The following is a 59,705-nucleotide window of genomic DNA, read 5'->3' on the forward strand; positions in this document are numbered from 1 at the left end:
AGGTGGACAGTATCCAAGCAAAACAGAGAAGTCCTTGGAGGCAGTGTCATAAAGAGAGCCCACACTCCGGGGCCATGAGCGGGGTAGTGTTCCATTCCCCATGTGCCCGTATATCTCTTCTGGGCTCATTGTCACCATGACCTTGACCTGAGCCATTCATAGATGTCACATGAGTGTCTGTGCTGACATGAGCTCCCCAGCACAGCAGGAACCCATGTCCCCTGCAGCAGCTCTGGGTCTGGGGACCCATCCATGGTGAGGGCCCAGGGGTGTGCTGGGGAAAAGGAGACCCCATGGGGAGGCTTTGGGAGGGAAGGACCTGCCCTGGTCTCCTCACCTGGATGAGATATCATAGGAAGCCTTAGGAAGTCCACCAGACGCACCGTCATGGACACCAAAGCAGGGCTCAGGGGAGGGACTGACTGTTCCCCTTCCTGTGGGGCTGCTCACGTGACAACACCATGACAGGCAGAACTGGCCACCGCATGGCCACACCCTTTGTGTCTGTCTGTCCCGCGGTCACAGTCGACCCTCCATCTGCACAGCCGGAACCAAAGAGAGGAGACGCCATGACCCCCACCCTCACAGCTCTGCTCTGTCTCGGTGAGATCTGAGGAGGAGAGGGGACACTCTAGTCTGGGAGGGACCCACCCCACAGACAGGCCCTGGTCTGTCGGAGACCCTGGCTGAGGAGGCTCACAGGAGGAGAGGATCTTCTAGGATTTGGGGCAAACCTCTCACAGGGACACTCTTCCAGGGCTGAGTCTGGGCTCCAGGATCCAAGTCCAGACAGGTGAGTCTGATCCCAGGGGTCCCAGTCCCACCTCCTCACTGGAGACAGGGGCCACCCACCAGGCAGCAGGGAATGGAGAACAGATGTTCTGGGCTGACCGAGGGGGACGTCTAGGGGTTTGGGGCAGAGCTAGGACCTGGAGGTGTGAAAGGTCTGTGTCCCAGCCTCTGTTTCCTTCCAGGGACCCTCCCCAAACCCACTGTCTGGGCTGAGCCAGGCTCTGTGATGCCTTGGGGGACATCTGTGACCATCTGGTGTCAGGGGGGCCTGGAAGTCCAGGAGTACCGCCTACATAAAGAGGGAGAGTTAGAGACCTGGGACAGACAGAAGCCACTGGAATCCAAAGACAAGGTCAAATTCCCCATCACACACATGGCAGACATATATGCAGGAAGATACCGCTGTGACTATCTCAGTCCCACTGGCTGGTCAGAGCCCAGTGACCCCCTGGAGCTGGTGGTGGTGACAGGTGCGAGCCCACTCAGGGTCCCAGCCCCAGGCTCTGCCCTCAGGAAGGGGGGGTTCAGGGGTCTCCCTCTCACAGCCCAGCCTGGGGATAATGTGGGGAATCTGAGCCTCATTTCACACCACCCCCTCCTCCTCTCCTAGGATCCCAGAGCAAACCCAGCCTCTCAGCTCTGCCCAGCCCTGTCGTGACCTCAGGAGGGAATGTGACCCTCCAGTGTGCCTCACGGATGGGATTCCACAGGTTCATCCTGATGAAGGAAGGAGAGCGCCAGCCCTCCTGGACCCTGGGCTCCCAGCCAGCTCCCCATGGGGGGACCCAGGCCCTGTTCCCTGTGGGCCCCGTGACCCCCAGCCTCAGCTGGACGTTCCGATGCTACGGCTATTACAGCAACACCCCCCAGGTGTGGTCGGTCCCCAGTGACCCCCTGGAGCTGCTGGTCTCAGGTGAGAAAGTCTGACTGTTGCCCCATCTGTGTTTTGAGGCACCAGACAGGTTAACGCGGACTCTGCTCCCAGGGGAGCCCCAATGAGAGGGTGGGTGAGGGGACCACGGGGACTCGCAGGTCAGCGTCACTGACCGTGATGGACGGTGAGACCTGGGGATCAGGACGGGAGAAGGGAGGTTTGGGGAGAAGCAGCCCCTGCCATCCACGGCTGGTCTCTCCCAGGTGTGTCGGGGAAGCCCTCCCTCCTGACCCAGCAGGACACTGTCGTGACCTCTGGACAGAGGCTGACCTTCCAGTGTCACTCTGATGTCGGCTACGACAAATTCGCTCTGTCCAAGGAGGGGGCACCTGACCTTCCACGGCGGCTTAGCCGGCAGACCCAGCCTGGGCTCTCGGGGGCAACCTTCTACCTGGGCCGGGTGAGACCCTCCCATGGGGGCCGGTACAAGTGCTACGGTGGATACAACCTCTCCTCTGAATGGTCGGCCCCTAGTGACCCCCTGGACATCCTGTTGGCAGGTGAGGTCTCACAGCGTCTGTCAGGACTCCAGACTCTGCACAGGTCCTGCCAGGCGAGCCCCAGGTGGTGGTGGCCGGGACCAGGGGTGTGGGGTCACCAGGGAGGGAGGGAGACAGAGAGAGATAGGGGATAGGAAGGGACAGACTCGGAGGACACAGACAGACGCAGTTCAGATCAAGGGCTGGACAGTCCCTCACCTGCCCTTCCTCTCCCTAGGACAGCTCTCCTACACACCCTCCCTCTCAGTGCAGCCTGGACCCATGGTGGCCCCAGGAGAGAATGTGACCCTGCTGTGTCAATCACGGAGCTCTGTGCACACTTTCCTTCTGTCCAAGGAGGGGGCAGCCGATCCCCCGCTGCGTCTTAGATCACAGTACCGAGCTGGGCAGCACCAGGCTGAATTCCACATGAGTCCTGTGACCTCAGCCCATGGGGGGTCCTACAGGTGCTATGGCTCCACCAGCACCTCCCCCTACCTGTTGTCACAGCCCAGTGATCCTCTGGAGCTCCTGGTCTCAGGTGAGGGTCCCTGACCTTGTCCCCTCTGTGTCCCAACATTTTCTTCTGGGCCCTGGGACCAGGAGGGGTCTGGTCTAGGATGGAAGTGGGGGGTTCCAAGGGATTGTCAGCAGAGGGGTCTACCCTTCATGCATGGTGTAGGAGGGAAACAGGTCCTCCCACACTTGCCTGTCTGTCACCCCAGCCCCAGGATTCTCCTGGGAGAGGAGGAGCTTTGGGGGTCACAGGGCACTTGAGGAGGAAGAGTGAGAGCAGAGACAGGGTCTCAGGGGAAGCTCCAGCCCCTCCACACTCCTGTCTTTTCCCCAGGACCCTCTATAGACCCTGGCCCCCTGACCACGGCCCCCCCCCCCCGACCACAGGGCCAGGCTCAGTAGACTGTGAGTCACAAGGGCTGCTCTCCAGGGACTTTTCTTCTAGACTCTCAGAGATGCCAGGCAGACAATGGGGCTCCAGGAGCTCTGAGGCTGGTGAAGGGGGCTGGGGTGGTCATGGCAGAGGGAGGGGGAGGGGCCCACTGGGGGAGGTGCAGCCCGGTACCTCACCCTTACTGACCCCAGAGGCTCTGAGGGTGAGTGAGGGTCTCTGTCTGCCTTGGTGGGTGGGTCCATGGGGAGCGGGTTCTGAGCTGCCTCTCAGTTCAGAGTTCTCTGGTGGCACTGGCTGGCACATGCTACTCCCCCATGTGTTGTCACAGCCCAGTGATCCCCTGGAGTCCTGGTCTCAGGTGAGCGGCCCTGACCTTGTGCTCAGCTCAGGACACAAGTCTCTGGAAAGCCTGACGTAGTAACACATGTGGGGATTGCAGGGGCTCCACAGAGGAGGATCCTGCCCTTGAAAGGTTGGGAAGATCCACAGTGTGCACCCGGGGTCCCCCATCCTGCAGTCTCAGCAGAGTAAGGAGTAGGGGCTGCGTGGGCGGTGAGCGAGGACATTGGTGAGTGAACAGCGCCTCCCACTCACCTCCTGTCCCTCCATAGCAGAATCTGATGGTGTTGTCAGCCCCCCGGTACGCTCTCCTGGACAGAAGCCTCCCCACCTTCGGGCACCGCTCTGCTGCCCCCACCCCCGTGCTCACCTGGGGGCCTCCATGCCCCTCGGTGCACACCTGAGAGCCAGGAGGGTGGAGTCTGGCTCACGGGAGTCCCCAGGGAGGCTGCACCCCATGTCCATGTACATTGGTGTCCACTCTGTGTTGTGTGTGGTCGCTGGTCCAGTGTCCCTGTGTCTGCTTCTCATACCTTCTAGAGCAGCACCTGCAGATGATGGCAAAGGGAACTCAGGTGACAAGGACGCCAGACTCAGAAACCAGTCCTCTTTCTCCTGTATGCATTGGGGTTAGACTGGATTCACACAGTCCTTGTGGGAAACAAGCTCTGGAACTCCCAGGTCTTTTTATTATTATTATTTATTTTTTAATTTAAAAAATCTTTTAAATTTAAATTTAATTTTTTAATTTAATTTTTAAAGTTATATTTTATTTTTCCGTGTTCCAGAATTCATTGTTTATGCACCACACCCAGTGCTCCATGCAATCCGTGTCATCCTTAATACTCACCACCAGGCTCTCCCAACCCCCTGCCCCTCCGCTCTGAAACCCTCAGAGTCCACAGTCTCTCATGGTTCGTCTCCCCTCCGATTTCCCCCAACTCCCTTCTCCTCTCCAATTCCCAATGTCCTCCATGTTATTCCTTATGCTCCACAAATAAGTGAAACCATATGATAATTGACTTTTCTCTGCTTGACTTATTTCACTCAGCATAATCTCTTCCAGTCCCATCCATGTTGCTACAAAAGTTGGGTATTCATCCTTTCTGAGGGTGGCATAATACTCCATAGTGTTTAAGGACCACATCTTCCTTATCCATTCATCCATTGAAGGGCATCTTGGCTCTTTCCACAGTTTGACTATCATGGACATTGCTGCTATGAACATTGGGGTACAGATGGCCCTTCTTTTTACTACATCTGTACCTTTGGGGTCAATACCCAGTAGTGCAACTGCAGGGTCATAGGGTAGCCTTACTTTTAATTTCTTAAGGAATCTCCACACTGTTTTCCAGAATGGCTGCACCAGCTTGCATTCCCACCAACAGTGTAAGAGTGTCCCCCTTTCTCCACATCCTCTCCAACACTTGGTGTTTCCTGTCTTGTTAATTTTGGCCATTCTTACTGGTGTGAGGTGGTATCGCAATGTGGTTTTGATTTGAATTTCCCTGATGGCTAGTGATGATGAACATTTTTTCATTTGTCTGTTAGCCGTTTGTCTTATTTGGAGAAGTGTCCGTTCATGTCTTCTGCCCATTTTTTGACATGATTATCTGGTTTTTTTGGGTGTTGAGTTTGAGGAGTTCTTTACAGATCTTGGATATCAGTCCTTTGTTTGTAGTGTCATTTGCAAATATCTTCTCCCATTCCGTGGGTTGCCTCATTGTTTTGTTGACTGTTTCCTTTGCTGTGCAGAAACTTTACATCCTGATGAAGTCCCAAAAGTTCATTTTTGCTTTTGTTTCCCTTGCCTTTTTAGACATGTCTTGAAAGAAGTTGCTGTGGCCAGTGTCGGAGAGGTTACTGCCTATGTTCTCTTCTAGGATTTTGATAGATTGCTGCCTCACATTGAGGTCTTTTATCCATTTTGAGTTTATCTTTGTGTATGGTATCAGAGAATGGTCAAGTTTCATCCTTCTCTACACAGCTGTCCAGTTTTCCCAGCACCATTTATTGAAGAGACTGTCTTTTTTCCACTGGATATTTTCCCCTGCTTTGTCGAAGATAAGTTGGCCATAGAGTTGAGGGTCCATATCTGGGTTCTACTCTATTCCACTGGTCTGTGTGTCTGTTTTTGTGCCTGTACCATGCTGTCTTGGTAATCACAGCTTCATAATAAAGCTGGAAGTCAGGCAACATGATAACCCCAGCTTTGTTTTTCTTTTTCAACATTTCCTTAGCGATTTGGGGTCTTTTCTGCTTGATACAAATTTTAGGATTGTTTGTTCCAGCACTTTGAAAAATGCTGGTGGTATTTTGTTTGGGATGGCACTGAAAGTATAGATTGCTCTGGGCAGTAGAGATATTTTAACAATGTTTATTCTTCTGATCCATGAGCATGGAATAGTCTTCCATCTGTTTGTGTCTTCTTCAATTTCTTTCATGAGTGTTCTGTAGTCCCTTGAGTACAGATCCTTTACTAACTCTTCTATTGGTGCTACCGAGTCTTAGCACATTTTCGATGAGTCTCACTTTGTTATTTTTCCATGTATAACATTCAGTGATTTGTCACATTCATGAACTTCAAAGTCTTTGAACTTCATTCCTTTAAGTAGTGTCACTTCATAGTCTGTTATAGGAACATCTCACCCACTCTAACACCACGTACGTCAGCTGTCTGAGTAATTGCTGAGCAAGCCTAAGAGAAGTGTGAGTTTGGGTGTATTTTTATATCCTGTGAACTCACTGTGCTCTCTCCCTTTCAACCACTGTTCAATATGCTGCCGAAAATGATCATAACCACAAACACGTGGAAATTTCACTGTCTCATGTCTAAAATGCACAGCTATGTTTCTCGCTTCAAAGGACAGAGAAAATAGCCACAAGATTCACGTCACGGAAACAACTTGATTTATACCCAAAACTGACTTTAAAAGCAAGCTCATTAAAAATCTATTTTTGTATAAAAAATAAAAAATTATATTAAAAAATCTATTTTTATATCAAAAGCACTGTTGACCTATCTATTTCAACTCATTTTCCTGCTTCATTAGGATCTTATTAAAAATGCATTCTTGGGGGGCACCTGGGTGACTCAGTGGGTTAAGCCTCTGCCTTCGGCTCAGGTCATGATCTCAGGGTCCTGGATCGAGACCTGCATTGGGCTCTCTGCTCAGCAGGGAGACTGCTTCCCCCACTCTCTCTCTCTCTGCCTGCCTCCCTGCCTACTTATGATCTCTCTCTCTCTCTGTGTGTTAAGTAAATAAATAAAATCTTTAAAAGATTTTTTAATGCATTATTTTCCTGAAAGATGTCTGTCTGCTGAACAGCTATGCTTTTTCCTTGATTTTAACAATACAAGGCTCTTTAGAAAGGCTTCCTGGTTTCAGACATTTGGGGGTTAACCCAACCACATAACATTTACTGTTCACTGGTATTTTCTGAATTCAATAAGGTAATATTACTTAGACTATTTGGATGAATCTTTATAATAAGAATTGGTTCATATTTTGTTTTTCCTTTTTTTTTTTTTTTACTTTCTTGCTTTTCATATGAAAACTGGGTTAAGAGATGTCAATGATTTTGTATATGAAATCCACATGTATTCACTTCCTCAGGTCTGGTCTGTGATTTAGTGGGAACAGAGGTTGTCTTTTCAACAAACAAAATGATTATCTATCCCAACTTCAAATCTCACCAGATTTCTAGAGTTTGTCCCCAAATAGCGAGATGATGATGGAGACTCCTTCTTCTGGGCACATGTCCCTGACCTGCCTCTAGTTCCCCAAAGCCTGAGTCCAGACTCTCCTGTCCCCATCCTGTCTCCACATGCCACAGATCGACCACCCTCCTGTTGAGGAACAGACAGACCATACTGAGCAGAAAACATGCAAGGACATGATGATTTCTGTGCTGGGAGGCCATTTTTCTCTGCAACCCTGATCTGGTGGGGCACAACCAAATCTATCCCGAGTGACTCAGGAGCAAAGTCTGAAATTAAAGAGAACAAGGAGGCTTAAGGAATCCAGTGAGGAGAGCAGAGGAAAGCCCTGTAGTGCAGAGAAGGGCTAGTTCAGGAACTATCCATAGTGACAAGCTGAGGACAGGCTAGACGGGGGTCTCCAACTCCTTCCATCAGCTTCCATCTTACCTGCAGAAGCAGCTGGCACCATGAGCCCACCCCAAAACAAGTCAGACCCCAGCAGTGGAGACTAGGAGAAATTCTAAGTGATGGGACTGCTGTGGAGAGGGGTGTCCTGTCCAGGGGAGGCAGGTCCCCTGCGTGGACATGCAGGATATGGGGGATGTGGGTCTTCTCTGACCTCTGCAACCTCTCTGTCCTCATTCCTAGGCTTGGACCCCAGAGATTACACGGTGGAGAATCTGGCCTGCATGGGCGTGGCTGCCTTGATCCTGGTGGTCCTCGGGATTCTGCTGCTAGAGGCTCAGCACAGCAAGAGAAGGACACCAGACACAGCCAGGAGCTAAACATGAAGGGGAACAAAGCCACCATTCCATGTGGCAGAGCTGTGGGCATGCATCCCAGGTGCCCAGAGGGATCTGGAGGAAAGCCTGCAGTTCACCCTCGCTGATCTGTCTGCTGACAACATCGAGGGGGAGCCTGGTTCAGGTGCAGGACATGTCTGTGCTGCTTCTTGCCCAGGACTTGTCCCCCGTGACCTGTGGTGCTTTCCCTCCTGCATTGCTGGACATCCTTGACTGCCCCGTCTTTCCTCATCCCTGTGACTTGAGGGTTCATCCCACACAGCAGGGCTGGTTCATACCTTCTTACAGCGGCAGCTCTGGTCCACCTTCAGGGGATACATTTATCTTCACTTTCCATTTCCACCTTCCCTGATGTCCACTATTGTCCTCCATTCCTTCAGCCCAAAACACAGACTCTGTTTTCATAAGTAAATAAGTTAGTGAAAATCAGGCCTGCTTTGGAACAGATGACTCCAAAACCATTCCCTGAACCCTCTCTAGACTCACAGAGCTCTTCTGTCCTCGTGCGGTGACACCTGGTGGAATCTTCCAGAGACACCATCAGTTTGAGTGAGCTCAGGGATGTGTGAGGTGCAAGGAATAAATGTTTGTTTATTTTAAGTTGTGATTCATAACATTTGCCCATTTCTTTGGCATATACACACCCATCATGGGCAACATCAAGGAGCCATGTAATTGCACTGTGCACCCAGGTGGGAGTCATGGATACACCATCTTCACGAGTGAATGTGATCCTGCAGGGGACACACCTCACCGGAGACCCCAAAGTGCACACGTGTGTGTGTGTGTGTGTGTGTGTGTGTGTACGCACGCGCGTGCGTGCGCATGTGGGGATGCTTGTGTGTGCGGCTGTGTCTGTCTCCAATATTTTCCAGTGCTTATGTGTCTGCCATTTTTCCTTCATGCCGTACCTTCTCCATCCTGGCCTCCTGTTCACGCCTGGGCTCCTGTCCACATCTGGGTTCCTAATCTTAATTTTTTTAAAGATTTTATTTATTATTTAAATGAGAGAGAAAGTGAGGGCAGGCGCTGAGGGACAGGGACAAACATACTCTGGGCAGAAAACAGAGCTTGACCTCAGCCTGGACCCAGAGCTCAATCCAATGACCTTGAGATCATGACCTAAACCAAAATCAAGAGTCAGAGACTTGAAGGCACCGAGCAGCCCAGGCGCCCCCTGGATTCCTGTTCTAAGTGAAGTGAACTACAACACTTGGCAACCGTTCACAGGCTGAAAATAGTCCACTACCTAAAAACGTGAATTTCTGAAAATGCCTTCTCTCCCATTCTCTTTCTATAGTGGGATGCTGGGAAACATCCCCCACCCCCGGAGGGTATGATCACAGTCCTAGGGGCAGAGGCTCCCTCTGTGTGTTGAGGGATCCACCCCCAAAGCCCTTCCTGTCTCTCCTGAGGATGCAGCCTGACCTCCAGGATCCCCATGCCTTCCCCACTGAGAGGACCCTGGGGACCCCTCTGCATCCACACGGGTGCAAAAATCATCCCTTCCAGCCCTCCGCGGTCCCAGGCAGCAGCAGGGACTCAGCTTAGGTCTCTGCCTCTGCTGGGGTTCCAATTGCTTCTGGAGAAGTTCATTTCCCCTTTACCTGCATGTCTCTGTGTCTGCATAGTTCAGATGTGCTGTGGGCAGCAATCCGGTATTCAGAGCAGACAAGGTCTCCAGCGGGCACACGAACCAGCCACCTGGATGCAGAGTCTGGACCCGGGACCCCATCACCATGAGGGACCCCCAGCCCATGCTCGTCTTACCTGGTCTAGAAACTCACAGCTCCCCATCCCTCCCATGACCCCGACACCCAATCCCCACACTCACTCGGGGGGGTGCAGTTCAGGACGACATCAGCAGATGGGAACTGAGGAGCAGAGCAAGGACACGCCGCCCAAGGTCAGGCTGGCAGTGGACAGTCCAAGAATAGTTCGGTGAAGATCCGCTTTCCTGCAAAATCAGAGCTCTAGCCCAAATACACGTCCCCTGATGCTCACACACAGACCGCAGGGTGAGGAGGTCAGCTCAGCCCCAGGAACAAGGGGCACCAAGGAGCCAGGACGGATGGTCTGGGATGTTCCCAGCAAGGCCAGAGGTGGACAGTGTTCGAGCAAAACAGAGAAGTCCTTGGAGGCAGTGTCATAAAGAGAGCCCACACTCCGGGGCCATGAGCGGGGTAGTGTTCCATTCCCCATGTGCCCGTATCTCTCCTCTGGGCTCATTGTCACCATGACCTTGACCTGAGCCATTCAGAGATGTCACATGAGTGTCTGTGCTGACATGAGCTCCCCAGCACAGCAGAAACCCATGTCCCCTGCAGCAGCTCTGGGTCTGGGGACCCATCCATGGTGAGGACCCAGGGGTGTGCTGGGGATGAAGGAGACCCATGGAGGAGGCTCTGGGAGGGAAGGACCTGCCCTGGTCTCCTCACCCAGATGGGGCATCTCAGGAAGCCTCGAGGTCCACCCGCTGCACCATCATGGACACCAAAAACAGACTGGGCCTGAGGAGGGGCGTTCCTCTTCCTCTGGGACTGATGACGTGACAACCCTGTGACAAGCAAGACTGGCCTCCCCGTGGCCACACCCGGTGTGTCTGTCTGTCCTGCAGTCACAGTCAACCCTCCATCTGCACAGCCGGAACCAGAGAGAGGAGACGCCATGGCCCCCACCCTCACAACCCTGCTCTGTCTTGGTGAGATCTGAGGAGGAGAGGGGACACTCTAGTCTGGGAGGAACCCACCCCACACACAGGCCCTGGTCTGTCAGAGATCCCAGGCTCAGGAAGCTCACGGGAGGAGGGGATCTGCTAGGATTCGGGGCAAACCTCTCACAGGAACTCTCTTCCAGGGCTGAGTCTGGGCTCCAAGACCCAAGCCCAGACAGGTGAGGCTGATCCCAGGGATCCCAGTCCCATGTCCTCACTGGGGAGAGGGGTCACCCACCAGGCAGCAGGGGATGGAGAACAGATGTTCTGGGCTGACCGAGGGCAATGTTTGGGGGCTTGGGGCTGAGCTGGGATCTGGGGGTGGGGAAGGTCTGTGTCCCAGCCTCTGTTTCCTTCCAGGGACCCTCCCCAGACCCACTGTCTGGGCTGAGCCAGGCTCTGTGATGCCTTGGGGGACATCTGTGACCATCTGGTGTCAGGGGAGCTTGGAGGCCCAGGAGTACCGCCTGCATAAAGAGGGAGAGTTAGAGACCTGGGACAGACAGAAGCCACTGGAATCCAAAGACAAGGTCAAATTCCCCATCACACACATGGCAGACATATATGCAGGAAGATACCGCTGTGACTATCTCAGTCCCACTGGCTGGTCAGAGCCCAGTGACCCCCTGGAGCTGGTGGTGGTGACAGGTGCGAGCCCACTCAGGGTCCCAGCCCCAGGCTCTGCCCTCAGGAAGGGGGGGTTCAGGGGTCTCCCTCTCACAGCCCGGCCTGGGGATAATGTGGGGGGGTCTGAGTCTCATTTCACACCCCCACCTCCTCTCCTAGGATCCCAGGGCAAACCCAGCCTCTCAGCTCTGCCCAGCCCTGTCGTGACCCCAGGAGGGAATGTGACCCTCCAGTGTGCCTCACGGATGGGATTCCAGAGGTTCATCCTGATGAAGGAAGGAGAGCGCCAGCCCTCCTGGACCCTGGGCTCCCAGCCAGCCCCCCATGGGGGAACCCAGGCCCTGTTCCCTGTGGGCCCCGTGACCCCCAGCCTCAGCTGGACGTTCTAATGCTACGGCTATTACAGCAACACCCCCCAGGTGTGGTCGGTCCCCAGTGACCCCCTGGAGCTGCTGGTCTCAGGTGAGAAAGTCTGACTGTTGCCCCATCTGTGTTTTGAGGCACCAGACAGGTTAACGCGGACTCTGCTCCCAGGGGAGCCCCAATGAGAGGGTGGGTGAGGGGACCACGGGGACTCGCAGGTCAGCGTCACTGACCGTGATGGACGGTGAGACCTGGGGATCAGGACGGGAGAAGGGAGGTTTGGGGAGAAGCAGCCCCTGCCATCCACGGCTGGTCTCTCCCAGGTGTGTCGGGGAAGCCCTCCCTCCTGACCCAGCAGGACACTGTCGTGACCTCTGGACAGAGGCTGACCATCCAGTGTCGCTCTGATGTCGGCTACGACAAATTCGCTCTGTCCAAGGAGCGGGCACCTGACCTTCCACGGCGGCTTAGCCGGCAGACCCAGCCTGGGCTCTCGGGGGCAACCTTCTACCTGGGCCGGGTGAGACCCTCCCATGGGGGCCGGTACAAGTGCTACGGTGGATACAACCTCTCCTCTGAATGGTCGGCCCCTAGTGACCCCCTGGACATCCTGTTGGCAGGTGAGATCTCACAGCGTCTGTCAGGACTCCAGACTCTGCACAGGTCCTGCCAGGCGAGCCCCAGGTGGTGGTGGCCGGGACCAGGGGTGTGGGGTCACCAGGGAGGGAGAGAGACAGAGAGAGATATGGGATAGGAAGGGACAGACTCGGAGGACACAGACAGACGCAGTTCAGATCAAGGGCTGGACAGTCCCTCACCTGCCCTTCCTCTCCCTAGGACAGCTCTCCTACACACCCTCCCTCTCAGTGCAGCCTGGACCCATGGTGGCCCCAGGAGAGAATGTGACCCTGCTGTGTCAATCACGGAGCTCTGTGCACACTTTCCTTCTATCCAAGGAGGGGGCAGCCGATCCCCCGCTGCATCTTAGATCACAGTACCGAGCTGGGCAGCACCAGGCTGAATTCCACATGAGTCCTGTGACCTCAGCCCATGGGGGGTCCTACAGGTGCTATGGCTCCGCCAGCACCTCCCCCTACCTGTTGTCACAGCCCAGTGAGCCTCTGGAGCTCCTGGTCTCAGGTGAGGGTCCCTGACCTTGTCCCCTCTGTGTCCCAATATTTTCTTCAGGGCCCTGGGACCAGGAGGGGTCTGGTCTAGGATGGAAGTGAGGGGTTCCAAGGGAGTGTCCGCAGAGGGTCCACCCCTCACAGTGCAGGAGAGAAACAGGGTCCTCCCAAGCTTGCCCGTCCCCCGCCCCAGCCCCAGGATTCTCCTGGGAGAGGAGGAGCTTTGGGGGTCACAGGGCACATGAGGAGGAAGAGTGAGAGCAGAGACAGGGTCTCAGGGGAAGCTCCAGCCCCTCCACACTCCTGTCTTTTCCTCAGGACCCTCTACGGACCCCGGCCCCCCGACCACAGGCCCCTGGACCACAGGGCCAGGCTCGGCAGATGGTGAGTCACAAGAGCTGCTCTTCAGGGACTTTTCTTCTAGGCTCTCAGAGATGCCAGGGGGACGATGGGGCTCCAGGAGCTCTGAGGCTGGTGGAAGGGGGCTGGTGGTCATGGCAGAGGGAGGGTGAGGTGCCCCCAGGTGCAGTGCAGAACACAGGAGGCCCGGCACCTCACCCTTACTGACCCCAGAGGCTCTGAGGGTGAGTAAGGATCTCTGTCTGTCTTGGTTGGTGGGTCCATGGGGAACGAGTTCTGAGCTGTCCCTCCGTTCAGGGTCCTCCGGAGGCACTGGCAAGTCTCCCCAACTGTAAAGGAGAGAGTCGTGAACAGAGATTTCCCATAGACCATGACTCTGATCCTGGGAGAGAAGGGCTTATGGGGAAGCCCCCAAGGTCATGTCCTATGGGGAATTCTGTCCCTTTGCAGCAATGACAGTGACATTGTAAGCGGAGGGGAGGGAGGACAATGGCTGGGGGCATTCAGGTAATAAGGGGAATCTGGAAGGACCCTCAGCTCCAGAAGAAGATGCTGGGACAGGCCGGGCCCCAGATGAGGAGCCCAGAGCCCCAAGCTGGTGTCTGCACAGGGGACAGCATGAGGAGAACTCAGGGAACCCACAGCCCTGGTTCTAGTCTCAGCTCTGCTGCCTCCAGGCTGGGTGACCTGAGACATGTGAATGACCTCTCTGTGCCTCAGCTTTCTGTCTGTGGAGTGGGCGGGAGGAGCAGCAGTCGTCTGCTGGGTGATCATTGACGGGGTCAGAGCTGAGTGCACAGAGCCCAGCAGGTGCCTGGCACACAGTAGGTGCTCAGGTAGATGGCATCACTGGCTCATTCATGGTGTGGCTCATACACAAGGTCCCCACTGGTACCTGTACACCCTCACTGGGGCCTCGGTGGCCTTCGTCCTGCTGCTTGGCCTCCTCGTCTTCCTCCTGGTCCGACACCGGCATCAGGTCAGATGCAGAAAGCCAGGTGAGAAGAGGAGGGGGTGAAGGGCTGCAGGGGTGGTGGCTGCCCCGTGGGCCGAGAGGGTGGGCTCAGAGCAGCGGCCAGAGGGAAACCAGAGTGGTGGGAAAGGCCAGCATAGAAGGACACCTGTGCAGAATCTCAACTCAGAGAATCTAGAAAGAAACCCCCAGGTCGGCCCCCACGAGCCAGTTGAAGATACTTCCCTCCATTCAAACTGGGGAGATGGAGAAACACACAGACAGTATGTGTGAAGGGCGCCTTTCCCTAGAATCACATGGTTGGGGGTGGGGGTCATACCCTCCCAGACCAGAGGGACACTGATTCCCAACATCCTGCAGGGGCTGCAGACCCAGAGCCCAAGGACAGAGGCCTGCACGACAGGTAACTCCTGCCTGTAGTCCCCCAGACTCCCACCCACCTGCCTCTGCCCCCTAACACCCTGTCTCCTCCCCAGCTCCAGCCCAGCCCCTGCCGCCCAGGAGGAGAGCCTCTGTGAGATGAAGGGGGCCGCGCTGGGGGTGGGCTGGGAGGGCCCGGGTCCGGGGAGAGGACTGAATTCCCACATGCCCCTCAGCCCACTGCTGAATTTCCGGGACGGCAGACACCCTATCTGGGAGCAGGGTGGGGTCTGCAGCCCAGAGCTCCCTATCTGGGAGCAGGGTGGGGTCTGCAGCCCTGAGAGGAGGGCTCAGGGGACCTTGCCAAGAGACACACCCTTTTCTGTCCCAGCAGATGTTGCCATGCAAGACATTCAGCCTGAGGAGGGGGTGGAGCTGGACCATCGGGTGAGACCCCCACTCTCAAGCAGATCCCAAGGTCTTCATGGTGCCAAACTGAATCCAGTGGACACTTCCATGTCCTCACACCACCCAGTCTCAGTAGTGTCCCTCAGAGGCCCTCACGCTCTTGGGTACCCAGGATCAGCCCACTGTGACCTTGTGGGGCCTCCTTTGTGCTCCCCTTGTCTGGCTCCCCAACCACTGTCTGACTTCTGGTTATTGGGGTCCATACTCACGTCTCAAGAGAGTGCATGAAGAAGTGATTCTCCCACTGGTCACTAAGTCCCTTCATTCATTCACCCAGCAAATGATACAGGGAGCGCAGCATTTGCCAGGTCCCACCTAGTGCTACCAGCATAGCTGTGAGCCAATCTGACCACCCTCCATGAGTTCACTTTGTGGGTGGTGGACAATATGCATGGAAGTGGGCAGCATCCTCGAGGGCAACGTGCGGCCAAGGAAGATAAAACCAGGGCACAGGATAGCAGGTGCAAAGGTCCTGAGGCAGCAACATGCTTTATCAGGAGCATGGCCCATGCAGCTGCAACCAAATGAGCAAGAAACACTGTCCGGAATAGAATCAGAGCCAGAGTAAGAATCACATGCTCCAAGGCTCAGGAAGCCCCTGGGGAGTTCACCAGGAAAGTGACCTAATGGGCAGGAAAGTTTGAAGCATCGCTCTGGCAACCATGAGGAAAATTGTCTGAGGTGGTCAAGGGGAATCAAAAAGACAAACCTCCGCTTCACTCTCTGTCTGCAGCAGAAGACACAAGATGAAGACCCCCAGGGAACAACGTACGTCCAGGTGAGCCGGTCAAGATCAAGACTCGGGTATGGACTGGCCACTTCTCCTTCCCCCATGTCGGAGGGACTGTTGGACTCAGAGGACAGACAAGCAGAGGAAGACAGACAGATGGACTGTCAGGTGGGTCCCTTCTTCTCTGAGTTCCCAGGCATCCCCTTCCTCAATCACAAGCCTCCCCTCTCTTCCCCACTGCAGGTTGTTGCATCTGACGCCCCCCAGGATGTGACCTACGCCCAGCTGGACCCCTTGGCTCTCAGATAGAAGACATGGGCATCCGCTCCTTCCCAATCAGGGGACCCCCCCAGCAGAGCCCAGTGTGTATGCTGCTCTGACCATCCACTAGCCCCGGAGGGACCCAGACCTCACACTCCAGAGAGGGGGACCACAAGGACCCTGGAAGGCACAGGAGCTGCCCACAGTGGGTGCCACCTAATGACCCTAGCCAGCCTGGACTCCTCACATGGACCAGTAAGAACTCCTGGGACCCTCTGGGAGTCACCAATTCTGCCATCAAAGATTGTAATAACCCTACACTTTGGAAATCAAACCGACTTCCCAGTTACCCATGAAAGAAATGAGAAAATCAAAAAGGAAACAAGAGGGACGCCTGGGTGGCTCAGTTGGTTAAGCAGCTGCCTTCGGCTCAGGTCATGATCCCAGCGTCCTGGGATCGAGTCCCATATCGGGCTCCTTACTCCGCAGGGAGCCTGCTTCTCCCTCTGACTCTGCCTTCCACTCTGTCTGCCTGTGCTCGCTCTCACTCTCTCTCTCTCACAAATAAATAAATAAAATCTTTAAAAAAAAAAAAAAAAAAAAAAAGGAAACAAGAAAATGTTTACACTGAAGGATAATGTAAATGTTATACATCAAACCAGTGAAATGGGAAAATTAAGAACCAAGTCAATGATCTAAGCTATTATACCAAGAATTTAGAAAAAAAATAGCAAATTATTCCAAATGAAGGTAGAAGAAGGGAAATTAAAGTGATAAGAGAAGCTAACTAATGAGGTCAAACAAAAAAATAGAGAAGAATCAATGAAGCCCAAAATGTTCATTTTTTTATATATTCATCATATGTTGAAATCCTAGTCACAATGAATGGCCAAGGAACAGAGAGAGAGAAGGCACACAACACATCACCAGTCAGGACAGTATCACATCCTACACACTTTAAATCGATAACAGAGTTTATTATGTTCACTCTTATTAATTGTTATTATATTATGAACAATTTTATGCCAAAATATTAGAGAAGGTAGATGAAACAGACAAAATCCTCAGAAATACAGGTTACCAAACTAACGGACACCAGGATGAATAGAAAATCGGAATCACTGTGTGTAAAACGCAGTGAGTATGCAGTTAAAGTTTTTCCCACTAAAATGGTGAACTGAGTCTGGAAAGTTTCACTGGTGAATGCCCCCAAATACTGACGCACTTGTGAAATATACACACACGAGCACATGGACACACCTACACTCGTGAATATGTGAACACACACACACTTGTGGACATGTCTACACGCATGAACATGTAGCACACACGAACACACACGTGCACATACACATACCGAACTCACACAGGCTTCCCCTGAGAATAGAGAAAGATGGAGTACTTCCCCAGCCCGTTTTATCAGGCCCGAAAAAACAAAAATTGACATGAGAATCTGACGAGAAGAACCAACCAATTAAGTAAAGGGGGGAAAACGTGCTAAGTACTGAATGGATAGACTAGGGACTCCAGCCTGGCTGTTTCCACCTAGACACCCCCAGCTGATGAGACTGGGTGCTGTAAGTGCCCAATTCGACGTTCCTTTGCCTAATTCTCATTTGTTGCCTACTATTACCTTCATCAATGTGTGGAATCCTTTCCTCTTCTATTCCTCTTCCTTAAGCTCCTTGGAGGAACTATCTTAAGCATCCTGACTTGGGTTCTCTTAGGTTTCTATAATAATAATGTTTTCTTTCCTTCTGGAAACTGAATGAATGAATGAATAAATAAATAGTATGATTATTCATGGATCACAAAATTGTATGCATGAACTATCCAAAATAAGGTAAAGACCTATTACTCTAATCTGAAAAGGATTTATGCCACGTCACTTGAAACATCAATCGATATACAAAAATCAACTGCATCTCAGAGGTCCTGTTTGGGGCCAAGAGGAAGTGGACACCCGTTTCCCTGCAGAACCCCATTGTTCACAGGTGAAACTCCCACAGACTATAAACAAGACCTATGAGTACTCTGAAAAGTGGAGCGAAGTCAGCCGCCAGGCTCAGACTATGAAGACCCCAGGAAGGACACAGCTGAGGTCACAGGAGGGCACGTGGGGCCCCTGGACTCTGTGCCTTCCACGTGGCAGTAATGAGTCAGCACCCCAGCAATGTGCCAGGAGAGGCCTCTGAGACCGAAGATATAAAAGATCCAGACCCTCAAAACATCACATCCAAACCCGCCAGGTCTCCATTAAAAAAAAAAGTCACTCATCCAAATAACATGGAGGACAAGGGGAGATGGAGAGGAGAAGGGAGTTGAGGGAAATTGGAAGGGGAGATGAATCATGAGAGACTGTGGACTCTGAAAAACAATCTGAGGGTTCTGTAGGGGCGTGGAGTGGGAGGTTGGGGGAACCAGGTGGTGGGTATTAAGGAGGGCATGGATTGCATGGAGCACTAGGTGTGGTGCAAAAACAATGAATACTGTTACGCTGAAAAGAAATAAAAATAAATAAAATAATAAAAAAAAGAAAAAAGAAGAGAAATTTTAAAATTTTTTAAAAGGTCACTCATCATAACAAGAGCCAGGAAAATCTCCTTGGAGTGAAAAAGAGCAGGTGCATAGATGCTAGCTCTCCACCAACACTGTTTCAGACAAGGACTCCAAGGCCAATGCAATGGAAATGCTTCAAGGAGCCATTACACATACACACATGCTTCAGACACATCCAAAAATATACTGGTGCCATTTTCCCAACAGCTTTTGCTCACTTCGTCTCACTAGGTCAGATCTGGGTAATTATCCCAATATTTCAAGCTTTATCATCATTATTGTGTATGTGTGTGTGATGGTGATCTGTGAGCTTGTATGTCACTATCATCATTGTTTTGGGGGCACCACAAACCACACCCACATAAGACAATGAATGTGGGTTCTCGACGCCCCATCAACCTACCGTTCCCCGTCTCGCGCCCTCTCCCCGGGGCCTCCCTGCTCCCTGAGACCCGGCAGTACTGAGATGAGGCTGGTTAATACTCCCACCATGGCCTGCCAGGGTCCGGTGAAAGGAAGAGCTGAACGTCTCTCCCTCTAAATCCAGCGCGAGAACTGACTAAGCTTAGGGAGGAAGGCGGGTCGAAGGCCAATCTCAGGCCCAAAGCCAGGTCTGTTGTGCCAAACGGCCCAGCTGTAAGCACAAAGGATAAGGTCGTGAACGCTATTGCAAGAGCTCATCCCGAGCAAGGCCCTGACTCCCTTCAATTCTGTGAAGGCCCAGGGAGGCGTGGAGCCTGCAGACCCATTTGAAGCCCGCAGAGGTGGTTCAGCAGGTGGGAGGAAAGAAGCCGTCCCCAGGACAGTGTAAGGCGAAGCAGCTGGTGCTGACAGAGGAGCCACCGCGAGTTACCCGGAGCCAGCTGATGTGATCCGCCTCGGCGACTGCACTAACCACGGATCTCCAGTGTGGACGGAACAGCCTCCTGCTGGCAGAGGATGCCATGTAGGACTCCCATTACTAGAGAGAAGTCAGTGCCGGCCTCAAAGCCGCAGAGGACAGGCTGAGTCCTGCCAGGGGCTAAGGCAGCAGGGGCTTCGAGGTGGAGCCCATGCTCAGGGACACTCTGAGACTCCTAGAGCCCTCAGGAATGATGCTCGATCTCCTCTGCCTGGGCTCCGTCGGCACAGCAGCAAAGCCTGGATGGCGGCACATCTCTTTACAACATGGTTACTGAATATTTTAAGCCCAGTCTTGAGACCTACTGGTCAGAGGGAAAACAACCATCCTTGTCCCTGGTGACAATGCACCTGGTGACCTGGGGCTCCGATGGGGATGTTCAACGAGATTAATGTTGTGTTCACACCTGCGAACACAACACCTGTCCTGCAGCCCATGGATCAAGGCGTCCTTTCAATATTCAGGTCTTAGCATGAGCAAACACGATTTGCAAGGCTGTAGCTGCCTTAGTGATGGCTCTGATACAGCTGGGCAAAGTCGACTGAAAACCTTCTGGAGAAGATTTAGCATTCTAGACGCCATTAAGGGCACTTGGGATTTGGGGTGCCTGGGTGGCTCAGCCGGTTAAGCATCCGACTCTTGATCTCAGCTCAGGTCTTGATCTCAGGGTGGTGAGTTCAAGTTCTGCACCTATGGAGGCTACTTAAAAAAATAAAAGAACATTGGTAATTCATGGGAAGAGCTCCCACCTTAACAGGCGTTTGGAAGAAGTGGATTCCAACCCTCATGGGTGACTCTGAAGGGCTCAAGGCTTCAGGGACGAAGTCACTATTGGAGTGGTGGGAAGAGCAAGAGAACCCGAAGTTGCTGTGGAGCCTGAAGAAGGGACTGCACCACGGCAAGCTCACGGTCAAACTCGAACGGACGAGGAGCCGCTGCTGAAGGAGTAGCAAAGAGAGGGTTTCCCTGAGTCGGAAGCCACTCCTGGAGAAGATGCTGTGCACGTTGTTGAAATGACAACGGAGGATTTGGACTATCACACAGACTTGGTAAAGCAGCGGCAGAGTTTTAGAGCATCGACTCCCAATTTCGAAAGCAGCTACAGAAAGCAGTCCTATTGCGGTTAAATGCTGGCAAACAGCATCACCGGCCACCGAGAAGTTGGGACAGGAAGAGTCGATTGATGCGGCAAACTTCACTGTTGTCTTATTTTCAGAGTATTCCCAGCCACTCCATCTTCAGCATCCCTGACCCTGTCCAGGTAGCAGCCACCAACATGGTGGAGACAACATTATAGGATTGTTCCCTTAGTGCCCACAGTTCTTGGTCACACTGCTTCGAAGAATGAAGAGTTAGACCCAACGAAGAGTGATGGGCAGTCAAGTCTATTGAGCATAGTACAAAGCTCGCAGAGAGGGAGGGACCCCAAGAAGGTCGCTGTTTTGGAGTTCAAGTCTAGGGATCTTATAAGCTCCTTGGAGGAACTATCTTAAGCATCCTGAGTTGGGTCTGCTGTAGATTGGCTGCTAAGAAATCCCAATCAGGGTTTTGATTATGCACCCATTCACCTGTTGGGTTATTGTTTTCTTGTTGATGATCTTTAGGGCTGATCTGGAGACTAAATGCCTCAACTTGTGATGGTGACCAATGTTTTACGTTAATTGTTTTATTTCGGGATGTTTTGCAAAAGTCGCTTCTGCAGAGGCTGCTAGTCAGAATGCTATCATGGTTTTGTCTAAGCTGTGAAACAGGATGCTAGTGCGGTTTTTCTCTCAGCTGTCCTGGCTCTGTGTTTTCTTGTTGGGGACCCTGACCCTGAGGACCTACGTGTCCAATTAACCCCTAACAGCAAGCCTCTCCAGCAGCAGAAAGATTACCACCCTGAAAGCTCAGATGATGGTCAGCACTTGTTACCCATTAAGTATTTTTAAAATTGAGCTGTGTGCATTGTGGGTTTTTTAGACATGCTGTTGCGCACGTCATAGACCACCCTGTAACGTGAATAGAACTTTTAAATGCCCTGGGAAACCAAAAGTCCCTTGACTTGCTTTACTACGTGCTTTCTTGGTGGTCTGGATGTCCAGAAAGGTCAAGTTGCTGCAGGCGATAAACAGCGCCAAGCTAGAGACAAATAGCAAGAGGTTTCAGAACATCTCCCCCGTTCCGCAAAACCAAAGGAAATCCCAAAATACGAGCCGCGGTTTGGAGTGAATGAAGGAGGCCCGCGGCGCGGGAGGGTGACTTCCCCCAAGTGGGGGCGGCGGGCGCCAGGCGAGCTGCTCCGGGTGAGGCCCGATTCCCGGTGTGGGGACGGTGGGGGGCAGGACTGCAACACCGCGGGGACGCGGCAGCGCGGCACAGGACACTCAGGCATTCGGCAGGCCTGGCCTCTGCTCGGGCTGCCCAGACCCGTGTGCCGCTACGGGACGTTGAGAGCCGTGGACCTCGGGAGTCGGGAACTGACCGGGCCTATCCTGGAAGGTTCCAGGCTCCAGCCCTGGGGGTGTCGTGGGGGCGGGGGTGTTCCACGGAGCGGGTGCTGTTGCGGCCCAGAGAAAGGGACCACTACGTTGCGACTCACACGATCCCAAGCAGGACAGTGGGGGAGACGCCCCTCCCCCTTCCTAGCTTGCTTGCGCCGCGACCCGCGTGGCCACGGGGCCACGGTCCTCCAGCTCAGCTCGCCGCTCTGGCCCGACCTGTCGTCTCGAATGCTTCCCCTTCTGATTGGTGCAGGCCTGCGGCGTGCGCGCTGACGTCACCAGGCCGCATCGTTGCTATAAAAGCGTGGCCGGGGCGGGCGTGCTCCTTTTTCCCAGAGCTCGGACGTTACGGTACGGGGGGTTGTGTGCTGTGCTGCGATCTCCTCGGGGTGTGGGTAACAAGGTCGTGAGGACCCCCTGACCTTAGATGAGTACGCTGACGAGCTGGGAGAGGGCGGAACGGGACTGCCCCGCGGCAGTGCGGGCGGTGTGGGCCCCGGAGGCGGCCCCTCACGCGCTCGGCTTTTCCCCCGCGCAGGCTCGCAGCCAACATGCCGGTGGCCCGGAGCTGGGTTTGTCGCAAGACCTACGTGACCCCTCGGAGGCCCTTCGAGAAGTCGCGGCTCGACCAAGAGCTGAAGCTGATCGGTGAGAGGCCCAGACCGGGTTTCCACTTCCGGGGCGGGGTGGGGCCCCCAGCGTGCCGCGTGGGCCCGGGGCCCGGCCACGCTAGCAGCGCCGTCTTTCGGCAGGCGAATATGGGCTCCGGAACAAACGTGAGGTGTGGAGGGTCAAGTTCACCTTGGCCAAGATCCGCAAGGCAGCACGGGAACTGCTGACGCTGGACGAGAAGGACCCGCGGCGCCTCTTTGAGGGTGAGTGTGTGTGTGACAGACGCTGCACAGCCCCCGGGGTTAGCGTCTCCGGGCCCCTCACTGCGGTGGGTCGGAGGCCGCGAACCGGCTGTAGGGGTGGGCTGCGGTGCTCGGGGAGCCTGGGGAACGGGACCCCGCGCGTCAGTATCTGTGACCGGGAAGGGACTCTCCGATGACCCCAGATGTGGAAGGGATGCCTTGTTTGTAGACGCTCACGTGGGGGCACAGTGCACACGCGCCACCACTGGTTTCGCGGTGACCCCTAGGTTGGCCGCCGGTCCTCCTGTTGCCGCTCTGCGCGGGAGCTTGGGCAGCCTTGGTTGGTGGTGGGAAGGGGGAGGGGCTGGGAATCCCGCGCCAAGTCAGCGAGCGTCCTGATCGGGTTCCTCTCCCGGTGTTCGCCTGAGACGGAAATGTGCCGTGACACCGGAGGCCTCATGGCTGAGCATAGGTGGTCGCTCATGTTAGACGGTTTTGTTTTGTTTTTTTTAGATTTTGTTTGTTTATTTGGCAAATGGCGGGGGAGCAGGCTCCCCGCTGAGCAGAGAGCCCGATATGGGGCTGTATCCCAGGATCCTGTAGATCATGACCTGAGCGGAAGGCAGAGGCTTTAACCCACTGAGCCACCTAGGCGTGTGCGCCCCCCCACCCCTGCATATTTAAAGTTTAGAAAGGTGTGGAGCTTGTTTAACCAAAAATAGCTAACACAGTGGTGAAAAATTCAGGAATCCCTTTTCCTGGGGATGCTCGGGTGGGTGTTTATCCCACAGTCTGGGGATCCAGCCACAGGTCGTTGAGGACATCTGAAGGACTTTCTGTAGATGAGCTGCTCAAGTCTGCCCTAGAGAGGCAGGTGAGTGGCCGGCTGGGCAGGGTTGATCCAGAGGTAACCCAGGAGTATTTGTGGTTTCCTGTGGCAGAAGTGGGAGCTACAGGGGGAAGGCAGCACCGTAGGCTGTAGGCTTTCTAGCAAAGGAAGCCATTTATCCCCATGGGACAAGAAGGAGGGGCCCACAGTCTCTGCCTGTGTCTGAAGGCATTTGTCACTGGTATGGCCTGAGGCCCTGCCTTTCCCATTGACAGCTGCAGTAGGGCAAGAAGCTTCTCTGATTCTGGTCTGTTGAAAAACCACTTAAACCAGTTGTAGCCAACACGTGGCCTGGGGTCCATCCAGGTATGGGGTCTCTCCTGATGGCAGCGGTAAAGAAACTGGTGCTTTACGTTTTTCAGCTCAGGAACTAAGCCACTTCAGTTGTCTTGTGCCATGACAGAGAAGGGCCTCTGCCTCTGAGGACTGTGTGCGTTAATATCCAGTTGTAAAATATTGTGACTGACCTTGCTTTGTCCAGGTGGAGCCCAGGTACTCCTATTGACAAAGTTTATTCAGTGTGCACTGAAAATTATTTACTTATTATGCATATATAACTTTTGGGTGTTGATGGAGTGGCCGGGCCTCCCCGTTTTTGAACAGTGTGTGGGTGGTTCAGTAGTAAATGTGAAAAACGTTTGTTTTTAATGATAGTGGAGTTTTTTGTTTTATTTTATTTGACAGATCACAAGTAGGCGGGGGTGGGGGGGAGCAGGCTCCCCACTGAGCAGAGAGCCCGATGCTCTGACCTGAGCTGAAGGCAGAGGCTTAACCCACTGAGCCACCCAGACGCCCCATAGTGGTTTCATTTTACGTAGAAGTCTATGAAGAGATTTTAAACTTCGAGTTCTTGAAGTTTCTGTTCTCTAGCATAAGAACAGAAAACTGTCCTAGCTGGTAGATAATTCCAAACTTGTTTTTATTTGCCTGTCGGGCTTTTTTTAAATTAATATTTGAATATTATAGTTATTTCTTAACCAGTGTGTAATCACAGACTACATTATATAGTTCCAGATGTATAGCATAGCAATTGGATTTTTCTATATACTGTGAAATGATCCCAGTGAGTTTACTTAACAGCTTTCAAAAAGCGTTAAAAAAAGATAGAGAGCACTTTGGTGGTTCAGTCAGTTAAGCGTCTGCCTTTGGCTTGGGTCATGATCCCGGGGTCCTGGGATCAAGCCCTGCATTGATCCAGCACCTGCTGCTCCCACTGCTTGTGTTTTTTCTCTCTCTGACAAATAAGAAAAATCTTTTTTTTTTTTTAAGATAGCAATTTTGTAATATACAGTAAGTATTATAACTGGCAGTTTGTACATTTGACGACCTTCACCTATTTCTTTCCCCTGAGCTTCTGGCAGCCGCATAATGTATTCTCTTTAGGGTCTTGAGGTATTTTTTGGTGCTGCTGGTGGTTTTGTTTAGATTCCACATACAAAGGGCGCCTTGGTGGCTCACTGGGTTAAAAGCCTCTGCCTGTTTGTGATCTCTATCTGTCAAATAAATAAGTAAAATCTTTAAAAAATAGAAAAGATTTAGATTCCACATACTAGTGAGATCATGGGATTTGACTCTGACTTAGTCCACTTGGCAGAATGCACTTGGATCATCCACGTTGTTGGCAGGTGGCGAGATTCCATTCTTTTTATGGCTGAATAATGCCCACTGTGTGTATATACTCCCCTCCCTCTGTTATCCATTCAACTGTCTGTGGACACTTAACATTGTTTCAGCTGTTGAATGCAGTGAAGATGGGGTTAGTGCTTTCCTTTTTGGGTAAATACCCAGAAGCGGGATTGCTGCATCATCATAGTTAACTTGTGGGGAATGTGGGGAACCTCCATACTGTTTTCCATAGTGATTGCCACTTTGCATTCCCACCATCTGCACAGGGGTTCCCTTTTCTACACATCCTCACCAGCACCGTTGTCTGTTGGGTTTTAGTTCCAGCCAGTCTCACATGTGTGAGGTGATCTCACTGCTTTTGACTCGCATTTCCCTGATCAGCGACGATGAGCACCTGATCATGTACCTGCTGGCCATCTGTATGTCTCTGCCCATTTTTAAATAACATTGTTTGGAGTTTTTTGCTATAGATTAAGAGTTGCTTGTGTATTCTTGGTGTTAACCTATGTCAGATACATGATTTGCAAGCATTTTCTCTTTTTCAAGATTGCTATGGAGTCGTTTGTGATCCATACAAATTTTAGGATTGATTCTTCTGCTTACACGGACAACATCTTTGGCGGGACCCCTGGGTGGCTCAGTTGGTTAAGCCTCTGCCTTCAGCTCAGGTCATGATCCCAGCATCCCAGGATCAAGCCCCTCTTGTGCTCATAGCACATGAGCTCATGCGTACATGCTCTTTCTCTCTCTCTCTGAAATAAATGTTAAGAAACAAAATACTGGGGCATCTGGGTGGCTCAGTGGGTTAAAGCCTCTGCTTTCAGCTCAGGTCATGATCCCAGGGTCCTGGGATCGAGCCCCACATCGGGCTCTCTGCTCAGCAGGGAGCCTGCTTCCTCCTCTCTCTCTCTGCCTGCCTCTCTGCCTACTTGTGATCTGTCAAATAAATAAATAAAATCTTTTTTAAAAAAAAAACAACAAAATACTTCTGGAATTCTGATAGGGATTATATTGAATTCATTTATTGCTGGCGTAGCACTAGTGTTTTAACAGTATTTTTTCCAAACTTTCCGCATGGGATAGCTTTTCATTCTGTCTCTTCAGTTTTTTTCTCATCAATATCTTAAATAGTTTTTAGTGTGCAGGTTTTTCATCTTTTTGGTTAAATCTTTTTCTAGGTGTTTTATATTTGTTGATATTTGGAAATGGGAAGATATCATGTCTCCTGTTAAGCATTACCTGGCCTGCAGCTTTTCTCAGGTCTAGAAGCTAGGTACTGCCGGTCCAGTGTACTAATAGAGCTTTCCTGATTAGAGATTGGCTCTTGACCACCAGGCTTCATTGTGGGCATAATGGTTAAGTGATAGCAGCATAGTTTTTTGCAGGGAGATGCTAAGTGCTCTTCTTGGGATTGTCTCATTACTCTCCTGACGCTTCCAGGGAAGGTGGTGGTTTCACATGGGAGCAGAGGTGTGTGTGGGCACTTGCCCTCACTGGTAGGATGGGAGTATGGTCACAGTGGCTGCTACATTAATTCCTAAATTGGAATGGGTTCTTAGCTCCCACTCGTCATAGCTCCATGGAGCTCCTTAAAGCTCCATGAAGTCAGAGGTGAGCCAGACACCACAATCAATGCTTTTTCCCCTCCTACCAGGCAATGCCTTGCTTCGGCGACTGGTGCGCATTGGAGTGCTGGACGAGGGCAAGATGAAGCTGGATTATATCCTGGGTCTGAAGATTGAGGATTTCTTGGAGAGGCGTCTGCAGACCCAGGTCTTCAAGCTGGGCTTGGCCAAGTCCATCCACCATGCCCGTGTGCTGATCCGCCAACGCCACATCAGGTAACTCCCTTAGGGAGCTGACTGAGTCTATCTTGTATCCATTCCTCTCTCTAAGTTTGCTGTCCTTACCTCCTATGCAGCCCTCAGAGGTGACAAAAGGTGTGACTACACCTTGAGGGTAAGATTGGCGCCTGCAAACAGCTCATAGGGTGCTGGGGACAGCCTCATCCCCCACCTTGTAGCCCAGCGCAAGGGTCACTGCGGCCTGAGCCGTACACCTTGCGAAGGCTTCTTCGGGCAGCTGGACAGGTAACTGCTTGGTGTGCCCAGGTGGGCGTCAGCTGGTGTGGGTGGCTTCATGGATACAGCTGTCTGTTGTACCCACTCGTGGACTCAGTCCAGAGCCTGTTATTGTTAACCAGCATTAATTTGCCAAGTTGACTACAGCCTGATGCTCAGGTGCCAGGACTATAGGAGTCTGCTGGCTTGCGGGGACAGCTGGGTCTTTTCTCTGGGTGCTCAGTTTGCCCTTTGTCAGATGTTGTAGAACTGGAGTCTCAGGTAGCTGCTTCGGGGACAGGGAGGCTTGACCTTAGAGAGTAAAGCCCCGTGCCTGGCTTGGTTCCACCTTGAAAATCTGACCCTGGGTTACTGGCTGCCACCAGGGCTCCCCCTTCTTACTTCGTGGTCTGGTTGAGTTGAGTGATGCTCTAAAGCTTTCCAGAACACACAGGTACTACAGGGTCAGAAACACCCTCCTACCAAGTCAGAGTCCAAGCAGCAAACGGTAATGTTTGCCTCCCACTGGGGTCTTGTTCCCCATCCCTTCACCTGCCATCCCCCCTCCAGGGTCCGAAAGCAAGTGGTGAACATCCCATCCTTCATCGTCCGCCTGGATTCCCAGAAGCACATTGACTTCTCCTTGCGCTCTCCGTATGGGGGTGGCCGCCCAGGGCGTGTGAAGAGGAAGAATGCCAAGAAGGGCCAGGGTGGGGCTGGCGCCGGCGATGACGAAGAAGAGGATTGAACCTACCCTTCCCATCCACCCCACCCCCTACCCCCCAGGACCCATGGATTGTCTAGTTTCCCAGTCACATAATAAAAGAACCAATGCTTTGGAACTGGTATTTATTGGTGTATCTGTCTGCCTCCATTTTCTGAACATAGCAGCCTCGGGGTGGGGAGAAGCACAGGCCAGGTCCTTGATCAGGTTCCCTCCAGCTAGTCCTTGCCACCCCCTCAGAAGGGCCTGGTGAGCCTGCCAGCTGGTGGTCCTCACTCCTTGGGGCAAGGGTACAGTGGTGAGCAGCAAAAACACCACTTCTGTGTTTCAGCGGGGACACCAGCAGTGTTAGGGGAAGTTCTTGAGCCAGTTATTTGCATGGGGGTTGGGTGATTCCTTTCTGGGCAGAGGAAGTAGCAAGTGGAGGCAAGGCCAGCCCAGCGTCTCTTAAGGGCTTTGGATCTTGCCCTCAGAAAAAGAAGTCAGGGTTAGGGTTGTCAGGAGCTGAAGGCTGACCTTTGGGTTGCAGGTGAGGGTAAACGCATTTAATTGGGATTTGCTGGGGAGCTTTGGACGGGAAGGACAGGCTAGTTTCAACGCTTATATTGGTGTGGTTGGGAGGGGACAGCTGAGGCACCCCGCATCTAGAATTTCTGAACAAAGGTCAGGAGGGAGACCAGCTTCCCTTTTCTCTGCCTTGTTGAGAAGCTGCATGGGACAGAGGAAAGGGCTTGGTCTCAGGAAACGGGAAGCCTTTGCCATTGAGCAACCTCACTGCTCACGAGTCCCATCTTTTGAGGCCTTGGACTCTCAGGTCATTTGAAAGTGCTCAGTTTCAGCGTGATGGCCCTGGGTCCTGGGATGTTGCCAAGCTGCCAGGAAGCCTCCAGAAGGTTCCTAGCTCTTGGAGCTTAGTGCTGTGTTCCCACTACACCACAAGGGTTGCCACTTGGTAACGAACAGTCTTGGGGCTTCCTATGTATCCTTCCAGAATTGTATGATCAGCTGTGTCCTTGAAATTCTGGAAGCAATCAACTTCCACAAGGTCTCCTGAGTTCCTGGTTCTTGTCCTACCTGCAAGCTGACTGGGGGCCGCTCCTGTGCCTTCCAGGGTCCCTGCAGGGAGCCTTCCAGATCCCTGGAGTGGGGGGTATGAGTCTGCTGGGCTAGTGGATGGCCAGAGCAGCATACACGGCCTCATCCAGTGCCTCCCCTAATTGGGAGGGAAGAGGTGCACTTGTCTCCTGTCTGAGGGCCAAGTGGTTCAGCTGGGCGTAGGTTACATCTTGAGGGTCTTCAGAAATCGCAGCCTGGAGCCGGGGGAGAGGAAAGGCATGAGGCTGGGGAGGAGAGGATGGCACTCCCTGCGGGGCTAAGGGCCCTGCTAGACAGTGAGGGGTGGCCTTGAGCCCACTCTTGCCTCCTTCAGTGTATCTGGGGGGGAGGGGTGTGAGGTGGAAATGCCTGTGGTGTGGACACTGGGGGTTGGGCCTGGGATCAGGTGATGGGGAAGGCTGGAGCAGGAATTGAAGTGGCCATCAAGGCAGACCCCGCGACCGCTGCAGGGGGCTCAGCTCGGTGGCCAGGGTGAAGCGCGTGAATGTGCCGTGGGTTGCTGGGGAAAGAAGGAACAGGAAGCAGAGGGCTGAGTCGCTGTAGGACCATAGTGTGTGGAGCTGCAGAGGCGTCCTCTCGGAGGCCCAGGGCGTGGAGTTGCGCCCCTCTGTGCAGGGCACAGGCTGTTCAGCCCTAACTAGCCACTCTGCCCACTCGCCCCGAGTGTCCCAGCAGCTGGAGATGAGAAGAGGCCCAGGGGAGTGGGGTCCCCTGCAGCACAGAGCACAGTAGACTTCCAGAAGGGAGAGGCCTGCTGCTGGGTGGAGTGTCCTCTGGATTTACCACGTGAGCAGGGAGGCAGGGGTGCCCTGGGTTGAAGCACAGGGAGCTCACCTGGCTGTCCTGCTGTCTGTCCTCAGGCTGTGTGTCTCTGACGACAGCATCTGGTGGGGACAGAACAAGGCGGCCCCTCTCTAGTCAAGACCCCCCAAGAGTCACATGGCAGGAGCCCAGAGACAGTGACAGTTACAGAGCCACATGGAGTCAGATGCTGTTTGCCTCCCTCCCCCCACCCCCTGCCCCTGCCCACCCCTGTCCTGGGCCCACCTCCTCCCTCCCCCAGGGCAGCCCGTGCTTCCCCTTACACAAGGTCTCCTCCTGGGTGGTGGCCTCAGGACCTGAACTGGGGAGGAGACAGTGGTATTAGCGGCAGTGAGGGGGCCGCTGGCTAGCGGGAGTCGGGGTCTCAGGGTGCTCTTACCTCCTGTACAGGCCTGTGTCCTCAGACGCTGCCGCTGCTGCAGGGAGTTGAAAATCAGCCTCAGGCCCCCATCCCGGAACCCTCCCTGAGGATCTTTATGATCCCGCCCGTCCCCCCCTCCCATACAGAGAAAGCAGTGCTAAACAGTAAAAAACAAAGCTTGTATGTGTTTCCAAACATTTTGTAATTTCGAAAAGGCAAAAGGATACAATATTCACACATGCCCACGTGTACCCTTCTTTCTAGAGCTTCTCGCTGGGAGATGCTGGAGTCCTTCTATGCCACTCTTGTTTCCCTCTGGCCGCTGCCATGAGCCCACCCTTGGTCGGCCCACTGGGCAGCCACTACCCCCTGGGATTTGTCACCCCCTTCCCTTCTTACCTGGCTTCCTGCCTTTGACCTGACGCCGGTGTCGGACCAGGAGGACGACGAGGAGGCCGAGCAGAAGGATGAAGGCCACTGAGGCCCCAATGAGGACATACAGGTACAAGTGGTGACCTTGTGCACAAGCCATACCATGAATGAGCCAGTGATGCCATTTAACTGAGTACCTACTGTGTGCCAGGCACCTACTTGGCTCTGTGCATTCAGCTCTGACCCCATCAACTTTCACCCAGCAGACGAATGCTGCCCCTCCCGCCCACTCCACAGACAGAAAACTGAGGCACAGAGAGGTCATTCACATGTCTCGGGTTGCCCAGGGTGGAGGCAGCAGGACAGACTGGAACCAGGGCCATGGGTTCCCTTGTGGGACTTCGGGTTTTTTCGCGCTGCCCCTTTGCCCTCCTGACAAAACACGGGCATGGAGACCTGTCCACCAAACCCAAGCCCAGATCCATCTCCCACTCTGCACAGGCCTGACGCCCCCACAGGGGCCTGTGTGGACCTGGAGTGTGCGCATCTGCAAGGGCAGGAGGGAGGGCCATGACTTTGACTGAAATCTCCCAGCAAGCCTGCGGAAGATGGCGGGAGGCCTGTTGTGCCGATGGTGAGCCTGGGCCCTGGAGAGGGACATGACTTGTCGAAGAGCCCACAGCTGGGAACAGAACTGGGGTCTGAACCTGGTTGTTGACTTGTTGTTGACTCCCAAGCTGCTCTTAGGCCGAGACCCCCAACCTGTGAAGGCAAGCTCAGACACCCTGCATGCGAGCCTGCTGCCCCCACCTGCCCTGCGCACAGTGATGAAGCCACCTGCTTGCCCTTTGCAGTCAGGTTTGCAATCCAAGGAATTGTCCCAGTGAGAAGGAGATTTCTCCTGCCGTAATCTCGGGAAGGGGCTGAGGCAAGACTGGGCTGAGCTCCTCCCACCCACCACCTCCCACCAGAGACCCCGCTTACCCCTCTGTGGGTTGAGGGCTGCATCCTCAGAGCCTCCTGGGACCAAGACAGAGAGGTGAGGGGCAGGGGCTACGTGCTCCTCACTTCAGGGTGCTCCACCCCGCACTGGGCTCCCCCCTCTCCCTCTGCCATGACCACCCCACCTGCCACCTGGCCCAGGCTCAGAGCTCCTGGAGCCCTGTGGTCACCCCAGAGAGAAGCCATGCCAGAGAGTGTCACCTGTGACCCCCTCACTCCCATCCCACCCTGGCACTCCCCTGAGGACAAAAGAGGACAGGATTGGGGCCCCTCACCTGAGACCAGGAGCTCCAGTGGGTCACTGGGCTGTGACAACAGGTAGGAGTGGTTGCTGTGTGAGCCATAGCACCGGTAGGTCCCCTCCAGGTCTGAGGTCACGGGACTCAGGATGAAGTTGACCTGATAATGTTTTGCTGTGTACTGCGGACGAAGGACCTGGGGAGGAGCGAGGGACCCCTCCTTGAACAGGTGGAAGGTATAAAACGAGATCTCAGAGCGACACTGCAGGGTCACGTTCTCTCCCCAGGACACTGAAGTCCCCGGCTGGGCTGAGAGGGACGGTTTCTCATACATTCCTGAGGGAGAGGAAGGTCGTGACATGTAAAGAGCCACCCCTCCCCACCTGCCCTTGACCCTGGGCTGGGGGGCCACCATCCTCTCCCAGGGACTCTGTGCGGGACCCCCTTTCAGCACCTCCCGTCTCTCTGAGTGGTGTCCTTTATCTCCATGGCCCTCACTGTCCCTTTCTCAGTCCCTGTCTCTAGACCACATCCCACCTCAGCCTGTGCTCCTGGCCCTCTCCCTGGACCCCATCACCCAGGGGCAACCGGTCCCAGGCCCTGAGCAGACAGTTAGGACATGGGTCAGGGGGCTCCTCACCTGTGATCAGGACACCCAGAGGGGCACTGGGGGCCGACCAGGTGGAGGAGAGCTTGTGTCCACAGTAGCATCGATACTGGCCCCCATGGGTGCGGTTCACAGAGCCCAAGAGGAAGTTGGGGCTGGGTTGCCCTTCTAGACTCTGAGGAGCTCTGAGCTCCTCATCCTTGGTCAGAGCGAATCTGTCAAAGCCAGTCTCTGAGTGACACTGGAGGGTCAGGCTGTCTCCAGACTGCACCAGGGAGCCCGGCTGGGCCGTGAGAGAGGGCTCCTTGTAGACACCTGGACAGCAGGGGACAGTGGTATTGGGGACACACTCCCTGCATGGCCCAGGTCCTGCAGTGAGGCTCTCATAGGTCCCTTCCAAGTTCTCCCACCTGCGGCTCTGGCCCCAGGACAATAGTGTCACTCACTCCCCATCAACCCCAGGGATCCACTGTGCATATAGCTTAGGTCAGTCATCGGGGTCCAGGAGGTAGATGGGGTGAGGCAGGGCCCCCTCACCTGTGACCTGAAGGTGCAGAGGATCACTGGGATGTGACCACGAATCCGGGTACGACTGGGGAGAAACGTAGCATCTGTAGGTCCCCGCATGGGAGGTGTTCACGGGGCCCACATGGAAGACCCCCTGCCCCCTCTCATGACGGAACGTCCACTCCAGGTGTTGGGGTGCATCAGCCTCCCACTCCTTCAGCAGACGGAATGACCCCCGTGGCCACGATGAGCTACAGGAGAGGGACACGTTCCCTCCCAAGGCCACCACAGGGCCTGGGTTGGCTGAGAGGGAGGGTGCCTCATGCTGTCCTGAGGGAGAAGGAGGGAGCTGATTACAGGGACCATTACCCCCACGGACCCCATGGGCCCCATGTACTGTGGGCTGTGAACAAGGGGTCCCCCTGAAGCCACAGTCCATTCCCTTCTGCCTGGAGGAGAGGCCCAAGGGGAGGGGACCAGCTCCTGCCCTCACCTGTCATTGCCAGAGGCAGGAGGTCACTCGGCTGTGACAAGATCTCCCCAATCTGATATGCACACTGGTATTTCCCTACATTGTGTGAGCTCATGGGTGTAATGGAGAAACCGGCCTTGTTGCTGGAATCCCATGAGGTGTCCAAGGTCTCCAAGGGCACAATGTGCCTGTCTTTATACAGATAGTAGCCGTCAGCCTGCAGAGACGCCTGACACCAGATGGTCACACGGCTCCCCTTGGTGACCATGGAGCTGGGATCAGCCCAGATGGAGGGTTTGGGGAGGGTCCCTGGAAAGGAATCAGATGGGGAGTTGCAAGGGGGCCCTTCTCTCAGCTTCCCACCTGTCACCTGAAGGCCCCTCCCACATGAGTCACCATCAACCCTGACCCTCTTCCCCCTGCCCCCCCGCTGCTTGGGGGATTGTTGGTGGAGACAGGAGATCTGGGGAAGACTCACCCGTCTGTGCCTGGTCCCACAGACCCCGACACAGCCCTAGAAGAGAGTTCCTATGAGTGACTCCCACACCCACGCGTAGCTGCTCCAAGCCTGGTCTGGGCCCCTGGGTGCTGGGGTCACATCTGGGGCTGTGTACGTGCCTCCCCCAAGAAGTTCTGCCCCTACTGATCCTCCCCAGTCCCGAGGTCTCCCAAGGACCAGGACCTGGGGGGCAGGAGTGGGGCGGCTCCATCCCTCCTCTTTTCCAGAAAGCTCACCGAGGCAGAGAAGAGCAGTGAGGGTCGGGGTCCTGGCGCTGCATCCCATGGTCCCCAGCCGTGCAGACAGCTTATAAAGTCCTCAGCGTGTGCTGGACGGACAGATGCATGGGGTGTGGTACAACCCAGGCCCTGTGTTCCTCATCACAGGTCCTAGAGGGATGGCCTCACAGGAAGGGGAAGAGCCCCTGCCAGGGCCTCTCTGCTCTCCCTGAAGGGTGACCCGAGAGCAGCGGGTCCTAGGATATTTCAGACAGACTGAATCTTGTCTCCCCAGACCCCACTCTGTCTGCTTCCTCCCCAGCAAGCCCAAGTCTAGAGGGCAACACTGGTTCTAGGACTCGAGGCTGGGGGGAGGTAGGGCAGGGCCTGGGAATCAGCCCAATTTCAGTTCCACTTCTGCCCTGTCTCACACAGAGGCTGGGTGACCTGGGCTGAGACACTTCCCTTTCCTGAGCTTCTGTCAATGTAAGTTTTCGTCCTTCCTCCCACCACGCTGGCAATCAGCCCGTGTTTAGTGAGCAGTGGCCACATCCGGTCATGGTGCCAGGCACTGGGGACTCATTGGTGAGGTGACAGACTCGTTCCCTGGACTAGAGGGGCTGTGGCTAGTGACAACAGACAATACAAATATTTAGGTGGGAAACGATTCTATTATAGCCTTGTAAGACTGTTCCAAGTTGAAAGAAAAGAGAACACAGGGAATCGTGAGAATCGTAACATGTAAACATCTCAGAGTCTGGGTCCTTGTTGTGAGCAGTCCTGGGGGATGGAGTGACGGAAGGCGTGAGCTGGGGCAGAGATGAGCACAGAGATGGGACGTGGGGGGCGTCCTCCACTGAAACGATTCGAGCTCTTCTCAGAACTGAGGCTGGGGCCTGTCACAGGATTGGAGCACGCCTGGGAAGATTTTAACCAGTAGTCAGTCAAACAAGTTTCCGTCTGGAAACGACTAACGCTGTAGGAAATACTGACAGTTAGTAGGCACCCCCCCCCGCCCCCAGCATTTACCTGCTCCCCAGGTGGTGTGTTGGTCCGTGTTTAGGCCGTGTGTGTGTAGTTTCCTCACTTAAGCCCTTACACAAACCTGTCACACAAAATGCTTGTGTGTTGAGCAGAGTGAGCCAGGATGGCAGGTTGGAGAGGAGGTGGCCAGGGGCAGCTTGGCTGAGGGGCCGGAGAAGGCAAGTGGCCTTGTTAATAGCTCAGTTTGTGGTGTTTGGGGAGATGTTGGAGGGTGAGTTGTGTTTGCTGGGGCTGATGGTTTTGGTCTAACAGTCACAGCCTGGAGGAAGACATGGTGCAACTTGGACCTTCTGAAGGAGAGTGTAGGAGGGTTTGGAGCTTCCCATAGGATCAGACCAGCCTGGTGATCAGAAGGATCCTCTGGGGAGGAATGAACCGGGGAGAGGAAGCCCAGCTGGGGGCGCAGGGGGAGGCTGATGCGCTGGTGCAGCCCCGCTCCTTGAGTCTTGGGATGGGCTGGACCATGTTAAGAGGGTCTCGGGCCGGGTGTATCCGGTGAGTGGACATGAGCTCCAGAGCACAAGGAGCACAGGCTATTCCACCGTCCTTCTGGTGCCTGGAGGAGCCGGTGGGGCCACCCCCAGAGGATGACCCAGGGAGAGGCAGGCTTTGGGAGGTGCCCTGAAGACAAATCGTCGTTTCTCAGAAGGAAGCATGGCCCTTCCTCCTGCCCCGGGATCATGGGTTTTCTCTGCCCCCCACACTTCCCTTCCCTGACTTCCTACTTTCTCTAAGTCAGCACCCTCTTTATCATCATCGCTCCTTTTGAACCTCCAGTTCATTTCTGCCTCCTTGGGTCCAGTCCTCCCCTGGGCAGAGCTTTCCATCCCATACTGTGAATTCCTTCCCCAGGCACAGGGTTTTAAGAGGCAATTCGGAGATGGAAGTTAGAGCTGAAACACTTAATGTCATTCTTCAGCAGATAATTCCCCTTTCTGAGTCTCCTGTTCCTCATAGTGACAACACAGTGGCCTCTACCCTCAGGACCGCTGGGGACCCGGAGGCATGGAGGGGCTCATCTGGGGTGATTTCATGTGTGGTTTGCAGACATTGAGATGACCACAGCTCCAGAGTTCATATGGGGCCAGCTGAAGGCCACAGCCAACATCCACGGCAAGCTCACGGAAAGCTTTGTTAGATTCATGGCCACAGTTGAATTAGAGTAACTGAAGTGGCAGAAGTGCAGCGTGAATCCCTAAACAAGCAGAGACCAGCACTGAGTAGGCCTGGTCGCAAGTCCCAGGGACCAGCCCAGGATCTGGATTTTTGCTGTGTATGTGTGGAGACAGGGGGCAAAGCCCCAGAGGAGACACGGGGTTCCCAGTGTAAGCTGCTGCCTGTCTGAACAGGGACTACAGTGTCCCCTCTCCTCGGTACGAGCTAACTCCCAGAATTCAGCTCCTTTATCCAGTTGTGAGCAAAAGCCCTTCATGCAATATGGGCGGGCGTCGATGTGTGGAGCTCAGGTCTGAGTCCACCGTGCATTGCCGGCGCCCTCCGTCGGGCACACCTACAAACCGTGAGTCTGAAGCAAATGCAAGCTGGTCAGTTGTTTAGGGCTTCACAGTGCAGGGAAATGGGGGTGACAACCTCTGTGAAAGATCAGCTCGGTGGCAAAATGACCGAGTGCATGTGACAACCATGCCATGAAAAATAGAGCACAGACCCTGTGGGAATTCCCAACAAAGACAAAGGGAATAAATTGAAAATTGGGAAGAGATTTAAAAATAAGCATGCTTTAAAACCTCAGACAGTTAGAGGAAGACATGACATTCATGATACAAGAAGCGTTTAGTGGAAAAAAGAGTGCTAAGGAAATTTCATAGATAAAAACTCACTAATTGAATAAAAAGATCGATTCCATAGTAGACATTAGATAATTGATCAGAAAATTGGGGAATTAGACAATGAAACTCAGAAAGTATCGCAGAATGCAGCTGGACATCATAAAAATAAAAGCCAAAAAGATAAAATCTGACACATGGAGAATAGAATAACTAGGTCCCAAGACACATTTGTCCTTCATTTTAGTGGAGAAAATGAGAGAATGATCCAGTAGCAGTATTCAGGTGTTGTTGTTAAGGGTTTTTTGGAAGTGAAACCAGAGAAATGGTCAGCCTGGGCTGTGAAAGCTGAACTGTGACTGGGAGCTACATCCTCGAAAGCAGGTAAAAATGTCAGTTAGTGGGACAACCTGGGTGACTCAGTTGGTTAACTATCTAGCTTTGGCTCAGCTCATGATCCCAGAGTCCTGGGTTTGAGTCCCATGTTGGGCTCCTTGCTCAGCAGGGAGCCTGCTTCTCCCTCTACTGCCGCCTCTGTGTTCTCTCACTCTCTCTCTCTCTCTGTCTCTCTCTCTCTATCTCTCTCTCTCTGTCAAATAAATAAATAAAATCTTTTTTAAAAATGTCAGTGAGGACGTAACCAGGTTGACAACCTGGTCAAACAAACAAGAATCCACATTCCCCAGAAGACTTTATCAGAACACAGTGCCTCCTAATGTAATATTCAAAGAAACAGTAAAGTCTCAGTAACACTCAAAGGAAAAAATATTCAATGGACACCAACCCTGAGTTGACCAACAATTTAAAGCCTCTTCTTGTTAAGGATTTATTTATTTATTTATTTGGGGGGAGGAGGGCAAAAGGAGAGGGAGAGAGAAGGGACCTCAGGCAGACTCCCTGCTGAGCTCGGAGCCCAATGTGTGGCTCCATCTCATGACCCTGAGACCACGACCTGAGCCAAAATCAAGATGCTTAACTTACGGGGCCACTCAGGTGCTTAACTGATGGGGCCACCCAGATGCCCCCAAAGCCATTTTTATAATCAAACTTCATGAAATAAGGACAAACACTCTTGAAATAAATAGAAAAAAATAGACTTCTCTCAGCAAAGAAATTATAATGGGGGGAGGAAATTGGAGAACTGAAAAATTGAGTAACTGAAATTTTAAAATTCCTTGTGTCTAATGACAGAATGAAGATAACAGAGGCAAGAGTCAGTGAGCTTGAAAACAGAACAAAGGAAATTACAATCTGAGCAGAAGAGAAAAAAATATTTTAAAAAATGAACACAGGTTGAGGGATTTGTGGAACAATTTACATAACTGATCTGCCAGCAAAAGGAGAATGCTATCACTGAAGGAAAAAAGTTTCAAGAAATAAATAACTGTCCATTTTACAGATTTGTTGAAAGTCAGACATTTCCATGTTCAAGAGGCTAAGCAAATGAAAAATAGGATAAGCTTTAAAAACCATGCCTGCATACATCAAAATTGAACTGGTCAAAACCAAAAAAGAAAAAAAAGAGAAAATGCCACGTTACATAAGAGGGAAAACAATTTGAATAACTACAGATTTCACATCAGAAATCATCCTGGTTAGGGGAACCTGGGTGGCTAAGTTGGTTCAGAGTCTGCCTTCAGGGGCATCTGGGTGGCTCAGTGGGTTAAACCTCTGCCTTTGGCTCAGGTCATGATCTCAAAGTCCTGGGATCCAGCCCCACATTGGGCTCTCTGCTTGGCAGGGAGCCTGCTTCTCTCTCTCTCTGCCTGCTTCTCTGCCTACCTGTGATCTCTGTGTGTGTGTGTCAAATACATACATAAAATCTTTAAAAAAAAAAATTTGCCTTCAGTTTAGGTCATGGGTCCTGGGAACGAGCCTCAAATCAAGCTCCCTGCTCAGCACGGAGCCCACTTCTCCCTTTCCTTCTGCCTGCTGATCCCCCTGCTTGTGCTCTCTCTCTGTCAAATAAATTTTTTTTAATCTATTTAAAAAAAAAGAAATTATCCTGGTCAGAAGTTTTTTAAGTTATGGAGAGCCAACCCAGAATTCTTCTGGATATATTGTTCAGGAATGGAAGCAAAATAAAGTCATTATTAGAGGAAAGAACACATGGAGAATTTGTTGCCAGCAGCTATGCTCTACAAGAAATGATAAGGTATGTCTTCAGACAGAAAGGAATTCTAGGGGGAAACTAGGAAGAAAAGGGGAAGAACAAAAAAGGTAATTATCTAAGTAAATGTAATAGCATACTTCTGTTACATTCATTATAATATTGAAAGCAAAACCAATAAGGTCTGGTGGGGTTTGAATATATGTAGATATAATACATAGGACACCTGCAACGTAAGTTGTAAGGCTATTGTTTTTTCTGAAAAATGTGAAATATTAACTCTATGTAGACTCTGAAATTAGATAGGTACAATATCTACAGTAGCCATAGCCATTTTAAGAACAACACACAAAGAGTTAGAGTTAAAACATCAGTAGAAAGGGGAGTCTGGGACGTTCAGTCGGCTAAGCATCCAACTCTTGATGTCAGCTCAGGTCATGATCTCAGGGTCATGAGGTCAAGCCCTGTGTCAGACTCTCCACTGGGCATGGAGCCTGCCTGAGATGCTCTCTTCCTCTCCCCTGCCCCTCCCTCCTCTCAAAAAAAAAAAAAAAAGACACCAATAAACTAATATGGAATACTTAAAAATATTCCAAAAAGCAAAAAGAAGGCAGGAGAGGGAAGACAGAGAAACAAACAGTAAGAGGAAGACAAACAGAAAGCAAACAGTAAGATGGAAAACCTAAAATCAACCTGATCGGTAATTACATTAAATGTAAATGTGGAAAGCACAATTAAATGACAGAGACTGTAGGACTGGATTAACACCACCAAGACCCAGGCATATGCAGTTGGTAAACGATGTGCAGGAGGTAAAAGTTAAAGAATATGTTTGCAAACATCAATCAAAAGAAAGCTTAAGAGGCTGTGTTACTTTCCTGTGACTGCCACAACAAATTACCATAAACTCGGTGACTTTCAACAACAAAGATTTATTGTCTTACAGTTCTGGAGGTCGCAAGTACAGAATCACCAGACTAACACCGAGGTGTCAGCAGGGATGCTTGCTTTGGTAGCTCTGCAGTGAGAATCTGTGCCCTTGCCTTTTCAGCTTCCAGAGGCTGCCTGCAGCATATGGTTCCCAACCCCTTCCTTCAACCACTGCAGCCCCTTGATTCCATTCTCACCTCCCCTACCATTACTCCGGCCCTATGGTCTCCCTCTACGAAGAAGCCTGTGAATACATTGGGCTCATCCAGATAATCAGTGTAATGTTCCCATCTCAAGCTACTTAATTTAGTTACATTTACAAAGTCCCTTTGGCCTGCAAGGTAACATGCTCACAGGTTTTGGGGATTAGGGCATGGACACCTTTGGGAATTGGGAACAATCAGCCGCTTTCTATTTACCACAGTGGCCATGCTGTCCAAGATAGTATGGCAAAAGATACCAGATCAAGTAGGCTTTTGAATAAGAAAATTATCAGAGATTTTTTTAAAAAGTCAATTCACCAGGAAGGCAGTAATTCTAAATGTGAATGCACAAATCCACAGACCTTCAAAGTACATAAAGCAGAAACTGTCAGAAATGGAAGGACAAGTAGGTAAACCAATGGTTACAGTCACAGACTTTGACACTCCTCTCTTGGCTATTGATAGAGCAAATAGATAGCACATCAGCAAGGATATAGGAAACCTTAACTACACTGCCCACCAACTCAACCTAATTGACACGTTGAGAGCAGCACCCCACCGACAGCAAAAAACACAGTCTTTTCAAGTGCACCTGGAGTGTTGGCCAACATAGTTCATATCCTCGGTTACAAAACAAAGCTTAACATTCAAAAAAATTAATATCCTATATTGCTTCTTTTCACACCCTAATGGAATTTAAGTTAAAATCTATTACTAGAAAGATAATCTGGAACATCTTCAGCTATTTGGAAATTAAACAACACACTTCTAAATAATTCATGGGGCAAAGAGGAGCTCAAGGAAAATTGGAAAATATTTTGAACTGAATGAAAATGAAAACCACGTTCTAACCTTTGAGATGCAGCTAACGTGTTTAGGGGGAAAGTTGGAGCAGCATATTCATATTAAAATAAATAACTCATATTTTTAAAAAATAGTTTCTAGTCACCTAAACTTCCATCTTAAGACACCAGAAAAAGAGCCACTCACCCCAAAGTGAGCATGATAAAGGGCAGAAATAAATAAAACCAAAAACAGAAAAAATATAACAAAAATCAATGAAACTCACTGCTGATTCTTCAATAAGACAAAAAGAAAATTGCCAAGGCCTAGCCAGGCTGATCATGGGTAAAAGGAAGACACAACTTGCCAACATCTGGAACGAATGACAGAATGTCACTACAAACCACATTGATATTAACAGGACCGAAGAGAACACTACAAACTCCGTGCCCCAAAATTTGGCAAGTTGGATGATCCAACCCATTTTATTTTAGTATAGTTGACACACAATATTACATTAATTTTAGGTTGGTAACTTAGTGATTTGGCAAGTTTATACATATGCTATGTTCACCATAAGTGTGGCTACCACCTGTCCCATCACATCACTGTTACAATATCATTGACCATATCCCTTATGCTATCCCTTTTATTCCTGTACCTTACTCATTCCATAAGTAATGGATATTGGAGATACTGGAATCCAGTATCTCCCATTCCCCTTCACCCATTTTGCCCATCCTTGCCCCCTCTGGCAACCATCAATTTATTCTCTGTATTTATATGTCTGATTCCACTTTTCATTTGTTTGTTTTTTTAATTCCAGTTATAAGTGTCTTCTCAGTCTGACTTATTTCACTTAGCATAACAGCATTTAGGTCCATCCTTCAATGGATGGACCATGGTATTCTGAAAGACACAAACTACCAAGACTCATTCAAGAAGGAATAATTTTAATATTCTTTAAAATAAATTGCATTTGTATTTGTATTGCATTGCATTTGTAAATGCATTTGTATTTTTATTGCACTGTAAAATAAATTGCATCTTTAAATTGCATTTGTAGTTAAAACACCCTTCCAACAAAGAAAACTCCCAGCCACAGTGTCCTCACTGGCACATACCACTGAACATTTAGTGAAAAAATATAATTCTATACAATCTCTTTCAGAAAGTGGAAGAGTAAGGAAAACTTTGCAAAAATTTTATAAGCAAGCATTACTCCAAATTCAAATCAGACAAAGACAGTACTGGGAAAGAAAGCTGCAGACCAATATCCTTCAAAAACAAATGCAAAAATCCTCACCAAGATATTGGTAAACAAAAGCTGACAATACATCCAAGTGTGAATTATCCTCAGATGACAGACAAGTTTGACATCTAATAATAAAGGTTATCCACCATTTTAAGACTAACAAAGCAAAAACGCATCATAATATAAGTGAATGCACAAAGTTTGATAAATAAAATGCTCAGCTGTGTGGGAAGAGAAGGAAACTTCCTTAATCAGATAAAGAGCCTCTAAAGCAAAAACCTTTAATATCATACTGCTAAAAACCTTTAATATCATACTGAACACTTCCGTGATACAAGTCAATGATGCTGTTACAACTTCTATTCAGAACTGGCTAACAGTAAGACAAATGAAAGGAATACAAGGCATACAGATAGAAGGGGAAGAAATACCAACTGAATTTTATTTTGTAAATTAACGAGGAACAATTGGAAAGCAAAATTAAAATACTATTATAATAACTCCAAAAACTATACACAAGTAGAGCTAAGTATAAGTATAGATGTATAAGATCTGAAGACTAAAAACTATAATACTTAGCTAAGAGAAATTAAAGAACTAAAAAAAATACCACATTCATTACTTGAAAGACTCAACATTGGAAGTGGCTGGCTGGCTCAGTCGGTGGAACATGATCTCAGGGTTGTGAGTTCAAGCCCCATGCTGGGCATGGAGCCTACTTTAAATATAAATAAATAAACAAACATTTAAAAAGACTCAACATTGTCATTAAGAAGAATGAAATCTTAACCATTTGCAGCAAGATGGAGCTAGAGTATAACGCTAAACGAAATGAGTCAGTCAGAGAAAGACAAACACCATATGACTTCACTCATATGTGGAATGTAAGAAACAAAACAAAGGAGCAAAGGAATAAAAAGAAACAGACTCTTAACTATTGAGAACTGATGGTTACCAGAGGAGAGGTGGGTAGCAGGGAGGCTTAAACAGGTGGTGGGGATTAAGGACGGCGCTTGTGATGACCCTTGGTTGATGTATGAAGGTGTTGAATCACTATATTGTACACCTGAAATGAATATTACACTGTATGCTAACTAACTGGAATCAAAATTAAAACTTTAAAAAAGAAAAAGTTATTCAATATTGTCAAGAAATCAAGTCCCTCTAAACTGGTAAGCAAGGCAAATCAAAATTCCAACTAGCTGGGGCGCCTAACTCAATCAGAGTTAGAGTGTGTGAGCCTTGATCTCAGTATCATGAATTTCAGCCCCACGTTGGGTGTAGAGATTACTTAAATAAATAAATAAATAAATTTTTAAAAAACCCAACTAGCTGTTTTGGCAGTCAAAAAGTTGACACTAATGTGTATGTGGAAATACAAAAAGAGCAATAATAGCACAACAGTTCTGAAAAGGAATAAACCTGGAACATCTTCTTACTCCAAGACTTTCTGTGGAAGGAACAAATCTCATGGACAGTGTAGTATTTACATAGGGATAGGTAGGTGGAAAAAATATACAATAGAGATGCCAGAGGTAAACCCACACATACATGATTGATTGACTTTTAATGGGACAGAAGTACTTGCTTGAGGAAAAGATAATCTTGCTGGAACAACTAGAAATCTATTTGGGAAAAACAAATGAACCTTGACCTTTACCTCACAGCATCACCATACACAGTAATTCACATGAAATGGATCATAGACCTAATAGCAAATGTCAAAGCCATAAGGCATCTTTAAAAAACACTTTTAAAGATCTTTACAACTGTGGATTAGACAAAGATTTCTTAGCAAGGTACAAAAAGCACAACAACAGAAGGGTTCATTGGACTTTAAAAAGTTAAAAACTTTTCTCTTCAAAAGACAGCATTAGGTAATGTAAAAAAACAAGCCAAGACTAAGAGAAGTGCGTGTGTGTGTGTGTGTGTGTGTGTGTCTGATAAAGGATTATTTGTAGAATAAATAAGGACTTTTGCAAATAATACGAAAACCCTTCCAGACGAGCAAAACAATTTGAAGAGACAGTTCTCAAAGAAAATATATAAATAACAATGAACAAGTGAAGAAACACTGAGGACTCAGTGTTGGTCTCCACTGCTGAAGTGGCGGACATTGAGAAGAGCCTGTAGTTGGGTCACTCTTGAAATTCAGTCTACATTACGAGACCCCTGACCACCCTCCATCTCTGCCACTTCCTCCATAGACCCACTGCATAAACACTGGGACAGGGAAGAACAGAGGCTGGCTATCACCTACCCAGTGAGCCATCCAGTCCCCTGGGTCATTAAGGACTATGTCTAGAGGGAACTCTCTTAGGAACATTTCTTTCTCTTTTTTTTTTTTTAAGATTTTTATTTATTTATTTGAGAGAGAGACAGAAAATGAGCAGGGGGAGTGGCAGAGGGAGAGGAAGAAGCAGACTCAATCCCAGGGCCCCAGGATCATGACCTGAGCAGAAGGCAGATGCCTATCCGACTGAGCCACCCAGGAGACCATCTTGGGGACATGTCTATCTGAGTCAAAGACCCCAATGCTTTGCACCCACTCCTATCATTTATGCATACACATGCCTCCATTCTGGACAACCCTGTCTCCTCCCACTTGATGCTGCTCCTTCTGGTCCCCTGATCATTTAGGCAAGGCAGTAGCTACTATCCGGGAGTCTGTGTACATCTTCACACCTAGTCAGATCTCTTTCCACAAAATGGGTATTATCCATATTTTCATTACCAAAATATGTGCTCACTGGTAATTTTCAGAGTTCCACTGGTGTGATGGTGGGGCAACACTACTCCAAAATATCACCCTGCCCAGACACGACCCAGGTCACAAAGCTGTAGATGACCACCGAAGAGAGGCATCATTGTGACAGGGTAAGTATGTAGGTGTGTGCACTTAACTACGTCTTTGTCCTCTGAACCTGCTCAGGCGCCCAGCCCCACCACTTACTCAGCAGTGGGTTGCAAACAGGACTGAGTGGATAGGACCACACCCAGCTCATCGTGGATGGTTTCAGTTGCATACATGCTCATGTCTCTTACCACTAGATTTCTACTGGGACCAGTGGCACAGAGACAGCTTTTCAAATGATACCTAGGTCACTTGCTCAGGCGATGTGATGACGTGAGCCCAAAGCCCACTGAGGCTCAGCAGAGGGGTCACACAGCATCCCAGCACACACACCTATCCCGAGCAGCCTGATATGGTAGGTCATGGCCATGGCCATAGCGTTCTGATGGATAGAGAAGTTATGCCTGGAGTGCCTGGGTGGCTCCGTCAGCTGAGCAGCTGAAATCGTGACCTGATTTCAGCTCAGGTCACGATCTCAGGGTCCTGAGATCAACTGCCAACCAGGCTCTGTGCTTAGTGTGAAGTCTGTTTAGGACTCTCTCGCCCTCTCCCCCTGAAATTCTTTTCACTCTCTCTCTCTCTCAAAAAAAAAAAAAAAATTACACTTGCATAATATTGTAGTCTATTAAGCATGCAATACCATTATGTCTAAAAAGACAATGTACACACCTCAATTTGGAAAATACTTTATTTCTAACAATGTTAATCATCACCTGAGCTTTCAGCGAGTCGTAATCTTCCTGTTTTCAGAGGGTCTTGCCTCTGTGCTGGTGGCTGCTGCCTGGACAGGGTGGCGGGTGCTGAAGACAGAGTGGCTGGGAAGACTCTGAAAATAAGACAACAGTGAAGTTTGCCACATCGATCGACTCTTCCTGTCCCAACTTCTCGGTGGCAGGTGATGCTGTTTGCCAGCATTTAACTGCAGTAGAACTGCTTTCTGTAGCTGCTTTCGAAATTGGAGTCAATGCTCTAAAACCCTGCTGCTGCTTTACCAAGTCTGTGTGATAGTCCAAATCCTCAGTTGTCATTTCAACAACGTGCATAGCATCTTCTCCAGGAATAGCTTCCGACTCGGGGAAGCCCTCTCTTTGTTGCTCCTTCAGAAGCGGCTCCTCGTTCGTTTGAGTTTGACTGTGAGCTTGCCGTGGTGCAGTCCCTTCTTCAGGCTCCACAGCAACTTCGGGTTCTCTTGCTCTTCCCACCACTCCGATAATGACTTCCTCCCTGAAGCCTTGAGCCCTTCAGAGTCACCCATGAGGGTTGGAATCCACTTCTTCCAAACGCCTATTAAGGTGGGAGCTCTTCCCATGAATTACCAATGTTCTTTTATTTTTTTAAGTAGCCTCCACAGGCGCAGAACTTGAACTCACCACCCTGAGATCAAGACCTGAGCTGAGATCAAGAGTCGGATGCTTAACCAGCTGAGCCACCCAGGCACCCCAAATCCCAAGTGCCCTTAATGGCGTCTAGAATGCTAAATCTTCTCCAGAAGGTTTTCAGTCGACTTTGCCCAGCTGCATCAGAGCCATCTCTAAGGCAGCTACAGCCTTGCAAATCGTGTTTGCTCATGCTAAGACCTGAATGTTGAAAGGACAGGCTGCAGGACGGGTGTTGTGTTCGCAGGTGTGAACACAACATTAATCTCGTTGAACATCCCCATTAGAGCCCATGGATCACCAGGTGCATTGTCACCAGGGACAAGGATGGTTGTTTTCCCTCTGAGCAGTAGGTCTCAAGACGGCTTAAAATATTCAATAACCATGTTGTAAAGAGATGTGCCGCCATCCAGGCTTTGCTGCTGTGCCGACGGAGCCCAGCAGAGGAGATTCATCATCATTCCCGAGGGCCCTAGGAGTCTCAGAGTGTCCCTGAGCACGGGCTCCAGCTTAAAGCCCCAACTGCCTTAGCCCCTGGCAGGACTCAGCCTGTCCTCTGCGGCTTTGAGGCCGGCACTGACTTCTCTCTAGTGATGAGAGTCCTACATGGCATCCTCCGCCAGCAGGAGGCTGTCCCGTCCACACTGGAGATCCGTGGTTAGTGCAGCCGCCGTGGCAGATCACGTCAGCTGGCTCCGGGTAACTCGCGGCGGCTCCTGTGTCAGCACCAGCTGCTTCACCTTGCACTGTCCTGGGGACGGCTTCTTTCCTCCCACCTGCTGAACCACCTCTGCGGGCTTCAAACGGGTCTGCAGGCTCCACGCCTTCCTGGGCCTTCACAGAATTGAAGGGAGTCAGGGCCTTGCTCGGGAAGAGCTCTTGCAATAGTGTTCAGAACCTTATCCTTTGTGCTTACAGCTGGGCCGTTTGGCACAACAGACCTGGCTTTGGGCCTGAGTTGGCCTTCGACCCGCCTTCCTCCCTAAGCTTAGTCAGGTCTTGCGCTGGATTTAGAGGGAGAGACATTCAGCTCTTTCTTTCACCAGACCCTGGCAGGCCACGGTGGGAGTATTAACCAGCCTCATCTCAGTACTGCCGGGTGTCAGGGAGCAGGGAGGCCCGGGGGAGACGGCGCGAGATGGGGAACGGTAGGTTGATGGGGCATCGAGAACCCACATTCATTGTCTTATGTGGGTGTGGTTTGTGGTACCCCCAAAACAATGATGATAGTGACATCTAAGCTTACTGATCACAGATCACCATCACACACACAATAATGATGATAAAGCTTGAAATATTGGGATAATTACCCAGATGTGACCCAGAGACACAAAGTGAGCAAAAACTGTTGGAAAAATGGCACCAGTATATTCGCTGGAGTCAGGGTTGGCAGAAACCTTCAACCTGTAAAGCACGCAATTATCTGGGGAGCGCCCAGAGGTGAGTTGAGCCTATGTTTCCTCCAGCCCCTTCCTGTCTAGAGAAATGCCATTCACGCCAACAGCTTCACTGATCAGTGTTAGATTGTGTTTAATGAGCATCTTAAATATCGAGGCTAAGAATTCTGCATATAATAACTTACCTAGTTCTCAAAACGGGCTCCAGGAGTCCCCTCAGAGAAGCTGCCTGACCCCACGATAGCACCACGGTAGACACCCAAAGACCACTAACACTATGATCAGGCCTGTGTTGCAGAGGCAGAGACTGAAGCCCCAAAAAGTGGCTACAGAGCTTGCCCCAGATTACACAATGTGGGAATAAGCGAGAAAAGACGTGACAGGGCACCTGCGTGACTCAGTTGGGTAAGTGGCCAACTCTTGATTTCAGCTCCGGTCTTGATCCTCCGTGTCATGGAACGGAGCCCGTCATGGGGTTCCATGCTCAATGGGGAGTCCGTTTGTCCCTCTCCCTCCTCCCATTTGTGCTCTGTATCTGTCTCTTGCTAAAATAAATTACAATCTTTAAAAATAAATAAATAAATAGAATTTTTTTTTTTTAAAGGAGGCTATTATGGCAGGAACTTAAAGATGGGTGGAGGAGGGGGCAAGCCTATAGTGGAAGCCTTGGAAAGCTGCCCTCGAACCTTGACCAGAGCCAATGTGCCCTGGGGAGCTGGAGGCAGCCTCACTATAAGGCGTTGTCCTGCGTTATCAGTTAGGGGAGCATACTTGGCTTTCTCTTGATGGTCTTAAATTAGAGCCAGGGACAAAAATTAGGAAAGCCGTCTGCTATTAGTCAAGCCAGTTTGGACCTATTGTTACAAGGGTATCATGTGGCTTCCCGCCCTGCTACTAGAGGTGGCAGGCTGGCCTCCTGGGCACGTTGTTGTAGGCTGTGGGTCAGAATCCTATCTTCGTAGCTGGTGTGGCCATCATCTGTTTGCCCGTGCAGTCTCTTAACAAAGAAGGTCAGGCCAAGGTTGGAGCTGGGACAGCCTGGCCCCATAGCTGCCCTCTTCAGCGCTGCTTGGTGCTCTGTGCTCATAGCGGGCAGAGTCCCCTCCTTGGAGGCAGCTCCACTCTAGCCAGATGCCTGGGTTGAAACCTGCAGCCGCTTGCTCACCCAAATCCCTTGGACACGTTTCTCCACCATTCTCTGCGCCCGCGTCCTCCTCTGTGAAATGGGGTTGTGCCCACGCTATCCTGTTACTGTCACCAGGTACTGCAAGGTCTTCCCAGCTACCCAGTTCATTTCTGTTCTCTTTTTTTTTTTTTTAAGATTTTATTTATTTATTTGACAGACAGAGATCACAAGTAGGCAGAGAGGCAGGCAGAGAGAGAGGAGGAAGCAGGCTCCCTGCTGAGCAGAGAGCCCAAATGCAGGGCTCGATCCAGGACCCTGAGATCAAGACCTGAGCCGAAGGCAGAGGCTTAACCCACTGAGCCACCCAGGCGCCCCCATTTCTGTTCTCTTGTTTGTAGATTAGCTCCCAGACGAAAAGGTTATAGGAGGGCAGGGCCTCACCTGTTCTACTTATCTGCGTCAGGTTCAGCTGTAGTCGATAGTCACTAAATTGTTGAATATACGAAAAGCTAACTATATGCATCATCTCCAGACTGAATTTTCTCACAAACCCCTCCTCCAATTCATTAATTTGCTAGAGCAGCTCAAAGAACTCGGAGGAGCATTTTATCTCCCTGATCACTGGTTTATTAAGGGAGAATGTAACTCAGGAAGAGCAGATGGGAGAGCTGCCTAGAGCCAGGCATGGGGAGAGGGCACAGAGCTTCCGTGTCCTCTCCAAGGAGGCCACTCTCTCCCCATCTCCACATATTCATCCACCCAGAAGCTCTCAAATCCCATTCTTGGGGGTTTGTATGGTGGCTTTATTACATCCACAATTACATCCCTGGCAATTCATGAGTGACCCAACCTTCAGCTCCTCTCCCCTCCCAGGGGGTCATCTCATTAATATAAACCCAGGTGTGGTTGAAAGGGCTTTGTTAGGAATATCGACTCCTTTATGGCTCTTAGGAAATTGCAGGAAATTGCGAGCCTGTTAGGAGGTCTGAGCCAGGAATGGGGATGAAGGCCCAATGCAAATTTCTCATTATAAATCACACTAGTGATAAACGGTAAGGCAAATATACCAAGAGAGAAGGGGCATCCAGGAAGGCTGTTAAATTTTAAGGTAGGGTTACCACGGAAGGCCTGAGGAGGTGACATTGCAGGAAAGCCCAGTGGGCAGTGGGGGACAAGACCATGCAGCCACTAGGGGAAGAGCCTTCCAGGTAGAGCGATAGGGGCAGCATAAGCATGGATAAGAGATGCAGATGGGGACAGGGAACAGACAACATGGACCCTTTGCTTTTACTTTGAGATGGGAAACTGCTGGAGAGTTCTGAGGAAAAGGGACATCGTCTGACCCACATGATGGGTCATTCTGTGAAAACAGAGGATACGGGGGCAACGATGGAATCTGAGGAGGTGAGGAGCCCGGAAGCTACTGCAATCCTCCCTGTGAATAATGTCACTTCTGCCCACATGTTGGCCATGAAGGTGGAGTGGTCAGATATGGGTCTACAGTGTTCGGAAGGTGGCACGCATAGGGTGTTGGTTTTGTTTTTGTTTTTGTTTTTTTAGATTTTTATTTATTTATTTGACAGAGATCACAAGTAGGCAGAGAGGCAGGCAGAGAGAGAGGGTGAAGCAGGCTTCCCACTGAGCAGAGAGCCCGATGCGGGGCTCAATCCCAGGACCCTGAGATCATGTCCTGAGCCAAAGGCAGAGTCTTTAACCCACTGAGCCATGCAGGCGCCCCCACAGGAGTTTTTTAGACAAGTTTAGGCTCATGGCAAAATTGAGAGGAAGACACAGAGATTTCCCTTGCACCCCAACCCCACTCATGCCCGGTTTACCCACTATTGACATCCCCCACCAGAGGCTGCATTTGTCACCACTGATGAGCCTCTATCAATGGTCATCAGCAAAGTGCACAGCTTGTGTAGCGGCCACTTGTGATGGCACACTGTGGGTTCGGACAGTTGTCCAGTGACCCGTATCCACCACTACGGTCTTACACGGAGTCGTTTCACTGGCCTACGAATCTGTGCTCCTCCTGTTTGTCCCACCCCCCCAACCTCCAGCAATCGTTCATTGTTTTACTGTCTCCAGTTGTGCCTGTTCCAGAACATCCTACAGTTGGAATCATACAGCATTCAGCCTTTTCAGATGGTCTGCTTTCGCGTCGTAATGTCCGTTTGAGGCTCCTCCATGTCTTCTTGTGGCTTGATATTCTGGCTCTCCAGCACTGAAGGACACCCCGTTGTCTGGACAGGCCAGCTGGCTTAGTCCGCCATCTATGACGGACATCTTGGTTGTGTGCAGGTTCTGGCCATGATGAGCGGTGCTGTTGCAAACATCCACGTGCAGGGTTTTGTGGGGTCCTACATATTCAGTTCCTTTAGGTCAATACCAAGGAACATCCTTGCTGGAGACAGTCGCACCAACTGGGGTGCCTGGGTGGCTCAGTGGGTTAAAGCCTCTGCCTTCAGCTCAGGTCAGGGTCCTGGGGTCAAGCCCTGCATTGGGCTCTCAGCTAGAGGGGGAGCCTGCTTGCCCCCTCTCTCTGCCTGCCTCTCTGCCTGCTTGTGATCTCTGTCAAATAAATAAATAAAATCTTTAAAAAAAAATAAATAAATTGAACAAAACTATAAAACAAAAACAAAACAAAGAAATCTCCAGACTGTCTTCCCAAGTGGCTGTATCGTTCTGTGTTCCCACCACAAAGAACGAGGGCCCCTGTTGCTCCACAGCTCCCCAATATTTGGTGGTGTCAGTGTTCTGGATTTTGGCCATTCTGATAGGTATATAGTTGTATCTTATTGTTGCTTCCCTTTGCATGTCTCGGATGGCACAGGATATGGAGCAACTTTTCATGTGCTCACGTGCCGTCAGTAGAACTCCTTCTGTGAGGTGTCTGTTAAGGTTTTAGGCCTATTCTGGGGGTTGGGGGGTTAGGTTCTTGTTTTGTTCTTAAGTAGGCTCCATGCTCAGCATGGAGCCCAACGTGAAGCTTGAACTCGTGACCTTGAGATCAAGAGGTGAGCTGAGATCAAGAATCAGATACTTAGGGGGCGCCTGGGTGGCTGAGACAGTTGGGCTTCTCACTCTTGATCTCAGCTCAGGTCTTGACCTCAGGTTTGTGAGTTCAGCCCTGTATTGGGCTCCATGCATGGAGCCTTCTTACAAAAAAAAAAAATTAAAAAAGAGTTGAGTGCTTAACCAACTAAGCCATTCAAGTGCCCCTGGTCAGACTGTTTCCTGTTGTTGAGTTTTAAGAATGATTTATATTTTTTAGCTCAGGTCACGATCTCAGGATCCTGGGATTGAGTCCCGCATCAGGCTCTCTGCTAGGCAGGGAGCCTGCTCCTTCCTCTCTCTACTTGTGATCTCTCTCTGTTAAATAAATAAAATCATTTAAAAAAAAAAAGAATGATTTATATTTTTTTGGACAGCAATCCTTTATCAGTTCTTTTGCAATATGTTCTGTGTTTCATTTTAATGAAGTCCAGCTGATCAATTCTCTCATTGGCCCCACCTTTGGTGGTGTGTCTGAAGTGTCATTGCCACACCCATGGTCTGCTAGGTTTTCTATTATCTCCCATGAGTTGAATAGCCCTACATTTTATACTGAGACCTATGATGCATTTTTTTAAAGATTTTATTTATTTATCGGGGAGGGGGAGAGAGGGAGCACAGGCAGACAGAGTGGCAGGCAGAGGCAGAGGGAGAAGCAGGCTCCCTGCTGAGCAAGGAGCCGGATGTGGGACTCCATCCCAGGACGCTGGGATCATGACCTGAGCCGAAGGCAGCTGCTTAACCAACTGAGCCACCCAGGCGTCCCCTATGATGCATTTTGAGTTAATTTTTGTAAAGAGTGTAAAGTTTGTATCTGTATTTTTTTTTTAAAGATTTTATTTATTTGAGGAGAGAGAGGGTGAGAGCTCATGAGCAGGGGGAGGGCAAAGGGAGAGGGAGAAGCAGGATCCCTGCTCCGATGCTGGGCTCAATCCCAGGACCCTGGGATCATGACCTGAGCTGAAGGCAGATGCTTAACTGACTGAGCCACCCAGGTGCCCTTTTTTTGTGTGCATGTGGGTGTCCTTTTGAGTTTGTTTGTTTTGTTTTGTTTTTGGTGTTTTTTTTTTTTTTAAAGTAAGCTCTAGACCCAACATGGGATTCAAACTTACGACCCTGAGATCAAGAGTCACATGCTCCACTGACTGAGCCCACCAGGCACCCACAACATCTTTTTGTTTTCTTTTCTTTTTAAAGATTTTATTTTTTGAGAGAAAGCAAGAGAGGGAGAGAGCATAGAAGGAGATGCCTACTCTCTGCCAAGCAGGGAGACCAATGTGGGGCTTCATCCCAGGACCCCAAGACCATGACCTGAGCCAAAGGCAGACATTTAACCGACTGAACCACCCAGGAACCCCCCATCCACAAGTTTTTTAATGAGGAATTTTTTAAGGGAAGACTCAAGACAGAGATACTGAGTACTGAGTCAGTTAAGAACTCTGTTGCAAAGAAGAGAGAGCTTGGAGAACATATTTACAAGACAGTTACCAAGGAAGCCCAAAGAACAGTGTTAACTGGGCAGGGGTTGGTGTCCTGTTTTAAATTAATCTAAGCTTATAGGAAATTGAGGTTCGAGCAAATCTGTTTACTGAAAAGGGTAGGAAAGAAAGAAGGAACAGGCACCACAGAAATTGGGAAACCAGAGATAGATGCTTTCAGCCCCAGAATCATGACCGCGTGACAGTGTTTCAGTAACGAAATCTATGGGACGAAATCACACATTTTAAAAATAGACATATAAATACTGGAAGTGGGTACTGATAACATTCAAGTAATTTCTTAAGCAGAAAGGCAGCTATATGAATCATCTCACAAATGTGTGTTTTATTCATGTGTTTCAGCTTTTAATAGAATATATGTATAAAAAAAGACCTGGATCATAAATGTATGGTATAAAGTATAATTCTACACACCTGAATAAACACCACCCAGGCCAAGAAAAAGAACACCACCCGCATTCCACCAGCCCCACGAGTCCTTCCTGACCTTCCCCTCCCCAACCCGAACCTGTCCGGAAAGTGCAACACTCATGTTCTTCTTCTCTTCACATGTTACTTTGATTTATGCCTTTATGTGCACCTGAAACGCTTCGTGAAGGTCTTCTCAAAAGGAAGTTTAGTGTAGGGGGAAGAGCGCAGACCTTGGACTCAGAAAGACCAGGTTTTAAGTCCCAGCCCAGCGGGCTACCTCCTAGAGGCTGACCTCCTCCAGGCCTTTCCCTCATCTGTATAAGCAAATGCAAACACCCACACTTCCCAGGACTGTTGCCCGGATTCAAATCACAGACTCCGCGTTTATTCAACAAGTTTACTGAGCTCTCTTGAGACCTAAGCCCTGTAGAAACTGGAGATGAGTCAAACCCAGTCTTTACCCTCAAGAAGCTCACACTGTGGAAACAGGAACTACAAAACATCACAGCCAGTAAGTGCTTTGAAACGGGGAGGGAAAGAAGGAGGATGTAGTGTTTCTCGATCTGGATTCAAAACCTAACTGCAGAGAGAGGCAGGAGGGTTCGCAGCCTCCCATATGCAGAGATGAGCTTGGGACCACCCAGAAAGGCTCTGTCCACAGATGCAGCCACATCCCCAGGGTCTCTGGAGTCACTCACTGCAGGCTGGCCCACTGCAGGGACGTGTAGACCACCTTACCATCAGGCTGAGGAGAACAGAGCAGCAGCGTCTTTCTGACGCTGGTTCCCAGGCGGCCAGCGGAAACCAGGTCCTGCAGTGGAATGGGGTCCCCCGGAGCCCAGCACTGAGCAATGTAGTGGGCGTGGAAACGAAGTGGGTCACCTGGGTGAAAGACAGACACACAGAAGGTCCCAGTGACACAGCGCTGGAAGACACCGGAACGTGCACACAGAGACAGGAATCAGCTTAGTAATCACTATGAATATTTCAAAATAGCTATTCTTGGACCCAGCAATTCCACTTCTTGGAATTTTTTACTTATAAGGATAACAGTACCAAGATATACCTATGAAGATGTTCACCCTGTTACCATTTACAACCGCTAAACCGCTAAGAAAGGGAGACAACCAAACCACGAACTTGCTAAGTTCATGGTCTCGCCACAAGACCAGCTGTTAAAATGACAAGAATGTATCCGGGTGGGGAGGTCCAGGATACACTCGGGGCAAGCCGTCACACACATACAGCGATCAAGCCGTCACACACATACAGCATGATCGTGTTTAAAAAAACAATACAAAACAAATATACAAATATACAAAAACGATACAAAATGATACAAATACAAAACAAAAAAAAAGATACAAAAACAATGAATAGATCATTGTCGTGACATAAGCACCAGGACCACGAAGTCCATCAAAGCCACGAGGAGTACACAGGATGTCAGGTCCAAGGAGAAGTGACTCTAACCGACCACCGGAAGAATTTACAATATGATGGAGTAATGAACAGATGGGTGATGAAGACGTTCCAGAAAAGGGCCCGACAGTAAATACTTGCAGGTTTGTCGGCCACGTTACAAGGGCTCACCTCTGCCACAGGCCATATGGAACAAATGGCCAGGGCCGCCTCCCAGTAGCTTTCCCTTTAAAACCTGGGTGGCGGTCTGCCCCCCGATTAGGTAAATGACCAAGCAGAGCAGGAGCTGGAGTCGGGCCCCAGTCAGAGGTTGGTAAGTGCCAGGAGTGAACATCGACAAGGGCAGGGTGGTGAGGTGTCCCATCTGAGAGGACCGTCCGCTGGGTGTCCAGCCGGGAGCCAGGAGCCGGGCGTCGCTGGGACACCTCTGCCCGCTCAGGAGGAAGCATCGGAATATGTGAGAAGGTTCCCTGGAACCGTTCCGGGAGGCTTAGTGCCTTTTAAGTTCAGACACCTTTACTGTTAGAGACAGGCGATGGCCTCAGTCCTTGAATATTTTCATCTTAAAGGCGCAAGGATTCTACGTACATCACGTTTACTGAGTATGTATTGTTTTAGAAATATTGACCCATTAGAACTAACAGGTCAGCCGTGCAGTTTGGTTGCAGATGTGTGATTTGAGTTACTGGTAGATTTAACCTTGTTTTAACTGGAATGTTTTAATTTAGTAAGCATACTGACAGTATTAGAACATATAAACTTAAAACTCACCCCATTTAGAACTTATTAAATCTGAATTTTTGACAAGTTCCATAATGAGGACACCATACAACTTAAAGAGGAAAATAATCATATTAAAATTTAAAATACAAGGGTGCCTGGGTGGCTCAGTCCGCTAAGTGTCTGCCTTTGGCTCAGGTCATGATCTCAGGGTCCTGGGATCGAGTCCCATATTGGGCTCCCTGCTCAGTGCGGAGCCTCCTTCTCCCTTTCCCTCTGCCTGCCGCTCCCCCTGCTTGTGCTATCTAATAAACAAATAAAATCTTTTTAAAAAATTTTAAATACAGCTTATAACATTGAAAATTATGTAACTCCTTTCACGAGTGGGATCAAACGCGGACTAACAGTCCCCTTAAAATCTGCTAGATTGGAAAAAAAGATTTGTAAATTAACCTGAAAGCTTAGAAAAGAACTAGATATCAGTATCCATATGTTTCGTGAGTCCAACATTCATTTTCAAAACCAAAATAGTCTTTCACATACAGAAAAACAGTAGCAAGGTATGACCGTGTGGTCATCTGCAGAGCACGGGGCGGTGAACTGCTCTCAAGCTCCTGAGTCAGTCCCTCAGTTGAGTGTTTGGTCTGAGAAGACACGAAGGCTTGTGTCGTGGCTCATCCACAGGACACTCCTTCGGTCTCCAGCCAACAGATAAAATCTGACTACTCACCTGGTGCTTCTATCTGCTGGTGTTCTCAGGAGGAACAAAAAAGGCGATTTCTTGTAGACTTACTTTTTTAACCTTTTAGTTAGACAGTAAAGGCACTCATACTACAAATTCAAAAATTACCTGGTACACTGAAAATCTCCTTTACCTACACCTGATGCAAATTCCCTCCCAGAGGTAACCGCTGTACTTGGGCTGGAGTACGTCCCTTCAGGCCTTTTTCCATTTGCTACTTGCTTTCTAGTCAATAATCTATTTTAAGTTCTTCTCATGTTCTTTCACTCGAGCCACATAATTTTCTTTAAGTAATCTCTACACCCAGCATGGGGCTTGAACCTACAACCCTGAGATCAAGAGTAGCATACTGCCCCGACTGAGCCCGCCAAGGGCCCTGCAAGCCATGATTTTTAAGGTTATTTAAATAATGTGTATATAACTCCGTGACAACATAAAACACGATTCACTATTTACCATACCTGTTTTCGACACGTAGTTTTTTTTTTCCTTCCCCCTTTGGTCATTTTTTCATAAATGTACGTGGACCTACATTAATCTTTTACAACTAACACCAGTAAGTAACCACTAACCTATTAACAATCACTCTGGCTGCTCGCTAATATTTCGCTACTGTAAAGAATCCTGCAACGACGATTTCCTATATGTTCTGTGCACGTAGCTAGGTGTCCCTAAGTGAAACCTCTGGATCAAAGAAAGTGCTTAATCAGATTTGCTAAATTGCCCTCCAAATGGGCTTGGGTTCCCAAGTGTGGCTGTCCTTCTATGGGTTTCGGAGGCTGAGAAAAGACAAAAAAGGAAAATGGAGAGGGTCGGGGGCTTGTCAAAAAAGGGGCAGCAACAGGAGGTCCCAACAAAACTCACCAGGATAGACCAGGAAGTCACCCCCGAACTTGCCAGCAGCACTGAGGAAGAAGCCTCGCTCCCACAGGTCTCTGTAGATGCTGTAGCGGAGCTCATGGGCAGGACGGCCAGCATGAGGCCAGTCTTTGGACTGGACACGCCAATCCAGGGGCCTTGCCTTGATGGGCCGAGGCCTAGCAGTGGCCAGCTGGACCAGCAGAGCGGACCTGGGCAAGGGGGCCACCTCATTTGAAGGCCCTGGCTGGGGAGAAGAGGAACCTGGGGGCGGTGAACGCAGGAGAGTGTGGTGAATCCAAGGACAGGGTCTTCGCATCCCCCAGAGAGTTCCAGTCCCGAGATTCCCGCCCAAGATTCCCCAAAGATCTCCCACCTCCTTCCACTGGCGCCTGGACTCCACTCCCACCCTCACCTGCTTCCTCGGGCTCCGCAGGAGCCTGGCTAGCGCTGGCTTCACTCTGTGCGGCAGCCGGGTTCACACCGGCCCCCTGGCTCTCGCTGACCCCTGACTCCTGTTCCAGCTTCTGCTTCTTCGCAGCCTGGCCCTCGGCAATCTTCTCTAGGAGCTCTTGACGACGAGTCTCGCGGGCCTCAGCTGCCAGGGCGCTTTGCTCCTGGAAGCCCTGTTCTTGCTGGCGTTTGAAGGATGCCAGAGCCTGAGAAGTAAGCCGGCGGGAATGCCAGGATCCAAGTCTGCCCCGCCTTAGGAAGCCAGGAACCCCGACTCCCTGACTCCTTCCAACCCCAAAGCCCGAACCCGGGGATCCTAGTGTCCTGCATGCACACTATTCCAGAATCCAGGGCACCCAGAAGCCCTCCCACCTCAGAGACCCCGAGTCTACTTCCGCAGGTCCAGGGCGTTCGCGTCCCTGGCCCGCCCCTTACCAGGCCGTGTTGCCGCGGATCCGGGCGCGGGGCGCTGACCAGGGTCACGGCGCCGATCTCGGCCAGAAGCCGCGCCTCTTCGGGCATCAGCAGCAGCGGGAGGCCCAGGCGGGAGTTCTGGCGGGGCCCGCGGGGCAGGGCGCCCACCGTGCGGCCCCCCACTCCCAGACGCTCCCGCAGTGCCTGCACCGCCTCGGCCCCCCATACCAGGGAGCGGCCGTTCGCGACCTCCACCACCAGCATCCTCCTGCGGAAGCCAGGGGAGCACAGCGGTCACCTACACAGCGCTCCCACCGCCTGGGGTGGGGTGGGGAGTGGAGGGTCTCAGCGAGGTCCCGCCCCTGAGCCTGGAGGGTGGAGCCTTGCCCGGGCCGCGTTCGCCACCTGCCGATTCTCCAGGCCGGGCCCCGCCCCTTGGGCGCCGAGTCGCTAGGGCGCCGCTGGGCCCCCCCCCGACCCTGAGGTCAGCTTTCCGGCCATCACGCCTTCTCGGCTCCGAGAGAAGCCTCCCTTAGTGGGGGGCCACGCCCCCTTCGAGTGACTCGAAACTGGGCCCCTCCCCTTTCCAAACCACCGAGGCGTGGCCTCAGAACTTCCTCGCGCGGTGTCAGACGCCCACCGTGGAAGCCCCACCCCCGCCCGGACCTCTCGGCTCGGCCGAACTCGCAGCCCCGCCCCCTCCCGAAGGCCGGCGGCTCGGGGTTCGGGCGCCCTCGGCTCCCGTCAACCCCGCAGCCAGGCCCCGCCCCCTCCGGCCGCAAGAGCTCCCGGTAGGGGAGTACCCGCCCCTCTGAGCGAACCCCACAGCCGGAGGCTCCTCCTACTGAACACCAGCTGTCCGTTCCCCGCTTGGGCTGGCTCACCCCCTTCGCGAGCGCTCCCCTCAGAATGCCGCACCGTCCTCCGACAGAACAAGTCAGTCACCTCGTAAACACCAGCTCTCACTCCCGGCGGAGCCTCCCCCTACGTAGCGCGCCACGCGCCGCTTCCTCC

General features: G+C 51.0%; 5 protein-coding genes and 1 long non-coding RNA gene across 20 annotated transcripts in view; 3 read left to right on the forward strand and 3 right to left on the reverse strand.

The window, feature by feature from the left end:
• The first annotated feature begins 474 nt into the window (after positions 1–474).
• Positions 475–16,323, forward strand: LOC309852710 (leukocyte immunoglobulin-like receptor subfamily A member 6). Of its 5 annotated transcripts, XM_082709834.1 has the most exons (13): positions 475–603; positions 758–793; positions 975–1,262; positions 1,403–1,705; positions 1,930–2,226; positions 2,444–2,746; positions 13,109–13,174; positions 14,032–14,148; positions 14,484–14,526; positions 14,600–14,637; positions 14,878–14,930; positions 15,685–15,849; positions 15,925–16,323. In XM_082709834.1, the coding sequence occupies exons 1-13, from the start codon at positions 486–488 to the stop codon at positions 15,988–15,990; spliced, it is 1,893 nt and encodes a 630-aa protein (XP_082565960.1). In that variant the 5' UTR covers positions 475–485; the 3' UTR covers positions 15,991–16,323. The 5 variants fall into 5 exon arrangements, with proteins under 5 accessions (XP_082565960.1, XP_082565961.1, XP_082565962.1 ...); XM_082709835.1 differs by lacking the exons at positions 13,109–13,174; positions 14,032–14,148; positions 14,484–14,526; ... (2 more) ...; positions 15,685–15,849; positions 15,925–16,323 and adding exons at positions 3,995–4,135; positions 4,243–4,368; positions 7,806–8,560 and having other exon boundaries at positions 478–603; XM_082709836.1 differs by lacking the exons at positions 13,109–13,174; positions 14,032–14,148; positions 14,484–14,526; ... (2 more) ...; positions 15,685–15,849; positions 15,925–16,323 and adding exons at positions 3,995–4,135; positions 7,806–8,560 and having other exon boundaries at positions 480–603.
• On the forward strand, positions 10,533–13,173 carry LOC309852724 (leukocyte immunoglobulin-like receptor subfamily A member 5). The gene is made up of 7 exons (XM_082709889.1): positions 10,533–10,661; positions 10,817–10,852; positions 11,034–11,321; positions 11,460–11,762; positions 11,987–12,283; positions 12,501–12,803; positions 13,109–13,173. The coding sequence occupies exons 1-4, from the start codon at positions 10,628–10,630 to the stop codon at positions 11,687–11,689; spliced, it is 588 nt and encodes a 195-aa protein (XP_082566015.1). The 5' UTR covers positions 10,533–10,627; the 3' UTR covers positions 11,690–11,762; positions 11,987–12,283; positions 12,501–12,803; positions 13,109–13,173.
• Positions 16,324–16,898: 575 nt separating the features above from the next.
• Positions 16,899–22,124, reverse strand: LOC309852730. Its single transcript, XR_014305348.1, has 2 exons — positions 21,984–22,124; positions 16,899–21,523 (listed from the first exon to the last, which is right to left on the reverse strand). It is a non-coding gene; the product is annotated as an uncharacterized lncRNA (long non-coding RNA).
• Positions 22,125–22,143: 19 nt separating this feature from the next.
• RPS9 (ribosomal protein S9) lies at positions 22,144–28,162 on the forward strand. 4 transcript variants are annotated; one of them, XR_014305344.1, is made up of 6 exons: positions 22,162–22,236; positions 22,424–22,533; positions 22,638–22,760; positions 26,909–27,095; positions 27,176–27,344; positions 27,885–28,162. XR_014305344.1 is itself a non-coding variant. In XM_082709890.1 (5 exons), exons 2-5 carry the CDS (start codon positions 22,437–22,439, stop codon positions 28,060–28,062), a joined length of 585 nt encoding a protein of 194 aa, XP_082566016.1. In that variant the 5' UTR covers positions 22,144–22,236; positions 22,424–22,436; the 3' UTR covers positions 28,063–28,162. The 4 variants fall into 4 exon arrangements, 2 of the variants coding, with proteins under 2 accessions (XP_082566016.1, XP_082566017.1); XR_014305345.1 differs by having other exon boundaries at positions 22,212–22,316; XM_082709890.1 differs by lacking the exon at positions 27,176–27,344 and having other exon boundaries at positions 22,144–22,236.
• Positions 28,147–36,216, reverse strand: LOC309852712 (leukocyte immunoglobulin-like receptor subfamily B member 3). 5 transcript variants are annotated; one of them, XM_082709844.1, is made up of 14 exons: positions 36,023–36,209; positions 35,283–35,918; positions 34,272–35,171; positions 34,015–34,050; positions 33,558–33,845; positions 33,095–33,394; positions 32,591–32,872; positions 31,987–32,286; positions 31,694–31,729; positions 30,737–30,853; positions 30,356–30,392; positions 30,240–30,277; positions 29,989–30,038; positions 28,147–29,348 (listed from the first exon to the last, which is right to left on the reverse strand). In XM_082709844.1, exons 3-14 carry the CDS (start codon positions 34,318–34,320, stop codon positions 29,205–29,207), a joined length of 1,677 nt encoding a protein of 558 aa, XP_082565970.1. In that variant the 5' UTR covers positions 34,321–35,171; positions 35,283–35,918; positions 36,023–36,209; the 3' UTR covers positions 28,147–29,204. The 5 variants fall into 5 exon arrangements, with proteins under 5 accessions (XP_082565970.1, XP_082565971.1, XP_082565969.1 ...); XM_082709845.1 differs by lacking the exon at positions 35,283–35,918 and having other exon boundaries at positions 36,023–36,216; XM_082709843.1 differs by lacking the exons at positions 35,283–35,918; positions 36,023–36,209 and having other exon boundaries at positions 31,547–31,729; positions 33,558–33,728; positions 34,272–34,730.
• Positions 36,217–54,465: 18,249 nt separating this feature from the next.
• The window catches only part of TSEN34 (tRNA splicing endonuclease subunit 34), a 5,906-nt gene continuing 666 nt past the window's right edge, over positions 54,466–59,705 (reverse strand). The window contains exons 1-5 of one of the 4 annotated variants that reach the window (XM_082709916.1): positions 59,637–59,705; positions 58,713–58,959; positions 58,240–58,483; positions 57,831–58,088; positions 54,466–54,964 (exon numbers count right to left, since the gene is read on the reverse strand). In XM_082709916.1, the coding sequence (XP_082566042.1) occupies positions 54,777–54,964; positions 57,831–58,088; positions 58,240–58,483; positions 58,713–58,955 (933 nt within the window). In that variant the 5' untranslated portion in view covers positions 58,956–58,959; positions 59,637–59,705 and the 3' untranslated portion in view covers positions 54,466–54,776. Of the gene's footprint in view, positions 54,965–57,830; positions 58,089–58,239; positions 58,484–58,712; positions 58,960–59,096; positions 59,252–59,575 lie in introns of those variants that run through there. The other 3 variants (XM_082709915.1, XM_082709918.1, XM_082709917.1) reach the window with 3 other exon arrangements.

The sequence above is a fragment of the Mustela nivalis genome, assembly GCF_964662115.1.
Source record: "Mustela nivalis genome assembly, chromosome: 18".
Lineage (NCBI taxonomy): Eukaryota > Metazoa > Chordata > Mammalia > Carnivora > Mustelidae > Mustela > Mustela nivalis.

Bases quoted from the DNA above. Each gene is read 5' to 3' on its own strand.
- LOC309852710 (XM_082709834.1), top strand. From the start codon at position 486: ATGGCCACACCCTTTGTGTCTGTCTGTCCCGCGGTCACAGTCGACCCT. The intron at 2,227-2,443 runs GTGAGGTCTCAC...TCCTCTCCCTAG, and splicing joins CCTGGACATCCTGTTGGCAG to GACAGCTCTCCTACACACCC. The intron at 14,638-14,877 runs GTGAGATGAAGG...CTGTCCCAGCAG, and splicing joins CGCCCAGGAGGAGAGCCTCT to ATGTTGCCATGCAAGACATT.
- LOC309852724 (XM_082709889.1), top strand. From the start codon at position 10,628: ATGGCCCCCACCCTCACAACCCTGCTCTGTCTTG. The intron at 10,662-10,816 runs GTGAGATCTGAG...ACTCTCTTCCAG, and splicing joins CACAACCCTGCTCTGTCTTG to GGCTGAGTCTGGGCTCCAAG. The intron at 10,853-11,033 runs GTGAGGCTGATC...GTTTCCTTCCAG, and splicing joins CAAGACCCAAGCCCAGACAG to GGACCCTCCCCAGACCCACT.
- RPS9 (XM_082709890.1), top strand. From the start codon at position 22,437: ATGCCGGTGGCCCGGAGCTGGGTTTGTCGCAAGACCTACGTGACCCCT. The intron at 22,534-22,637 runs GTGAGAGGCCCA...GTCTTTCGGCAG, and splicing joins CCAAGAGCTGAAGCTGATCG to GCGAATATGGGCTCCGGAAC. The intron at 27,096-27,884 runs GTAACTCCCTTA...TCCCCCCTCCAG, and splicing joins ATCCGCCAACGCCACATCAG to GGTCCGAAAGCAAGTGGTGA.
- LOC309852712 (XM_082709843.1), bottom strand. From the start codon at position 34,320: ATGGGATGCAGCGCCAGGACCCCGACCCTCACTGCTCTTCTCTGCCTC. The intron at 34,051-34,271 runs GTGAGCTTTCTG...ACTCTCTTCTAG, and splicing joins CACTGCTCTTCTCTGCCTCG to GGCTGTGTCGGGGTCTGTGG. The intron at 30,278-30,355 runs GTAAGAGCACCC...TCTCCTCCCCAG, and splicing joins GACACAGGCCTGTACAGGAG to TTCAGGTCCTGAGGCCACCA.